The sequence below is a fragment of the Ictidomys tridecemlineatus genome, chromosome 13 (assembly GCF_052094955.1).
Source record: "Ictidomys tridecemlineatus isolate mIctTri1 chromosome 13, mIctTri1.hap1, whole genome shotgun sequence".
Lineage (NCBI taxonomy): Eukaryota > Metazoa > Chordata > Mammalia > Rodentia > Sciuridae > Ictidomys > Ictidomys tridecemlineatus.
The window spans coordinates 8,941,269-9,013,357 of record NC_135489.1 but is presented as its reverse complement, the minus strand read 5'-3'; the positions used below and the strand labels follow the sequence as shown (position 1 = coordinate 9,013,357).

The 72,089-nt window shown below is 36.2% G+C and overlaps 1 long non-coding RNA gene across 1 annotated transcript; it reads left to right on the top strand.

The window, feature by feature from the left end:
* Positions 1 to 20,773: 20,773 nt before the first annotated feature.
* Positions 20,774 to 53,646, top strand: LOC144370100 (uncharacterized). The gene is made up of 2 exons (XR_013430040.1): positions 20,774 to 21,033; positions 53,427 to 53,646. It is a non-coding gene; the product is annotated as an uncharacterized LOC144370100 (long non-coding RNA).
* Positions 53,647 to 72,089: the final 18,443 nt, after the last annotated feature.

Sequence of the window (72,089 nt, the reverse complement as noted above, 5' to 3'; positions counted from 1 at the left end):
AAAGCTTTAGAGGTATATTTTTACACCTTTATTTTCCTAATTTGAATTATATAAATTTATGTTTTGATCAGATTTATCATATATTAAAAGTATTTTTTAAAGTTCAGATGCATTGAGAAAATGTTTTATATGGAAAGAATATTTAATTATCTAAATGAAAAATTGAAAGGGCATCAAAATATTATATTTTCCTAGATATAAAGTAACTGATGTTAATTTGAAAAGTGGGAATATAAACACATATAATTAAAACCATCTTCATTCCATAATACTGGTACAGCAAATCCTGGAGAATATGGGGCTATGTAGAACTGTGCCTGGAAACAATAAATATTTGTGCAAACTAAAGAATGAGGGAATGACATTTGCATACACAGGTATGATCAAGCATGGTTTGCTGTTTAAAGAATAGACATGAAAAATGGCGGTCACCGAGGTGCTTGACCACCCTAAGGGCACACTAAGTCCATTTGTAAGTTTCAGAACATACTGTGAATAAAAGAAAAACACAGACGTTGTAGCACATACTAGATATAAAAATTGCACTTTGGGTCTTCTGGAGAAAGAAAGGGAACCCAAACCAGAAACAGAAAGGGAACCCAAGAATCACCAGGCCTCTTCCTGTGTTCTTTGTTTGACATGCACCTGCACTCTGGAGCAGGTGGCATTACCTTACTTTTACAAAATGGAATCTGAATGCTGGAAAATGATTTCTAGTTTCACAGAACAAATTTCAAAGAGGGTCCCATCTACAGTAAAGCCCTTTGCTGTCTCAAAAGCAGGTAATTGCCCCTCTCGGTAAAAGCAAACATGAAGGATACAGTTACAGAGGGGACATTTGATATTTTTCCTCAGATTCCTAAAAATCTGTTTCAATCAATTTGAGGGTAACCTTATGTAGTAGTTTGCTTTTTCTCATTTTTAGACTCATTGGAATTTTTAAATATGTTTGGAACAGGACTCTATTATACATCAACATTGGTATTCCCAATAATGGTCAATCAAAATATATATATATATATTTTTTTTTTCAATCCTTATAGTTCAGGTAAAGAGATTCCATAACTTCTATAGGCTACTTCAGAGCTTAAATTCTATGTACCACTCTCATAAAATCGTCCTACTTTTAGCTATTAAATTAATCTTTCTCTCTTCTAATACTATGTAAAAATAATTAATATGTATTATTATAATAATCTTCATGTGTTAAGTACATATTAAGTGCTTTGCATGTATTATCTTATTTACTCTTCATATAAATTTTTATTACATTATTATTCCCATTTCAGTAATTAGAGAATAAAAGTTTAGAGTTATCCTAGGAAGCATTTTACATCCTAGATTCCAGAAACATGTAACAATTATCTGAACTATTCCATGAAAGAAAATGATTATTTAAAAAAATTAAATTAAAAAAATTACTTTTTTCAAAAAAAATTATTTTAAAAAAATTAAGTAGGAAGTATAATGCATATTTACCTAAGTTTTCTCATTATTTATATATAGTATATCATAACACAAATTGCTTAAATAAGGAATACAGTTAAATATCCAATGCCTTAATATAAATTATTTTATTATAAGGCTCAGATGAATGATTCTATGCAAGCTGATTTTCCAAATATCAACTATTTCTAAAATGGTGTTACTAAATACCAATGATAGTCTTTAAAAAACAGTAAACTTTTCTAATATCTTCATAGATTGATCATTTTAATGAAAAGCTATACTTTAAAAAATCAATTCAACAAGCCTTTGAACTACGTGTTCATTTGTTTGTTTTGGCACAGATTGGCTTTATCTGGGAAATATTGTCATAGCCTGAAAGTCCCAGGAGAATTCACTTTCATATCTCTTTTGAATCTTCTTCAATACATAACAACTAATGATGCAAGCTTTTTCTTTATTGTCAGCAGTTAAGTTTCAGTTGGTGCCATCATTAGCATTTATATTTCCAGGATCCCTCTTTTAAAATGAGCTGGTTCTTTAATACCACTAGGTGAGAAGTGTCATACTGAGCTTGTAGACCAGCAAGTACAATAAATTAAATAGGGTTTTAATGAGGATCTGCATGTATAAGAATCTCCACCTGAAATAAAGTTATATGTAAACAAACTTGTCTCCTCACATGCTATTTCTTTTATTTTCCTTTTTCTGGTCTGTGTTTTGAAGCATTAGGAACATGAATCATACCCATGGTGTGTCATGATGTCATAGATAAGTAACAGAGGTCCAGAAAGGTTAAGTAACTAACCCAAGGCTACTCAATTACTGGTGGTCCGCAGAGAGGCACAATTCATTATGTAAGTACTGTTAAGTGTCCTAGGAGGTGTGGGGTCCTCATAAAACCATTGTTCTGCCCAGTGACTACGCCAGTGGCCCTCTGTATGCTTTCAACTAACCTAGAGGGGCCAGAGCTACCCAGAGCTTCCAGAGAGCTTCAAGTTAATTGGCATTTCCAAAGGAGAAACACTCACTGAATGGTCACACGATTCTCATTAATTAAGGTACACTTTTTTCACACTAATTATGTATAAGCCTCTTCAAGGAAGTCTGGGTCGATTTCTATTATGCTTTTATATTATGCTTTTATTTCAAACGCTATGAGGTCATTTCCTCTGATCTTCAACTGCAGTATTCATTACCTCTAGAATCTTTATGGCCAGGATTCTTTGTCCTTAACCTTCCCAATCCTTTCTCCTTTCTTTCCTAAAGTATGCACTATACTTTCTGCACTATACTTTCTGCAAACCTTTAAGAGATTGCTCTGAAGTTTCAGTCTTATCAACTCATCTTCAAGGTCTCATTCATTGAAAGCTAGCAGGGCCAATGAAGACACCACCACTCCCAGAATCTCCATTTCAACATCTTTTTGGAAGCTGAATCTAGCTTTCCTGACCTCAAACTTTTTTGCTTTTTCCATTTTACCCATATTGCTTCAAGAGTTTCCCGTATCTAAAGTCTACCTTCTCTTCTCCCTGCTTATTTACTTTGGTCTATATACTCTAGCAATTATTCCACATCAAGCTCTCAATTTATGGAAACAGGCTTGAGTTGCCTCACCCTTATTCTCTTTATGAAGTTGACTTCTTTACCACCTGTGCTGCATTTCAGGCTGCCTCCTAAAGATCATTCACTGGCAAGTGCTCCTTACTTGCTCCTCCCACCTCTTTCCCATTGCACTATGGAGCTATGTTCCAACACTTGTCCGGTCCAAATATTTGCATATTTACTCAGTGCTGGCACAGCTGAACATCATGAGAAAATTATCTAACAGAACATGGGAAATATGGAAAATTCTCTATCATAACTAAACCTAGTGATGGGTTTCTTCAGGGGAGAGAATTGGTATGGCTATATTTAGTGCTGAAGCAACAGGTGATGATTCGTGAAAGGAAAGCAACAATATGTCAGAGGAAGTAAAGCAATTAGCTGAGAAGTGTTGGTTGTCAATAGAAGAGTCTGTAAAACACAGGGAATCATTATGTTTAGTGAATACTGTGGAACTAAATTAAATGGAGGTTTCAAATGTTTTTCTCTCACTGTCCTGTATCTTAGTCAAGGTGGAGGTGCTCTGGCTACTAATGGTAATGGAATAATCAATAGCCTTCTGATAAGTCCTGTCTGACTGACTCAGTACCACTGGGGTCAATGCATCAGTTTCTAGAACCACTGTGATAATGTTTTGCACAACCTAACCTCATATTTTTCCTTAAACATCATTATGTTTCATTTAGTGTGAAAGGTAGGATGAGACTGAAATGTACTAATGAGTGATTTATACTGTTTAACATGGTGACTGAAGTCAAAGTTTCTCTGAGGTATGTACAGAGGGCCTTCTAGATTCTCAGGCTCTGGGTCAGTCTGAAGTAAAGATTAATGACCCATTAATGCCCATCCTCTTGCAATGCACTTTTCTTCCTATTGACAGTCAACAACTGAGACTCTAACTGTAATAAGCAAACCAGAGGAGCAGGTGTACTTCAAGTATGCTCCTAGCATCCAGCATATCCCAGAACACAAAAGACATGATGTTTCAAATCTGAGAGTTCAGGGGAAAGTGAGTCCCCCATAGTCACCATGTACTTGGTTTTGATTTTTATGGAGTACTTGGTTTGAACAGCAATATTTCCTGCTGCATAGAGGTTGGACTATTGACCTTTGACTTTTAGAAAATTTCCACTAAAATTTCTCTGTCTATATATAGAAAGGTCTTTCTGAGGCAGCTATTATTAGCTCATGCAAAATTGAAGTTTTAGAATAAAAAATAATTAACTTATTTGCCATCACAAGATAGTTGTAGGAGATATGTATATGTGTATATACATATCTAAAATACAGCCTTTTAAAAATCCTTTGTGATTGAGTCTTCATTACTATAGAATGATTCCTGGGTTTTAAATTGGTGTTCTAATATCAATTTAATGAGGCATCAATGCTCTGGGACATATTTTCAGTGTAAATGACTTCACCCTATGGATATGTTTCTTTGGTCCTCAGGTCTGCTCACACTGAATGGAATCAAGTAAGTACAACCACTGATTAAAAGTAAGGAATTCCAACAATCCATTTCCTCATTCAGAAGGCCAGACTGCTTGAAAGACCAGAAGGCAGCACTGCTATAGACCTGCACCTGCCTTTTCTCTAATGTTGAGTTCAACGATCTCTTTGTCATTAGGTAGATTAGAGCCCTTAAGATCCAACTCAGGATTATGATTTAAAGGATGACATGGTGCAATGACTTTGAATTTGAGCAAGAGCAAGAGACTAGTGAGGGATCCTGAATGATGAGCCACTTGCAGGACCAAGGAGGTCCACAATAGATTTGGGTCCACCTCACCTGTTAAAGGAAGGGGAAGAGTTAGCTGTAGCAAAGGTCGGTCACTCCAGTGTCCTCAGTCTTCCTCAGCTTGTTCCCTGTGGAAAAGGGGACTGTCATAAAATTAAACTGACATGCAGCAAAGCAATAAAACAACAATAAAAATTACTGGTATGCTGGCAAAAGATCTCCCAGTGATGGAGGGGTTCTCATTTGTAGTGCATGCCTGTTTCCTTCACATGAACATTACTCACACTGCAGATTGTGAATCACACTGTGACATCAGTAAGCTCTTCGGGTTGAGTTAGGAAAAGAGATGCAGGAAAGAAGTTAAAATCACTAATGATTATGATGGTTGTTTTTATTATTAGACTACAGGTATCTTCTTTTCTATTTGCCACTCTATTCCTCTTTATTTTTCAAATTACATTTCATGCTTATGTAGCATGTCTATAACAATCTACTCACTGTATTATACACATAGCAGAGATTTTCACAAGTGTATTTTATCAGAAAAGCCTTAGGAAAAATAGATGAAATAAAATAAATGTCACTAAATAATCAAAACACAAATCACAAAGAGACCTGAAGCTTACCACAATACACCCAAGTTGCTGGAGGAAATGAAGGTCTGAAGTTTCATTAATTCATTAAAAACAATGATCATATACCATGTAGGAGCTGTTGTTTTTGTTATTGAATACATATTTCTCTTCCCAAATAGTCCTTTTAAAAATGTGATCCTTGGGCTGCGGCTGTGACCCCTGGATCAGCAAAATCTGTGATACCTGGGAACTGACAGAAATTCAAATTCTAGGACTCCACTCTAGAGAAACTAAACTCAGACCTTTATGTAGGTCCCTGCAATATGTGTTTTTAAGGAACCCTCTAGGTGTTCTGATGCATGTTCACGTTTGAGAGCCACTAGGCCACTTTGAGTCATCAAAATAAGGAATTCTGAGGAATGAAGGGGCGTGTGCAGTTAGATGTCCTCAAGGTCACTGGAAGAATTAGTCAAGTGTGTTACGTCCTATGCTGAATACCACTGCAAATATTTCATGTTTCCTATTTTAAATTCTAGATACAAACTATTCTATAAAGTGACCTCCTACCACCCTCTGGGTACAGTCAACATGGATGCTAGCATACAGCCTTAATTTATTCCACTTTAAAATGTACTACTAATCACCATTTCCCCAATTTTATGATGACAAGTTAAAGGGAAAGTTTCCCCAAAGCACTCTCAAACTTAGTAATTTGATTGAATTATAGGATCACACACATATCAACAGACACTCATTTAGTATTACATTAAAAGTTGGAAAAAATTGGTATACCATAAGAGCTGATTTAAGAGTTTATAAGTCTCAAAGTTATAGATTGCTCACAGAAGACAACAGAAGTTTCAGTAATTGGTGTAATATGTACTAATTCACTTTTGTCAAATCTACCAACATTCAAAATAAAATGAATGATAAAGTAATTATTTACATTGTTTCTTAACTGTGTATTGCAGTTTGAGTATCTGAAATACTTGGGACCAAAGGTGTTTTAGACTTGGATATTTTCAGATTTGGGAATATTTGCATATAATGAGATATGCTGGGGATGGAGCCCAAGTTCAAAATTATATTCATTTATGCTCTATTTATGTTTAACACTCATTGTCTACAGATGGTTTTATACAACACCTTTAGCTTACCAGAGTTTGGACTAGGACCTGTCACATGATGTCAGTTCTCTATTTCCACTGTGGTGTTATGTCAACTCTCAAAGAGTTTCATAGTTTGGAGAATTTTGGATTTGGGATTTTTAGAATGAGGATGTTCAATTTACAATGTAAACGTTTTGGCAAAGGGGTGTATGTGAGCTTTATATTATAATTTTAAAAGAATTCAATTTTAATATGTCAACAAAGTAAAAGAAATTTTTTTTTCTTAGACATAATCACAAAATCAGTGAATTTTAAGTGAATATCCTCATCAGTCCAAGTTTATGAGATAACTGTTTTTAAAGTTTCAAATTGCATTTTAAGACAGAAAAACTGTGAAAAGGCTAACCTATTATTTGGAAGTAATGAGTCAGACTGGTTCACTGAAGCCTTTCGGTAATTTCTGTATGCACCAATCAAGTGAAAGGCCACAGGCGCCATTCACAGTGAGGATAAGCCTCTGTTTTAATAATAAAAAAAAAATCTCTGGACATTTATATGTCTAGTTGCCAAACGACAGAAATGTATAAACATAGCAAACTAATTCAAAAAAAGCCAAAGTGGCCAGTGTAAGTGGGAGACAGCAAACTCTTAGTTAATCAGTTCAAAGACGGCTTATGAGAGTTGATCAAAAGTTTCTTTATAAACTGTTTCACCTATATAGCTACCAAGTTAGTGAGAGAAGAAACAACTCATTTGGAATAGAATTATAATTGTGCTCAGCTGGTTACAGTTAGCATGCAGAGAGCTCAACTCAGACCAAGGTGGGCAACCCTACCTCCTGCCTCCCTCACTGGGTGACAGCCATAAGCTTCTGTCTCAGAGTGCTTTTCCCTGCTCATGCAAACACACCCAAGAGTCGCTGCTAGCAGTGGTGTGGAAAGCAGGACAGGTGTTTGAGAGGCAGTTTCAAAAGAGGAATTAAGGGTGAAGGTGGCCCAGTTGAGAATGGTCATGCTTGGTATGCCAGATGTAGGTGTGTGTTGCCGAACACCACATACACACACACACACACACACACACACACACACACACACACCTAGATGGTGGGGCAGGGAGAGAAACAATGATATGCTGAATACAAAAGAGGAACTAGGGAGAAGGAGGAGATGACATTCACTTGGGTTAGTGTCTGGATTGGTCAGGAGAACAGCGGTCTCATTGCTTGAAATACAGAGCAAAGATGAGAGAAATGAAGAGTTTGGGGATAAATATAATCAGATTTTTGAGTTCCATTTAGAACTCATTATCTTTGAGAGAGCTGTGAAAAAATTAAGGAATTCATAAGTAAACCTATGTATTTATAAATACACACACACACACATATGTATATGTGAATTCTGCTTCATGAATAGCCCATGATGGTAACCGTACTTAGTTAATTAAATTTGCTAATAGGTGGACAGATATGATTACTAAGCAGAAAAATACTATAAACAAAGAGATATGTAGGTATACATGAGAAAGCAGCTTTTATTTCGGTGCACAGGTGCCTATGAAAGCATACGACATTTGATGGCTCGCAGCACTGGGAGGAGAGACAAAGTTCAGGTGTGCTTCACATCGCTCATCCAATGTGCTCTTTGTAAGCTGTCGTCAGCTGGCCCAATTAGGAAAGCCACATTCCTAAGGGGCTCTGAGAGGTGCCCACGTCTGTGAACTCTCGTCCACCTCAGGGCTGCATCAGAAATGCCATCTCTGAGATATGAGAGGAGAGACAGCAGGGGCGCTGGGGCAGGGTGAGCCAGTGGCCCTGAATAATTAGGTGGGCTCTGGAAGCAGCTGGCAGCCACCGAAGGACTGCAGGGCGACAGTTTGTTCCAGGGCTCACTTCTGAGGCTTCATCCCTTTCAGGGTTGGAGACTTTTTTGTCTAACAAGATTCACAGATTCATGCTGAGAGAAAGTCAAAAGTTCAACTCTCACCTCAAGGACAGAGAATGCTGTATTCATTCTTTCCTGTTCAATATAAAAAAGAAATATCAGCGTCACGGCGAAACGGTGTGGTCTTCAAGAAGGCTGCAATTTTACTACCTATATTAAAAGGTGAGATGGAAGGAAAAGAAATGTCTTGGTGATCAGTGTGACACAACCCTGCCAAAGTGGCCTTTTACATTCTCAGCCTTTAAATTAGCGATCACAAGGCCATTGTTCCTCTAACTGTTTTGAACAATGACGTGAGGGCCTGACTCTGGCAAGGTGAACCATGAATTTCTGAGCTTAACTAATTTCATGTTCTGCTTGGACAAAGGAGAAGTAACCAAGAATGAATTTGACATACCTCAGTGTAAGAATGTGTGCTTTGTCCTCCTGCACCACCTGTTCCCACACCCTGCAGAAGGCCCTGGGCTACATTAATCCTAGGTCCACATTCAGGATGGGGAAACAAGAAGTCCATGAAGCTGCAAGGAAGTCCATCTGGATCTCATGCTGATAGGAAACATGGCGAATGTGGAAATAGGAGACAAGGAAATTCCCAAGGTATTAGTCTTCCAGTTTGAACCCTTGACTCCTCCCTAGAAGGTGCATGTCCCCAGCCACTTCAACAACCAGGTGGACGGATGCAAACCTAAGGTGCATTCTCCCCACTTCCTGTGTGAATACTGATGCGTAGGAAAGCAAACATGAAATAAAATGAAAAAGGAAAACAAGCCCTACACATAGAGAGGGCATCGAGGAAAAGGACCAAAGTGTAATTGGTCCTTTTATTTATGAACAATATTTAAAGCAAGATGCATCAATTTTAGTAACATTTTAACACCTTCTGAGAGCTAACACAAGCATTTCAGCTTGTCTTTAGGAAGTTGTATCATTACATTAATAAGTCTCCTCCAGAGAAATAAATGTGTGCCTTCCTACTTACATATCTACAAATCTAGTTATTTGTAGAGACATTTATGTTAAGGAATTGGCTGATGCCCATGTAGCTGTGGTGGTCAGTCAATCCAAAACTGTAGGACAAGCTGGGAGGCTGTATTGTCAGATAATAGTTTCTATTGAAGTCTTAAAGAATTCCTTGTTCCTCAGGAAATCTGTCTTAGCTCTTAAGCTCATCAACTAAGTGGGTAAACCCCACCCGAAAAAAGAAAAAAGTCTAATTTAAAGTCTGATTTAAAATGTTAATCACACATAAAAATAACTTCACAGCAACATCTAGACACTGGTGTTTGACCTACAAGTGGGTGTCATAGCCTGCCAAGTTGACATAAAATTCATGATCACAGTGCTGATTGCCAATTTTATGTAACTGATGTCTAAAATGATTGAGTTTTTACAGATAGAGTTACATCAGTAAACTAAAAAATGTCCATGAAATTAGTGGTTGTTAAAATAACCTACGATATTTATTTTTATATATTCTGAACGGTAACAAAAATCATCTTTTGACTTAAAAAAATGTTGTGGTAGTTGAATGTTTTTCTGCCTAGCACTTATAACAAAATGTCCTAGGGCTCTTCACTTAAGTATTATTTTTCAATATTGTGACAGAATTTAAAGTGAATGTAGGGCCTTTAATCCAAGTTCAACATATGAATATAGAAGTTGGGAGCTCTTTAAGAGACAATCTAGCATAGATTCAAAAATATCATAGGATACAACAGGGATTTCCAAATTTGAATCTGGCATTCTCCCATTTATCTACTATGTGAAGTTGGATATTATTTATCTTCTCTAAGCTCTCCTCTCCTCCATCGTAATGAAGGTATTGAAATTCCCCTGCTAGGATTTCTTTGAGTCAATATTGAGAAACCCTTAATTGCATCTTGCTGCAGGGTAAATCAATGTATATATTCTACAAAATGAAGGAATATTACAGTTTTTCCATCTCAAATATATCAAGTATACTACTTAGAGATATTTTACTATAGAAAATTCACTGTATTCTTAGTTTATGGTATATCAAAAAATGATCACAGTACCATCATTTTTCCTTAGACCCTGTCCTTTGGCTTATGTATCCATCCATTAAGAGAGAATCAGTGTCTCCTCTCCTTGATTCTAGGATGCCCTCAAATTTCCTTTGACCATAATAATGAAGTTGAAGTGACCGTGTGCCAGTTCAGGTCTCAAATTAAAGAGGTGCTACATACTTGTCTTCATGCTCTTATAAATCTTCTCAGGAGCTACACAAATAAGCAGAAGCTAGCCTTTCAGAGAGTGAGAGGTGATGTGGAACAAAGGAGGGCCATTACAATTGAGATGACCCTGCATGGGCTCTGCCAATCAGCCCTATGCAGATGAATATGTGAACAGGAGAAACTAATGTCAGCTCAGCCTGGCCCTTCAATCTGTTACAATACAATAACCAGAGACGATACGAAAAGCTGTTTTAAGACATTATGCTTTGGGGGCTGGGGTTGTATCCCAGTGGATCCCCAGCACTGCATAAAAACAAATAAAATAAAGATATTGTGTCCATCTACAACTAATATATATATATATATATATATATATATATATATATATATATATATTTTAAAGACATTATGCTTTGGAGTAGTTTGGTCATACTTCATGATAAGAGATAGGGAAGTATTAAAATACAAAGTGTACAAGGCAAGGCAAGAGAGCTAAAAGCATTAATTTCACAAAAAAGTCTATGAATTAATACAGCCTAAAGTGATGAGAAACCATGAAATGATATAAAATGAAGACAAACCATGTTTGAAACTATGTCTAATTTTACTTCCTTGCTTTCCTGTGCAGCATCATTTAAATCAGAAAGCACAGAGAAGGGCTTCTCAGTTAACATTGCTAGAAACTTTAGGGGTCACATTAGATCACAATATGGAATAAAGTAGGTGTGAACCAACTCCTTCAACCATGGGAACCATCTCTACCTTGAGACTGGTAGAGATAGGAGGGAAACTCTCCGCAGCACCTGGTTCTTCAGCTGGGAGGGGAGGGAGCAGTAAGAGCTGTTTTAGACTGGCAGGATGTAAAAAAAAAAAAAAAAGAAAGAAAGAAAGAAAGAAAAAAAAGACCAGCACATCTTTGATATTTTCTCTAAGTAAAGTATCATGGAGTAAATTGGTTATTTCTCCTTTTTTTCCTGTTACCCTAAAGTAGAACTAAAAAAGAGATACAGCCAGGCTTGATGGTATACACTTATAATCCCATCAGCTTGGGAGCCTGAGACAGGAGGATCAGGAGTTTAAAACCAGCTTCAGCAAAAGCAAGGCACTAAGCAACTCAGTGAGACCCTGTCTCTAAATAAAATACAAAATCAGGCTGGGGATGTGGCTCAGTGATCGAGTGCCCCTGAGTTCAATCCCCAGTACCCAAAGAAAAAAAGAAATGAGATTCATAAATTCTAGTCACAATTTTAATTTTAAAAAGTAGACATTAGAAATTCTGAATTAAAAGTAGACCCCATAATAAAATAATATAAATAAAGGAGAAAGTAAGGAGGTAAAATCCATGGAAGTATAGATCTCAGTCAAAGCAATACCTCATCCCCAGTGAGTGTACATTTTAAATGTAAAATACTAGTTATTCACTTTTCCCAAAGATATCAGGGTTTTGCGGCATCTGCTAGAGTAAACTGGTACCCTGGTTTTAAGGAGAAATCAAGGATTGTAGGCTGAATGAGGAAGCACAGATCACTGCTCATACCTAGGAGGCAAGATGCTTTATCCAACAGGATTTGACAGGTAAAGAAACTCAGAAAACTATCACCCACTATGGAGAGAAATCCTGTTGCCTGAGTCATGGACTTCCCCAGCAGAATTCCCTGCAATTGACTGAAAGAAACAATATATTCAAGCACAAGTGATTACTGGAAATAAAAGGATCAGCAAAAGATGGATACAAAGAAAACTTTTTTAAAAGAGAAAATGTGTAGGAAAAACAAATGGTAGCTGAAAAACTTGAATGGGAAAAATTATGTTGGATATAGTACCTAATGTTGGGAAATGAATAAATTGCCTTAACATAAAAATGTTAACAACAATAGCAAAGCAATTATTGGTACAGAAAAAAAGAGCATGAATCTAAGAAAATTAATAGACAAGATGGAGAAAATATAAAAAAAAATTGAAGGACATGGAACAGGGTCTGTCTAAGGGATCACTTGATTTTTGTTTAATAAAAAATGTGAACAGAGAGTTTCAAGATGGCAGAATAGAGCAGGTCACCTTCCTGGCTGCTCCATGGCCTGAAACCAAGAAAGCAGACCGGCAGCCTCTCAGTACTCAGCAAGGTGGGTGGACAACAACAACAACAAAAAAAAAAAAAAAAAAGGAGGAGGGAGACTTTACTGGAGTTTAATATTGGACACTCGAAGCAGATGGAGGAGTCAGGAGTTTGTATATAAGAAAACAAAGATGAAATCTCTAGCACCACAGCCACTGCCGCTCCAGCCAGAGCAGTGCCTTCTGCTCACACACAGTGGAGACAGAAGGGAATTAAAGGAACCCTCAATCTTAGGAAGATGGAGCCTTGTCTGGGTATGGAGAGTTTAGAGATCAGAAACACTGCCCAACTAAACTGCAAGGTGTGCTCCTCAATAGTTTTGTACAGGGAAAAAACCACATCTCTCCCAACAAGCATGTGGAAGGCACAGAGAAGAAGCACAGGGACCAGCAGCTGGGGGAGCTGACTCGTGGCAAACCTGCATCTGGCCTGAAACACAGACCTGGCAAAACCAGTCTGCATGACACAGAGTGTGCCTAAGTGACCAGGGGAAAATCACACGTGGAAAAAGGTTTACACAGGGGACAACTGGTCAGGGAAACCCACAGGGCTCTCCCTTTCCCCTCTAAACTGGCTGCTTGCAGGACCAGCTGGGAAAAAGGTGCGAGGCCAGGAATTTGAAAGGGTGGAAGTAGGAGCGATTGAGTTTGGAGACTGAACAGAGTTCAGGAAACTTGGGGTTTGCAGGTGATATCCTGGATGAAGAATTGGCTCCTCAACCTCACGAGAGAAACCCAGGGAAGATCCTTGGGGTGCAGTCCTCCAGCATGGGACCAGCAATTGCTGGGCCCTGGAGGTTCACTGATTTAGAATCTCCAGACCAACTGGCATCCAGCGAAGAGCCCTGCCTAGGACTAATGCCCCCACCAGGAGTTCTGCCGCAGGATTACCTCTCTTGATTCCAACAACCCCATCCTGAGGATGGAGCAAGCATTATGTTCCAGACAACCCCATCTAACTGCTGAGAATGAAAGCTGAGAATCTCTTGAACTACCATGGAAACAATTCTATAACTCTTCATTGAGATGTTTTTTTTTTTTTCTTTTCTTTGCTTAATTGTGACCTTAATGGTTCATGGACATATATACATCTTCATGTTTGATTTTTTTCCCCTCATTTCTAGCATTTTTGAAACCAGTTATTTTTCACGAATTAGATTTTTTGAGGATTAGGAAGATTGATTAGTATATTTCAGATTTGTTTTGTATTATTTAGTTTTTCATTTTTACTTATGTATCTTTCTCTCTCACTTATCTATTTCCCTTGAATCTCTCTCTCTTTTCTTCTGCTGTCAATCTCTATTGTTTTCTCTTTCACTCTCCCTTTAAAATTTACTTCTGTCCTCTCTCTTCTTCCCTCATAAACTTCACATCTTACATCATTTCTGTTCTCTCCCTGTCCATCATTCAAAATTGTAAACCCTTTTTACAAACTTACTGTTTTTATTATAGGCAATAACTGATGATATCATTCTGTTTATTGTGACAGTATTGTAGATGTTGGTATGTAGATACAAACTAAAGGAATACACAAGGTCTTCCATAAAATAATATCAGAAAATTTCCCAAGCCTAAAGAATGAAGTGGAAAAATCAAATATAAGTGGCTTACAGGACCCCAAATATGAAAGATTACAACACAGCCACACCAAGTCACCTTATTATGAAAATGCCAAACTTACAGAATAAGGATAGAATTTTGAAAGCTGCTAGGGAAAACCACATAGGAAATATTTAGAGAAAAACTAATCTGGATCTCAGCTGATTTCTCAATTCAGAACCTCAAAGCTAGGTGGGCTTGGAATCATATATACCAAAGTCTGAAAGAAAATGGATGCCAGCCAAGAATACTATATCTAGCAAAATTAAGTTTCAGAATCGACAGATAAATTTTAAAAAGTCCATGATAAACAAATTTTAAAGAATTCATGACTATAGAGGTGAGTTTGTGGCTCAGTAGCAGAGAGCTTGCTTCCCACATGTGGAAGGCACTGGGTTCCCACTGGGTTTAATTCTCAGCACAACATAAAAATAAATGAACAAAATAAAGATATCGTGTCCATGTATAACTAAAAGAAACATTAAAAAATGAATTCACAACTATAAAACCTGCTCTACAAAACATAGGCAAAAAAATATTTCATAAAGAAGAAATAAAAAATAAAAGTAAAGACCAGAAAAGGGAGGAACTACATAGAAGAATAGTCAAAGGAGAAACTAATTCAAATAAAAAAAACAGAAATAAATCAAAATTATAGGTAATAAAAATCATTTCTGAATAATAGCTCTGAATGTAAATGGATAAACTCATCAATCAATAGATAAAGACTGACAGATTGAATGAAAAAACAATAGCCAACAATATCCTGTCTCCAAGAGGCTGGCTTCATGGGCAAAGACATCCACAGACTGAAGGAAAAAGGATGTGAAAAAACATATCATTCACGTGGATCTTGGAAACAAGCAGGGGTTTCCATTCTCAGATCATATAAAGTGGACTTCAAGCCAACGTTAATCAGAAGGGACCTAGAAGGACATTTCCTACTGCTTAAGGGATTACATATCAACAAGATATAAGAATCCTAAATATTATTTATTCCCCCAACAATGGAGCATCTACATACATCCCACAAACACTTTTCAACCTCAAGAATCAAATAGACCACAGCAAAACAACACTGGGTGACTTTGACATACCTCTCTCACCACTGGATAGATTCTCCAAACTAAAAGTAAATAAAGAAGCTATATCTCGGAAGATGAACCCCAAACAGCAAAAAAAAAAAAAAAAAAAAAAAAAAAAAAGAAGCTATAGAACTAGAAAATATAAATAATAATTTAGACTTCACTGACATGTATAGAATATTTTATTCATCAATGACTGAAGACACTTTCTTCTCAGCAGAACTTGGATCTTTCTCCAAAATAGGCCCTATCTTAGGCCCTGAAGCAACAACAACAACAAAAAAAAAATAGAGATAATATCTGGCATTTTATCAGATCATAATGAAATAAAATTTAAAATCAATGATAAAATAAAAAAACAGAAGCTACTCTATATCTGGAGACTAAATAATATGCTATTGAATGATCAATGGATAGTAGAAGAAATTAGGGATGAAATTAAAAAAATATATTTAGAGGTAAATGAGAATACTGATACAACATATCAAAATATCTGGGACACTATGAATAAGTGCTAAGAGGAAAGTTTCTTACACTGAGCTCATCAATTAAAAGAATAGAAAATTGCCAAATAAATAACCTAAAATTACTAAGTGCTAGACAAAGAAGGAGGAATCAACTTCCAAAGCAGTAGAAGACAGGGAATAATTAACATTGGAGCTGAAATCAATGAAATTGAAACAAAATAAAAGTCCCCCCCCAAAATTGACAAAACAATAAGTTGGTTCTTTAAAAAAAATCAATAAAATTGATGAACCCTTACCAAAGCTAACAAAGAGAAAGGGAGATAAAAGTCAAATTAATAAATTTCAGGATGAAAAAAGGAGATATCACAATGCACACTACTGAAATACAAATGATAATCAGAAACTATTTTGGAAATTAATATTCTGATGAAATAGAAAAAAACTTTATGACATTGATGAATTTCTAGAGACATGTGATCTACCCCAATTGAATCAGAAGGACACAGAAAATTTAAACAGATCAATTTCAAACAATTAAATTGAAGACACCATCAAAACCTACCAAAAAAAGAAAAGTCCAGGACCAAATTCTCAGTCAAATTCCATAATACTTTCAAAGTAGAAATAATGCCAATCCTCCTCAAATTATTCCATGAAATAGAAAATGATGAATCCCTTCCAAACTCAACTCTTTGAAGCTAATATCACCCTGATATCCAAACCAGACAAAGACACATCAAGGAAAAAAAACTTCAGACCAATATCCCTTATGAATATATGCAAAAATCCTTAATCAAATACCAGCAAATTGCATATAGAAATATATTTAAAAAAAAAAAGTGTGGGCTAGGGATGTGGCTCAAGTGGTAGCATGCTCACCTGGCGTGCATGCGGCCCGGGATGTTGTATCCATCGAAAACTAAAAAAATAAAACAAAATAAAATTCTTTCTCTCTCTTTAAAAAAAAAAAGAAAGAAAGAAAGTGCACCATGATCAAGTGGGGTTTATCTCAGGGATGCAAGGTCAGCTCAACATGTGGAAATCGATAAACAAATTCATCACATCAATAGACTTAGAAACAAGAATCTCATGATTACCTTAACAGATGCAGAAAATGTTTTGACAAAATATAACACCCATTCATGTTCAAAACACTAGAAAAACTAAGGATAGTAGAAACCTACCTCAACATTGTAAAAGTTATATATGCTAAAATCAAGGCCAACATTATTCTAAATGGAGAATAATGGAAAGTATTTTCTCTAAAAGCTGGAACAAGACAAGGATGCCCTCTTTCACCACTTCTATTCAACGTAGTCCTGGAAAGTCTAGGCAGAGCAATTAAACAGGAGAAAGAAATTAAAGGGATACAAATAGGAAAAGAAGAACTCAACCTATCCCTATTTGCTATGACATGATTCTATATTTAGAAGACACAGAACCCAGAATTCCTAGAACTCATAAAGAAAATCACCAAAGTAGCAGGATATAAAATTAACACCCATAAATCAATTGCATTTCTATAAATCAGTAATGAATCAACTGAGACAGAAATTAGGAAAAGTATCCCATTCACAGTAGCCTCAAAAAAAAAATTTGGACTTAACAAAAGAGATGAAAGACCTCTACAATGAAAACTATAGAACTCTAAATAAAGAAATTGAAGAAGACTTTAGAAGCTGGAAAGATTTGCCACTTTTTGGATTTACAGAATTAATATCGTCAAAATGGCTATACTACTAAAAGCACTGTCTGGATTGAAGGCCATTCCTATTAAGGTTCTGATGACATTCTGCATAGAAAGAGAAAATCTAATCATGAAATTCATATGGAACAGTAAGAAGCCTGAATAGCCAAAACACACCTCACCAAGAGAAGTGGAAGAGAGGCATGATAATACCATATCTTCAATCATACTGTAGAGCTATAGTAACAAAAATGTCATGGTACTGGTACCAAAACAGACCTGAAGACCAATGGTACAGAATAGAAGATACAGAGACAAACCCCCATAAATACAGCTATGTGTGCATCATATATCAAAGTACATGCTACTGTCCTATATAACTAAAAAGAACAAATTTAAATTTTTTTTTAAAAAGTGAATGAAGTAGGATGAAGGTCTGTACCAAGATGGAGTAGAGTGAAATGTACCCTCTCTCCCTTGCCCTCAATACTCATATAGCTAAGGGTTGGATCCATCACCACCTCACCCTCTTTTCACATTAACAACCCAAGTGCATGGAGGCCTATTCATTAAAGTAGCAAAAAGAGAAAAAAAAATGATGTCAAGTTTCTTTTGACACTCTTTAATGTAGAAGCAATGAATTGTAATTTGAAGATAACAGAGACCCAGATTACTTGGGGAATAATAAGCCTCACTAGGCCTTTGGTGTAAAAGTCCCAGGATGAGAAATATTTAAGCTTCCTTCAGAATTTGGAGCTATGCCCTTGTTTGTAGTCCTCTTCAATTCCTCAGCAACTACATTGGAGGAGGGCAATAAAATGTATTTTGCATGTTGATAAAGAACAGATGATGAAAACTTTCATTTCTGCTTCTTTGTGGCTGCTTTAAGTAGAGTAATTACAATGTGGTTTTCTTTGTGAGATGTTAGAAGAATATAAAAGTTGAAAATGCATCAGGAAGATGTGGAAAACTGGCTTCGAGGATAAGTGAATAACTGTGGTCTGAGGAGTAGACACACAGAGCTGAAGACGGTCCTTGGGGCAGAGGCCATCTCTAAGTGCACTAACACGGATGCCACCTGGGAGCAAAGCCAGGAGAGTGCGAAGTGGGAAGAGTTCCTTTGGAAAAAGACAAAAGGTTATTTTATGCCGAATACTTACCTTTTGAATGAGCAATTTCAAATATTTATTTCCTTAAGTCATTTGAAAACTACTTTGGTAAACTGCCCAAACTGTTTAAACTAATTGGTTAATTTTTCCTAAATAAATATAGGAAACATTCATAACTAACATTAAGTGAGTTTTTTTTTTAGTAACTTAAAATTGTAAGTGTTAACAATTATTATTGTTACCATTGATGCCCTTTTCTTAATGCATTTTGGTGTGAAAAATTTCTAGTTTAATAAATTCTTTTTCTTTCCACTTATCTTAAGGACTATACTTTTCACATAGTTTTTTCTTTAAGTGTCCCATGTTTGCCTTGTACACAATTGAATATTTTTAGAAAGTTCAAAAATTGAACATTCTAAGTAGAGTTTTGTTAGTTTTGTGCTCCTCCCTCATTTTTTTTTTCTTTCCTCTCTTGGTTTTGTCTTGATAGTTTTTGCGTCCTTTAGATGAATGTGGCGCAGGTGTGTTGTGACCACAGCCTGCAGGAAAGGTAGTGGGGGGTGGCATCAGCGACAGGCCAATGACTCTGGAGGAGACTGACACCTGCATGAGCAGCCATTCACTCAGGACACAGGGGTAGTGACCCGGGGGGATTCAGTGTGAACCAAGGAGGTAACAGAACCTGAGGATGAGCAGCAGAGTGCAAGATGGGAAACATCACTTCTGGGGCCCAGTACTGTCTATTCAGTTTAGTTTCAGTGATGGAAACTGCAGGGAGTTTGATGGAAACTCCACATAGGTCAAAACCTTCAAAAATAACAAAAATTAATGAATGGAGAATGCTAACAAAGAAAAACAAAAAGTACAAAATTACATATTCAGTTTCTAAAATAGGGCCATATTATTAACTTCAATCAGCAAGATAAATCCCAGAGCATGTTCTTAATAGACTGAATTTATCAACATATGATCTGCCTGGGAGACAAAAAGATGGCATTTGTTCCACAAGAAGCATCTCCAGATTTTCACTTTCAATTACAATTGAACAGCAAGGAACCAATTTTTTCCCTCTGATTTAAATAGTGTTTAAATACTGGAAAATAGTTCTGTATATCAGCAGTTTTCCAATTGGACCACAAGCAGCAATCACCGTGATTACTGAAAGAAAGTAGCCCAAAGAAGGGAGACCCAGTCTTCCCTTCCCACTTTCTGGAAAGAGATATCAAGTCAGGGAGCAGAGATGGTTAACCTTGATACAGCTCAGAATCTTGCCAAGCTGTGGAGTCTGGAATACATTTGAGAGAAACTCTAGATGAGGGATTTTAGATTTTATTTAAAATATGAGGATTTTAGTACATGTAAGTGAGAAAACAGACAAGTCCAAGAAATGAGTTCCTGGAAAGGGGAGGAAGAGCAAGTTCAGAGCTCCCACCATGCAGAGTCCACAAGTGCCTCAGATCAGAGTTTCTAACAGCCCTAATGCACAGCAAATGAAGTCCTTTGGGAGGAGAAAGAAAAGTCTCTTAGGGTGGGAAAAATTACCCCTAAACTAAACATTGTTTCCTGATCCACTTCACAAAGCTAAGACATATCTCAAAATGATCAAACTAGCCATACCTGTAATCTCAGCGACTCTGGAGGCTGAGGCAGGAGAATCACAAGTTCAAGGCCAGCCTCAGCAAATGAGTGAGATCCTAAGCAATTTAGTGAGGCTTGTCTCAAAAAAAAAAAAAAAAAAAAGTGGGCGGGGTGGGAGTGCTGGGGATGTGACTTGTGGCTAAGTGCACCTGGGTTTAATCTCTAGTAAAAGATCTAGTTAAAAAAAAATCAAATTGTTTCCATGTAATTTAATTATTTTCAGGATTAAAGCTCAGCCTAGTTAGAGAAACTGGGTGGAGAAATCTAATGCCTCAGGAAGATCTGAGTTGCAGTGTCTGCAATCCCAAAGCAAGTACTGCTAGTTGTGCAGAAAACAGGAATATACCACCTATAGTAAGGCAAAAAGTCAATAGGAACAAAATCCTCTCAGTCATGCAGACTATGGAGCTATTAGGCAAAGACATTAAATCAGCTGTTTTAAATGGAAATCATTGGGCAAGCAAGTGTTTTGAAAGGAAGACGGCTTGTCATGGGATAGAAATGTATCAAGGGTAGGTCTTGGAGAGTAAGTAGGGAGCTATTTCAATAATATGGATCAGAAATGAGGCTGTTTGTCGCATAAACATTAGGAGAAGATGCAGTAGGAAGAAAGCAAGCAGAATGTGAATCAATTCTGAAGGTAAAATGACAAGATTTTCTTATTCATCATGGGATATGAGAGAAACAGAAAAGAACAATGTAGACACATTCTTGGCATGAGCAATGTAAGTATGAAATTTCCATTTGCTGAAATGAGGAAGTCTGGGGAAAACAGTTTGTTGGCTGTGGAGAAGCAGTAAAGGGTGTGGCAGGGGAGATTCTGATTTGCTAAAAAAAAAAAAAAACAGCAAGTATGAAATACCTATTAATAATCTACTTTGATAGTGATGGGCGGCTGGCTATATGAATATGGAGGCAAGAGGTCACCACCCCTGTAGATATGCATTTGTTTTTAATCAACATATAAACATAAATTTAATATGCTAAATTCCTCATATGCAATATCATCTGTTCATTTTCAGAGTGCATATCCCAGTCTATGATTCATTACTGTAAAATGTGCAATTCTGAGGCATTTCAAGAAAGTATTAAACATAATTACAGGACTGGAAATAAAACCAATGCAGCAAGTTAAGGGAAAGGGTTTCTCAGGCTGAAGAATGAATGGATGGATGAATGGGTGTTTTTCAAATTGACTAAAAAATGTACTAAAAGAGTTCTAAAGAAGTAGAATGGAATGTGATGATGAAAAGTACAAGAAAGAACATTTTGGAAATTTAAAAGCAAACCTCCCGTGAATGGCAAAGACTTTTTTAGATATATAAAGGACTAGTATCACATGAACTAGAGCTTGATAGATAGCCCGAGAAATACGGTTTGAAGTGCCTCTTTTCTAATCCTGAAACCCAACTCAGCTGAGCTAAAATTTCCACCGTTAAGGACTCTTTCCTTTGGGTAAAAGACATTTTCTGCAATGCTTTTTTAAATTGTAAATAATCTTAAGAGAATGAATTATTCAAGTAGCAACATTTTATCTTCATGAGATTGACAGAGATTAAAAAAGCAATTACTTTTTAGGCCATGAGGGAAATCTCCTCTGAAAAGGTAAGTTTTGTTTGAGTAGTGGAGAAAAGTGTGTTTGCAGTCATTACGTGGAGCAAAGAGGCAACGGATAGGGAAGTGGGGACGATAATGGCCTGAGAGAAGGAGAATGAGAGTTTAAAGATCAATGTGCTTGCTTTAAAAATTCACTCATCTAGACTGTAAATACAAAAGGCTCTGTGAGTCTAAGCCCTTATTAGTGTGTTTTTTCCTTATGTATTCTATATTTTTATTAAAAATGTGAAATGCCGCAGCAAAACATTTGTACAGATGAGAATATTTTTTTTAAATCATCAAAAACTTAGAATTATGAAATCATGGTTGCTTATTTCGGTAAAAAATGAACTATTCAGATACATAATATTTTAAATCAATGAAAAATTAGAAATCCCTTTCTTCCTCAGAAAGAAAATAAAAAAAATACTAAAAATCTGGCCATGGGAAAAGTCTTTGAGTATTTAAATAAAAACATTGCTGTGAGTATTTATGACTAATTACTAATATTTGTGTTTCTATTAGCGACAGGTGATTCAAAAGCCAATTAGTAAGGTTATCATTCTCTGTGGGAGTGGGGTCAACAAAAGATGCCAAAAGAGAAGGAAACTAGATAAGCTAATGTCACAGAGTTAAGGAGAGAGTGGCAACCTCATCCCAGTGGTTTTGGATTAGAGTTTCAGAAGAGGGATGTTGTAAAATAGTTTCCATGTTTGAGTGAAGAGCAGAGTGGAGGAGGCAAGAAGGCATGTGAACCTCAGTTCAGAAACGTGGAAGGAGGAAGGAGCACCTCCCTGCTGGTACCATAGGTATGGGGAGCCCTGGTGGTGCAGGGCAGAAACTGAGCATATTAAATTGCCTTTAACCCCAAGTCATGATCACAATCCCAAATCATAACCTGATCACAGAAGTCATGTTATTTAACAGAAATATTCCCGATGGTCACCCTAAGCAACTCTTCTTCCTGATTTCCTCTGATATGTACCTTATCTGGTCCTTCCTTAGAGAATTCTGATGCTTGCTGCACTCCTAGGCTAACATGAACAGCTTTGCTTACTCTACAGATTAAACTCATCAGTATTTCCATTTCCGCCTAGTTGGACTTCCTTATGTCAAGATCAAAATGGACACTAACTCCTGTCAGAGAACTTGAACAAAACTCCAGGACAGGGGGCTGTAGCAGGTCAAGAGTGTGGGACAGGGGCTGACTGTCTCTGACAACCTCTCAGTAATCACAAAAGGATATAATGTTTAGGTAAAAGCTATGTTGTGCTTTTACCTTGTGCTGGACAAGGACCCTTACTGCTTTGTAAAAGATCCCAGCTTAATAGCCTTACCTGGTGACAGTGGCAGCCCATACACACCTTCCCTCCCATGGTTTTCCTTTACCTAACAGCAACCTGACCCAGCCCTGACCAGCTGCCTGTGAGAATCAGTTTTACTACATTGAAATGCTATTTATGGTCAAAATGTTCTTCTCTGACTTTAATGCACAAGTACATATACTTTAGATATAGTATATCTATAAATATTAAACAGAAATGTTATTCAGCCATTCTATTATTTATTTTGGATTAATTTTCTACAACTGCATTAAAAAATTAACACTAACTCAGTAGCTTATAAAAACATTTATTTCAGACTCAGACTCCATGGAACAGAAAGGTGGATGCTGCTCAGCTGGTTCCTTGGCTGGGGCCTCAGGTGGCTGAAATCAAGGTGTCAGCCAGACTCTGCCACAGAGAGGCTTGACTGGGGAGCAATCTGCTCTTGTTTCCTCAGATTTTTGAACAGAAGCATTGCCTTGTGACCTTGGCATTCATGGCAAGTTGCTTTCTCAAGGTCAACAGCAGACAGGCTGTGTTATCCTCACTTCCAACCTCATTAGGAAGGGCCTGGTCCCACTGGCTCACCCAGGATCATAACCCTTTTCATTCAAATCAACTGATTTCAGTCCTTCACTGTATCTGACAAATCCAGTCAGTTTCCATATAAAGCAACCTAAGCCCAGGAGAGGCATCCAGCAGGCTCAGTTTCTCAGCACACCAAGGAGAAGGGATAGTATCAGTGGTGTATACCCAGGGACGGAGATTGGGGATCAACTTAGACCACCATTTTCAGGATTTTTAACTGCCATTGTGCCATATAATTAAGTTCTGCTACTGGAGATTTTCTTAAAATGCTAGTAAGTTTCCTTTCCTCTGTTTTATTTTGAATGTAACTAGTATTAGGAAAAATTAAACAGAGTCAAGAAAATGAGATAAAAAGAGTAGATGAATGCTGTTAGATATGTATATTTTCATTATATATTGAAATTTGATTTATTTAGGGATTGGCTTAGAGAAAACAAATGTTTAAGTTGCTAAGAAGCACAGAAGTGGCATGTAAGCCTGCAAGTATATGTCCCTGGGCCTTTGATGTTGATATTTGGATTACGAGATGTGTTTTGGATCATCTGCAAGAAAAAAAAAAAGGAAAAAGAAACTAATGAAAAGTATTTCAATATTTTTAAACACGTTCAGTTTTTTGGTTTTCTAATAATGAATTATCAGCTATTTTCAGAAAGTAAGTCTGACATACTGCTTTCAAAATATATCTGAAAGTGTAATATTTTAAATCATAAATATATGGATTATATCTTTAATTCCAATTATTTTAAAGCTAATTGAATTTTAATTAATAATATACTCATATTGTTAAATGAATAGTGCAAAATATTGTTTTTTAATTAAACTACTACCATAGAAAACAATTAATTCATAGTAAACTACCAGGGCATAAGGACATATTTTTACAAGTATATAAACAAATAAAATTCTATGTTGTGTGTCTAAGATGTTCTATAATAAAATTTTCTTTTCATTTCTTTATTAGAGTTTGCACAAATCAATTTTTCCAGTAAAAAATATTGTTAATCTGAAGATATGGATAATATCATGGTTATGTGTGATAAAGAAGTCCCTTTAATGCCTAAACTATATTAATTTAAATTTCTATTGCATGCAACCAAGAACCCTATTTAATAAAGATACATAATTATGAGTGAATGTTACAATGTTGTGTAGGATTTATTTATAAGTATTCATTTTGATCAAAATCCATTTAGTCACTTCTGAAAGGCTATGCAAATTCTATATTTTCATTAAACATAATATATTCAAAAAATAATTAATTGCCGAATTATATTTATATATATCATTGACACTTGTTAATACTTCTATAGGGGTCATTTGTTCCCTTCCCATTTATTTATTTTAATTCATTCATTGATTCATTTATCAACAACAGCACGTTAGCTTTTTACCACTTACTGTCTAGAACTACGGATCCCTCCAGGCTCATCTTCTACACCTCTTGGCCTAATCCTAGTGTTTGTGATTTCTCCAAAGCATCTTGACTCCTTTTATTTGAGAATGGTATTAAAAAACAAGGTTCTGGCTGCTACTGAGTTATCATTACTGCTAGACTCTCTTAACTGACAGCAAGAAAATATGTGTATATACTAAACATATAAAGGCATGTCTAAATATTTCTAAATGTTACCATCTGTATTTTTATTAAGCTAAACAGACATTTTTACTTATGTCTCCAATACCAAATGGATCATTCTAGTCATTGCTTGTCTGTTACCTCTCACTCCCATCTTGATTCCAACCCCCCACCTTTCTTTTACTTAATTATTCTATTCCAATAAATGTGTAATGAGATTTCCAGTCACTACCCAAGCACCCTGGGTGTAAACAACTTCCTCCACTAGAGCACAGTGCTGGTGGACAGCTATTTTGTCCAGTATTACAGGATGCACTCATTTCCAAAATTACTTACATCAGCACTGATCCCCTTCACCCCTCTTGCAGGCTTGGGTCATCCATCCAACATACCTACATACTTATCTCTTACAATTTTCATTCAATTTGGGGATTACAAGAACCTGCGGAGGATTTTTTAAATTTGTGCACTTTAAAATATAACCTTTGTATCATGGAGTTGTAGCATTAGACAAATGCAGAGTCTTGCAATCTTCTGTCATACAGAAGGTTCACCGTTCCCCAGTCTCCTGTGCTTTTACAACCTACCTGCATTCTGAGCATTTCCTTCTCCTTTGACTTTCATGCTTTTGATTAAAGTTGCTTACTATAAAAAATAAAGTCAGATTTTTTCCATTATATTTAAAATATGCTCATGTGGTAGATGTCCATTGACATTGTCTAATCAGTAGTTCCTTCCCTTTCAAAATAAGCCTTCATCATTTTGAAAGTTAGTATGAGTGCAGCGGCTCATGCCTATAATTCTAGGGATTCTGAAGGCTAAGGTAGGGGGATTTCAAGTTCAAAGCCAGCCTCAACAACTTAGACCCTGCCTCAAAAAAAAAAAAAAAAAAAAAAAAAAAGACTGAGGATGTGGCTTGGTGGTTAAATGCCTCTGGATCAATTCTAAAAAGAAATAGTAAAAATAAAAACAAGCCATCACACCAAAACAAAAATACTTCCCTTATTTTTATTTCCTATTTTATAAAGACTATGAGCCAGGGAAAAGCCGGTCAAAGGAGGGCAGAGGTTTTTTCCTATCCGTCACATGTATAAATTTGCCATGTTTCCATTTGGAGTAGTACCTGGCCCTAGATTATAATCTCTCCACCCAAGTTAATTTGCATTGCATTAAGTATCAGTGTCTCTCCGATTCTGGTGAAGATTTGGCTTTTTAATTCATTTTTTTCTGTTTGTAAGAGTTGGTATCTATAAGGTAGAAGAGCTTATTTCCAAGGTGCAGGATGAAATTTTACATCAGAATATTTCCATAATTGTTTACTTGTCTCTCATTCATTTTGAATGGTTGTTACTTTAGATGGGAACTGTGCTTTCTTCTTCTTACCTTGGCCTCCTGCTTGACTTCATGTATATAATAGATGAAAGATGCATTTGATAAATGAATGAATAGCTGTGGAATTTGTTCTGAATCTGTATTTGATTAGATTATCATGTTGATTCTCCTGAGAATACTCATTTCCCTTTTTGCTAAGGATTTTTAGTTAACAAGTAAATAAACTTGCATAAAAGAGATTTTTCTGTTGGCAATTCCAGAAACCATGCAAAGCCAATAGTAGCTATCTGGAACAAGCCATTTCTATTAAAGAGAAGCTGTAAACTATAGTCTTCATTGGCATACTCCATAATCTAGCTTATAAATTACTTTTTTTCCAAATTCTATACTACCTTTATAGAGGATATCAGGAAAAATGAACTTATCAAAATATTCTATAATATGCAAATGGTTTCTTTACATAAAAATTGTAGAATCTATTCAATCTCTGAAGTTTTTTTTCTCATTTGATAGAAAACTAAATAAGATCAGAATAAAATGGAAAGTTTTTTTAAAATGTTTTTAAAGTTGCTAGAATTTTTCAAGTAACTTAACAAAATCTGACCCCGTGTTTAGAAAGATTATTATTTTTTTTTCTCAATCCAGTATAGAAACTGAACTCTCAGTAAGGTAATTCTATGCTAAATTGACAAAAAAAGAGGGTGGGGCTTTACTTGCAGTGGCACATAGACTGATTAAACTGCAATGTTTTAGAACATAGTTACAGTTAAAAAAAATACCACTTTCAGGACTGGTGCTGTGGTTTAGTGGTAGAGTATTTGTCTAGCATGTGCAAAGCACTGGGTTCGATCCTCAGTACCAAATAAAAATAAATCAATGTCCAACTACAACTAAATATATATATATAAATACCACTTCCACAAAGCATGTTAAATTTGTATGTTATTTACCAGATGTATTATCTATAGAAAGCAATTCTCTTGCTTCCAATTACTCGCAAATATCTTTACAGTCAAGGACAATTATTGCTGTTTGTCTTTAAACTTTATTACATATCTTGATGAAGATTTAAGTTGGTATGTTTCCCTGATAGTTTTTAAGACATTGTATCACAATTTGCTTTTGATCCATTTTTATAAGTGGATATAAGTAACCTTATTAAATTGTCCATATATTCTGTCAGTAAACATTTTTTTTATTTTAGACATCATTACTAAAGCATATAACTTAAATAAAATCATTTACATTATTTAGAACTATTTTTCTTCTTAAAATAAGAGACAATTCACTTTAAATTATACTACTTTTTATATGTATTTTCTGAGTAGCCACTGTTTTCTCCGTCTTTAATTTACCGATTTTATCTGTATTTTTAAATGTTAAGCAGGATTTTTTTCATTGAATCAAAATGGTAATACCTGTTGCCTCACAGATGAAAGAGTAGGTAAGAGTTTCTAACATTAGCAGATAGTGTGTTACCTGGTAGTGCCCAGGGGCTTGCACATGCAGAAAATTAATGCACATGCACATACTCCCTTGCACTTGGTAGGTATTCTATATGAGATGACTCGATTTTCATGACATTGCTTAAAGCTAAATAGCTGGAAAATTGTTTTTTAGAGACTTTTCATTGCATAATTTTACCCTGTGATGCTTAAATGGTCTATGTAAATTTAGCATTTATATCTTCATTTCCTTTGACTTTACAAAATGTTTCATCTATATTTATGGTGAAGTAAATACATTCACAGAGGTGCTCCCAGAACAATTGGTAAATCATTCCTTGGCTTTTTTTAATAGTTCCTGCCAAATATGTTCAATTGTTTTCGTTGGTCTACATATTCATTTTTCAAATGTAGGTGCATTTTGGCAAATGTTGAGACTCCATAGACCAGGAAGCTGAAAAGGTCAGTTTAGTCCTTTGGAATTTTGAAATTAAACTGTGTTCTCCCAGGGCTGGAGGAGTCTGCTCTTTCAATCAAAAACCTGGAAGCACTGTTCCTGCTATTAAAACTCAGCAGAAAGGTTAAGTTTTATTGAAACTGGAACCTGGATGCAATCAAGCCCAATCTGAACTAGGCTCACAGAACTACCCTTTCAGCACATCTGTATAATAAAGAAAGGACTCATTCTCTGTGTTGAGAAAATTCTGGAGTCTTTTTCATTCTTCATATATAATGTCAGCACCTATTGAGAATCACTACATATGTAAAGACAGAAGAATATAGGAGAATAACTGAAGAGAAGAAATAGACAGTAAAAGCAGACAGATGATTGCAGTTTTAGCAGTAACACCTAGCAAAAATACACTCCCCAATGATGATGTAATAAATAGTTTTGCAGAAACAGAACAAAACTTATTTGGTGTATTAATGTCATGTCTGTTGTTAAAGACACTCAAATAGGAATTCTTCAAGTAAATGGAAAATAAAATTATGTACAACAATAAAATTGTAGGAGGTAACAAAAATGTAAATAAGTGAGTAAACATAATAAATAGAAACTTTAGGAAACAATAGTCACATTGTTGTAAAATTGCACATTTACGTACACAACTATTTCCCAGATACATCCAACTGTATACAAAGTCAGTGTGCATAGTGGTTTAAAGATACCAACACAAAATGTTGTGGAAATTGTAAAGAAATAATTTAGACTATAGTAAGGTAAGGATGTATAATGTAATACCTAGATTCAAAATAAATAATTTTTTAAAAAAGCATTAGCACCAATTCATTAAAGGGAAATATTTAAGTGTCCAAAAATATGTCTAAAAAGTAGTGAAAAGGAGGAAATGAAATGAGCAAAATGAAATGAATCAATAAGAAAATAAGCTGTAAGAGGAAGATGGCAGCATAGATATACTAGTAATGACATGCCATTTAATCGTAATGAATAGTTCAATAAAACCTAATATGTCTAGGTTGCATAAGAAACATACTGTAAGCACAATGCATAAAAAAAAATTAAAAGCAAAAGGATGACGAAAACCAGCATTCTGTGACAACAGTGTGAAACTATATAGTTATAACGTTGGTCTATGGAGAGAAGATGTATATTTGTATGGTAATGTCGATACCACTGGTTACTCGTGACAAGTTCTGCTCCCTCACATGTTGAATCATAGCATTAGAGAAGCATTGCATGACAAGCATGTACAGCAGGGTTTATTTAAAAAGGGTAACATAAACTTTTTCTGGGAGGAAGAAGGAGGCATAGCTGGTATCCTGGTGTCCCAAGAAGTGAGGGCTTTTGGGCTTTTTATGTATCATGGGCTTCCTTTGTCCTCCTGCTCTCTTCCCCTTATCTCTCTCCTTCCTGGGTATGTGTCTAGGCCATTAGCTTAGCAATAGCTTGGAGCAGGGGTAGGTCATCTTGATACGGGTGGAGGAAGGGATGTGAAGGAATTAACATTTTCCTTCCTCCATTCTCTGCATCCAACCCTTGCCTATCTGCCTTGTCTAATTCTGGCTTCAATGTGACTCAGAAGAAAACATCAGAATACCAAATCTCTATCAGATAAATAACATAACTATAAAGAAAACAATAAATATGAAGAGAACAAAGGTGTTACTTGGTAACACCTCTCTCAGAGGCAGAGAGAAAAAGCAGCCCATCAAGCAGAGGATCAGATCAGAACCCGTGTATTAAACCCCATGTCATGAACACCTGGGCCACTATGCTCAAAAATGACACAAATTACTTTATTTCATTTAATGTTACAAAATTTAACCCAATGGACAATATGCTAGACAGCACAAAAGGTATTACGAATTTCAAAAGCTTGCGATCATGCAGAATGTGTGGTGCAGTCAGAATGGAATTTGGAGCAAGCAGGTAATGAAATAAACTTAAAATTTCCAGTCACCGAGCAATTAGTAACACATCTACTTAACCATGGATTAAAAATGCATCTCAATAGTTATTAGATACACTTAAAAGTAAATGATAATCAAGCAACATAGCCAGGACTGGTGGTGCAAACCTACGATCTCAGGTACTTGTGAGGCTGAGGTAGGAGGGTTACAAGTTGGAGGCCCAGTTGCCTGGCAACATAGCAAGACCCCCACCAACTTAGTGAGACAGTGTCTCAAAAAAAATATATAAGTCCAGGAATGTAGCTCAGTCTAAAACTCTCCCTATGCCAAAAAAGAAAGAAACATAAATGTGTGGGATAAAATTAAAGCAGAGCAAAGAAAATCTCACAGAGAGGAAGCTTACCACTATGGGCCTTTCAGATTACAATTAAAATGACAAAAATTTTTAAATCAAGAGAAAAACAAGTTTAATGTACATTGTACAAATGAATCCTCTTTAAAGATCTTAATAGACATTTTGGATATTTGCAAAATCTATCCGGTCCCTCGAGTCAGTTAAATTATTTTGCTAATGCAGGTAATATTAACAATTATTAATATTAGAATTAGAATTCAATAACTTAGAATGCAATTTCAAAAAGAGTGAAATGTGCAGGGCTTAATGGCGCACACCTGTAATTCCAGTGGCTATGGAGCCTGAGATAGGAAGATCTTGAGTTCAAAGCCAGCCTCAGCAACAGGGAGGCACTAAGCAACTTAGTGAGACCCTGTCTCTAAATAAAATACAAAATAGAGCTGGGGAATGTGGCTTAGTGGTTGAATACCCCTGCATTCAACACCCTGGTTCCAAACAGAAAAAAAAATAGTGTCATGTTTCATAAATTCTATTAACTTCAACATACTGTAGTTTATTGATAATTTAGGATAATAAATATCAAGTGTATACATACCTCATTGAACTACAAATTTTATTTTTTAAATTGAAATTTCAATCTTCTAGTCCTCTGACAGAAGTTAGTCTTGTATTTAGTTATATAATTATGGTGAATAATCCTCCAAAAGTTATTTGTTTTCTTTTAAATTCTCACAGAGATAATACGAACTTGCCTGTATTTAAAAAAAAAAACACGAATTTAATGCATTTTCCAAGAAAATTTCATACTTTTAATTCATTCACAAATTACAAAATTGAACTCCATTTTAAGTGATGTATATAAGTTATACAGTCAAGAAAAGAGTAGTAATAGAAATAGAATAAGACCAAATGCCACTTTAGAGTATTATCTTTAATTCAATCTCATTGTATTCTTCTACAGTTACTAATATGGATATAGTTATTTATTCAAGAATTAAAAAGAAAGCTCCTTCGCCCCTGAAAAATAAAATTACTTTGGTTTCAATCTCATGCCGCCGGTGACCTGAGTATCTTACATTATACAGCAGTATAGAGTCACCATGGGCTTGCAGTGACATTCCTTCTGTCTTTATAAACTTCTTGTTAGTGTTCCTGCACGATTCAGGGTCATTCATGTGTGGATCTTTACAAACTTCCTCCTTTAACAGCACAGTGGAGGGGGAAACAGTGCCCTGGAATTGGGAGTTACCCACCTCTGGTTCATTTCTTCATAACCCTCAGGGTCGTGAGTATTTTACTAATAATTATGAATCCATGAATCTTTGTGAAATTAATCAATTAAGTATAGTTAACGCTGTTTTACTTGATGTAATTAAATGATGAAAAATACAGAAAATTTGCTTTGAAAATAATAAAGGAAGTAAACAAAAATAAAGTTGAAATAAAAGATCCTAATTATGGAATAGGGAGATTCCAGACAAGTTCAGGAAAAATGGACTTAAAATCTTTCACTGAGTTGAAGTGAAGCCTTCAGGAGAAATTTAAATTATGCAGGATTTTTTGTTTGTTTGTTGTTTTGTCAGCTATACCAAACACTCATTTCATGGACTCGGATACTGTAAAATTTTGAACAGACAGAATTTCAAGTGCAAGATTTCAAAAGGCATTCTAATACTTGGCCTCGCCTGTGTAACTTTTAAGTCCTCATGCCACAGCCAGCTCCTCCCTGTCACTAAGTCCCTCTTGAAATCTGAATAATATTTTACCGGCTTGGCCCAAAGCAACTGATTTTAATAGGAGAACTATATAAAGGTAAAACAAACCAAGAACATGCTTATAAGTTCTTGGGACTAGAATTTCTAAAGTTTATGAAAGAACCAAAGGGGAAAAAAAAAAACTGTTTTGAAAAGTCAATATGCTACATTAAATGATATGTACTGTACATCAAGGGTGATGTTTAAAATACCCAGCTGTGATAATTTTGTCAATATGTAAGGTAATTAACCACAACTGTAATTTAAAGCATCTAATTTAGTAGTGTTAATGATATTTATAATTCTTTTCCAAAGTGTCATGCAAGGATTGCCAAGTACTTCATAAAATTAATACTCTCTTTCTCATTTCCTGCTGATTAACAAGAAAATTATACTCATCCATAGAGATAGTTGAAGGAAACTGTTGGGATTGAATTTTTTTGCTAGAGTTTAAAATAGACACATTGATCTCCTCACTTAGGGAAAGGATTAAAGCCATCTGAGATCAGAGATTTTCCAAGTTATAACATTTAGCTTAAAATAATTTATAAAGATCATTAGGAATCACTTAGACATTATAGGCCAAAACCTTGCATTTGGATCATAAATCTACAAACACTAGATTCAAAAGGGGTTCAAACCAAGCCCCTCCCTATATGTATTCGCTGGAATTCTAGTATAGATGATGCATCTGGTCATTGGACCAGACCCTCCCTAGGTAGTGGGGACACAGGAAGCTTATATCCAGTATCCATCTAGCAGAGAAAATTCACTCGGTGCCAGCTAAATGTATCTTCATCTAGCATCTAAACATCACATGAACAAAACAAGAGCTTTTCCAAAGTTCTTGAAAAGTCATCAGCTTCTAGAATAAATCTTTTTCTAGACTCAGGATCCTTTGTAACTTGCATCTTGCTATTCTCTTCAGATAATTCCCAGGCATGGCACAAAAACCTGCTCCTTAAACTCATGTTTGTAAACAAATCCATATAAACTGGGGATATATTGTGCTATGGTCCAGTGTTCTGTCCTGTGCTGCCTCTACCCTCCTCTGCTCTGTTTTGCCCTGTGACATCACCAAATTCTGGAATCAGTCTCTATCTGTCCATCTCATGAATTCAAGACAGATGGGAAATTTTTCCATGACCTATCTAAAATCTCCTATCTCGCTTTAATTCATCCTACTTTTCTTACAATTATTTGGTGTCCAGAGAGATTCAGTGAGGCTCTATGCCTTGTATTTGCTCCTTGATTTCATTGGCCTATTGTTAAGTACTTGCGGGGCCAAAATTTTTACAGAAATCTCTGCACTGTTGGTTCTGCCCAGAAAAATGTAAGTAGGCATGTTTTGTGCATATTAATTTCATTTCACTTTATGATCATAGAGATGACATCTAAGGCCTCATGCATGCTAGACAACCATTCTGTCACTGAACTACAAGCCCTTCCTTAAGATTTTATGCTTCAAAAATAATCTTGAGTTTCCCACATAGGCTTTTAGAAAGACATAACTATTCACTCATTAGGATATATATGTTTTAATACATTAGCTTCAGCTGTACACAATACTGGTTACCTACGGCACACAGTAATGCTATATACTGTTTATAATACTAGTTCAAAAGAGGGAAGGGGAAAGACAAATAAACCAACTGCCCCTGAACAAAGCTCTCCATTTCAGGCATCTGAAGTCTGAATGTGCACATTTATTGTATTCTTGTGAGTCACTGTGGAAAACGCAGCTTTCACAAATGAAAAAGTCTACTTGAAATCCTCCAAAGTTAAACTGCTAAGGGCAAGTTATTAACAAAATAAAACTCTGCCCATGTGAAGCATAAATAAGGAAGGCTGCTTTGAGAAACCCCAAAGGTGGGAAGTGTGTGTTTTTTCTGTCTTGTGATGTTTGTTAGCTGGCTCAGGCTTGCTTGGGAGTTGTTTTCATTATTTTACTGCGATCCCAAATGAGAGCACAGAAAGAATATTTTTCCAGTCCTCTAAAACTTGTTTTATAAAAACTTTAAAATGAGTTAATTTTGCTTTTGGCTCATATATTAGTTCAATCAATCGATCAAAGTGTTTAGTTAGCACATCACGGGTACCAGAATTTCTGTTAGAATTTGGATATAGAGTCATGAATACAATGGACCCAAACGACTGACTTTACATAGAACTCCATTCCATTCTGATAGGGGAGGTGCAGGAAAGTAAATAGATAAAACATATTATATGTCAGCTGGGCAGAGGAAGTGTGATTTTAAGAGAAGGGGCTTCTGAGTGGGCTCTTCTTTCAAGGTGATATTCGTGGAAAGGATAACAAAGGCAACTATGTAGATGTATTTGGTGGGAGCATTTCTGTCAATAAAAGACCAACTCAGAAGCCTTTTGGTGGTCATGAGAAATAGTGAGAGGGCTAGGGTGATGGAGAGAGTCCAGGTGGAGAATAGGACTGCAGAGGTCATGCAGAAGGAATCTCTCAGAGGGCTTGCAGGCCACAGTATGTGCTGGGATTTTACCCTGAGAGAGATCTTGAAGTCATCATCACTGTGTTAGTGTCATGGGCTAAAACCTCTAGAGAGTCAAGGGTTGAAACAGGGAAAATACATTTGCATTGAAATTGCTTGTGTTAGAAATAATAATGCCGGAGATGCTCGACACAGGAGAGTGGTGAGGGGGTGCCAAATTCTGAATCTATTCTGAGAAGAATGACCACATTTAGGATGGATCCCATGAATGCGTGAAGACAGGAAGGACTCCCAGGTGCCCCTGTCACAATAACTGCAAACAGCCGAGTTCCTTGTTCCTTATCTATCTTCTTACTATGCCAGTTGCCTAAAAAATGATTATTAATTGTTAAAACTCCCAGACTTAATTGGTATTTTCCATCTTAAAGGTATGGCAAGATTTACCCATAAGTGAAGATCAAATAGAGCAATCTTCCCAGGGCTTTAGTCTATACTCCAGAAATCACGTCAAATGACTCTTCCACTAATAAAAGCTTGTTACAAAGTGCACCTAGCCTTTGGTATGAGTTAATCCATTTATATTTTCTTAAACCAGTTGAAACTCTCCTTATATTCAGACGTGCATGTCAAAGTACAACTTGATATGTGTTTTATGAACAGATTTAAACCAGTACAGGGAGCTTAATAATAATCCTACAGCTATATGATATGTAGTTCCCAGTATTTTGATTGAACACAGGAATTTTTCAGAACAGAGCTCTCCATAGACTAATAGTGGTACTCATCAATAGTGAGATTCAGAAATCAACTGTGGAATGAAGTTTATTATATATTCTGTAGTCAACAATGTCCTCAGTTCTGGAGGGGGATGGGCTGGTCTGGGAGGGAGGAGTCCTTTAACTTTGCTAAAAGAAGACAATTCATATAAATATTAGATAAATCTAGAAAACAATGGATATGGCAGGGCTCAGTGGGTGACTGGTGGCACAAATAAATTTTTGAGTGCAAATTTTCCCTTTACTTGTGTGCCTTCGGCTAAAACTTCATATTTCTTATGAGTTGGTGTTTCACATGTATCACTTACGGCGTGACTGTGAATTAATAAAATGTACAATGCATAATAACTATTTTAAGTCATTTGTTGAATTTATTTATTCAATAAATCCCTTTTATGTCTTCAATTTATTTTCTCTCTGCAATGCAACCCCCTTGGCGACCCCTCAGTTTTCCTAGCCCAAGAACATCCAACTTCAGCTTAAGAAGTAACCTATAATGTGCTTTTTAAACATTGCACAGCTAACCATATAAGAAGAGGTTCAACTGATCTCTGCTCATGGAGCTAATGTTGTATAAACAGAACCAGGAACTAGGGTGTGTCAGAAGAAAAAGCAAAAACAACAGCATTTATCTGTACTGTACTCTCTACACTGGATTGGTTGAACAATTTTTGAAATACAAAATGGTAAAAGCCTGTGGTGAATAAGGACCCAACATGTATAGAAGGTGGCAGACAGTTCAAGACAGGCAGATGAGCCTTGCATGACTACAACCTCCCAGGTTCTCAAGGCTGTGCATTTGTAAAAATCCTTTGGATAGGTGGGCACAGCTGCAGGTTTCAAATACCTTACTCAGATCTCCATGGACCAGATGACTTTCATTTAAAGGAAAGTAAATATCTTAAAGACTTGCTTCTTTCACTGTTTATTATCAGATGGGATCTAGTTTCATAAACTTCCATTTTGAAATTGCTTTATTTTAATCCAAAATATGTTTTTTCTCCCTATGGATGGAAAAAAATCACACATGCACACACATGCTCACATGCACACACACACACACACACACACTCTCACACACACACACACACACACACACTGCTTCTCAGCAGGTTTGATGCTGTCTCTAATGAGATAGAATGAAAAACTCTGTCAGAATTAATAATTCTCTAGTGGAAGGACTTCAAATGAGAATGACACAGGGCTCTGCATGACAGTACAGCTCAGAAAGGAAAGCATTGTTCTACCTGTTTTTTGCCAAATTTTTTTGTTACATAAAATCTCTGCACCCTGCCCTTTAATGGAGCAGCAGCTGTTTTTGGTGAGATTCAACAAGGAAAGCTTTTCAAGCATGCTCACGGTGGCTTTCTATTTAGTGTTAATATGAAAAGTAATTCTAAAATGCAGAGCAGAAAAGAGCATGAGGCGTTGGTTGTTTGCTTTTATTTTTCATGTTCTTTCTAAAATAGGGAGAAAAGGTGCTCTGGCGTTCTATTACAAAAATGAGACCAGCTACCTACAGTGGAGGCTTAACCAAGATTTTATGACTTAAACAAAACTGAAATTACACAGGAAACCCTCCTGATTTCTGGCAAAGAGCTGCCCAGTTATGAGAAAACATCAAGTTAAAGTAAATAATAATTAAAACCAGTGTCATTCATGATCTCACAGAGTCAGAACAGGGTGAGGGTTATTGAATTAAGGTGATTTGTCCCCCCAAATTTCAAACCGTGCAAAGCTCACCTAGGAAGGAAGAATGAATGGGAGGGACCCTGCTTCAGAGCGCTTCCCCAGAGCACTGCCTGTTTCTTTCCCAGTTTGCAGAGAGCAGTCAGGTAATGAGCCCTGTGGCTACTCATTTGTTTCATATTTTTTGTCATTTTGTCAAGAAGGAACCTGGAAATGGGCCACTGTGGTGTACATGATCCTGTCTTCTTGAGAATCTCCTTGGTGACTAAGCAAGTCCTTCTACCTGCTGTCTTCCTTCTTCCCTTTGCTTAGGATTTAGGGGTTTGCCCCAAGGGGAAGAGCAGATTTGGAGGAGACAAACCAGGAAACCATCATCCCTAATAGGAAGACTTCCTTCCCACAAGGTGCTAAAGTCAGTTAGACCTTGTGGACAGCTGAGAACTAAAGTCTCTCCCCTGTTTTCAAAAGGACAAGAGTGTCGTCCAAATGGGGTATGTCGTCCAAATGGGGTATGTCGTCCAAATGGGGTATGTCGTCCAAATGGGATACACATGGATGAGAGGTAACTGGTGGACGATGAAGGCTGGGTGAACAGACCTCGCCAGGTCTGTTTCATGGATGCTGCTCTTTCTTAAAAATGCTAAGCAAATCTATTATAAATTGGCAATTAGTCATTTATCATCTGATTACTTTATTTTCATTTTAACAGTTTTATTGAGGAATAATTAATATGCAATAAACCATGTATACTCAAAGTGATCTGATCACAGAATATATACATGTATGAAAATTTCACATCGGGCCCCATTAATATGTACAATGTTTGTGTTTTTATGTATCAATTAAAAATAAAATTAATTAAAAATTTAAGATGTATGAATAGCAAGTAAGCATACAGAATGATGTCAATAACATTAATTATTATAGAGATACAGATAAAACCAGGACGAGGTATCACTAACCACCTACTGAAACAGTTAAAATGTCAAGAATGCAAAGGTACAGGTCAAGGGAACTGTCACATAGGTAGTAGAAATGTTAATCAGCGCACCACTTTGGGAAACATTTTCAGCATCTCACAACAAGAAGGATCATCTGTCATGAACTCATCGCTACAATCAAGATAATGAATTTATTCATCGATGCCAGAAGTTTCCTCAGGCCTCTTTGTAATCACAGTCTGGGACACACAAGCCACCGACAAATAACCACGGATGTACTTTCTGTGGCTTTAGTTTACATTTTTTAGAATTTGTATAAATAGAAACCTAGACTGTATGCTCTTTTTGCCTGTCTTTTTTCACTGAGCAAATTTACTTTGAGATGACTGCACATTGTTGGCGGTAGGAACAGGAAATTGCACAGACGTGGTATATTCTTTCTTTAGGTAGACAGAATTTCAAGTTGAGTCTTCTTTTTCCAATAACAAATAAAGCAGCTGTGAACATATGGTTGTACCACTTGCGTGGACATATATTTTCATTTTCTCATGTATGTTTCTAGGAGAGACATTGTTGGATCACATGACAGATGACCCTTCTTGTTGTGAGACACTGAAAATGTTTCCCAAAGTGGTGTACTCATTAGCATTTCTACTACCTATGTGACAGTTCTCTTGCTCCTGTACGTTTGCACTCTTGATGTGCAAAAGTGTTTTCATTTTAACTTTTCTGGTGGGTGGTTAGTGATACCTCATCATGGTGTTATTGGTATATCTATAATAAATAATGTTATTAACATTTTTTCTGTACACTTATTTGCTCCTTGTACATCTTACTAAATTTTTAAGTTAAGTTTATTTTAAGTGATGTGTAAGAACACAAAAAATGTACATATTAATGGAGTCCAGTGTGATAGTTTATATTCTGTTATCAGAATGACCATATCTATCTCCTCACACATTTATTACTTGTTTATGGTGAAAACATTCAAAATCCTTCTAGATTCTTCAGAAAGACATCAGAGAGTCACTATGTTAACCCTGGTGCCAAGTTGTGAGTACCCCGCCTTGCACTGTCCAATGGCCTTCACTTCCTAAGAGGCCAGCCTCCTCATTTGAGAGACCTCAAGACCTCTGGCCCCCCTCCCTGTGTTCTATCTCTGAAACACTTTACAGATGTTCAAGTTGGGGCTATTGCAGGCTTCACTTCATTTGCTTCCTCTCTATAAATATCTATGTTCTATAATATCTGATGAGTTATCTCTAAAATTATCATTTTGTATATTTTGTCATTTTTTAATGGCTTTTAGGTCAAATTCTAATTTTTACATTCAATTTTATCAGCAAGCCAATGGCATTTATTGAAATCTTTCTTAAATGTTTCATTTGAAGAAACATTGCTGGCTGGTTGTTGGCTTTTGATAGAAAATAAAGAGATTTTTTGATAAGTAGATGAGAAAAAAAGAAAATTGTTGTCACTTCAAAATAAATCACACTAATAATCTTGTTTGCAGTTTTGGTTTTAACTCTCAAGGTTTTTGATATTTTTAGATTAAGAATTTATTGAGCACAGATAATTAAATAATGTAGGAATCTTCAATGTTATTTTCTAATCAGTTAATCAGCCCAATTATCATTCAAAGTCTGACATAAATTTAAGAGGATGTCCATAGGAGAGTTATGCAGCTTTGGATGCAGTTTGTTTTCTTGCTTTATAACGTGGGCAAGTGGAGCCAAGAGGAGGAGGGGCCCAGCTAAGCTGCAGCAGCAGCCATGGGATTAGAGGGATTTGTTTGCATTTCATGACATTTTCTTTGAAGTGGGACTTATAATTTAGTTATAGTTTGAACAGTTTATACCAATGCACTTAATTCTTACCTAAAGAATATGCATAATTGAAAATGTATAGACCTTAAAAATTTTAATTATATTTAACAAGAGGAATAATGCATTTAAAAATAGGTATGTTCACATCTCAGCAAGAATGTTTCAAACATTTTTTTTCACCTAATCTAAAAAAAATTTAACGAACTGCTCAGTGAGTCTAAATAAGCATTTACAATTTAATAGTTTACTCTTCACTTCTGAGGATAGCTATTTCTTAGATAAAGAAGAGCATAGATCAACAGCAAGCAAATGTATTTATAATACAATGATTAATAACTTTAGAGAATTGATTAAATTTGAGAAATACTAGGATGTTCCCATAGAAAGACATTTAACTCCAGACATAACTTCCATTTCTCATTCATGATAAACTATGGAAAACACCTGAGTCACACATGAACTTGAACTTGCTCTGACACATAATTGGTGTGGTATCATCTCACTGCATTATTATTATTATTATTTTGGAGGGGTACCAGGGATTGGAGATTGAACCCAGGGCATTCAACCAGTGAGCCACATCCCCAGCCCTATTTTGCGTTTTATTTTATTTAGAGACAGGCTCTCACTGAGTTGCTTAGCACCTCACTTTTGCTGAGGCTAGCTTTGAACTGGAGATCCTCCTGCCTCAACCTCTTGAGCCACTCTTGCATGCTTTTGCATGCAACTGAGCCTTGCAACTGAGCTTTGCATATGCAAGAAATATTCTACAATCCATTGTGTGTGTGTGTGTGTGTGTGTGTGTGCACGTGCGCACACACGCACATGGGTGGTACTGGAGATTGAACCAAGAGCCTTGTGCATGCTAGGCAAGCACACTACTCTTGAGTTGCCTCTGTAGCCCTGTTTTTAAAAATTATATGTGGTGTGTGTGTGTGTGTGTGTGTGTGTGTGTGTATTTTCTTAAGAGGTATCATTTTACTTTTCATATTGAGATGGTAATCATTTCATTATAAATTCTGTAAAATTCAGTGAAAAATGCACATATGATTTAACACACATGAGATAAACAAAGATTGTAAGTATGTATAATCATTACACTAATCTGCTTCTCTTTTTCCAGCTCTTTCAGAAATCATCTACATTTCTTGGCTCATGGCTCCCTTCCTTCATTTTCAAAGCCAGCAATAGTGGTCAAGTAAATCTTGTATCACCATACACTGACCACCTCTTTTTTGCCTTCCTATTTTGCCTTTGAAGCCCTTTGTGATCTAATGGGTCCCCTTGGATAATCCAGGCTAATATCTCTATCTCAAAGTTCTTAACTTATAAAATTATATTTTAAGACAATTTCTTGCTAAGTTATATATATATATAAAACTTTTAAATCTTCTCAAATATAATTGGCATTATGTAGGGCATTACATAAATTTGATAGGACATATAAAATGCTTTTCTAATAATAAAAATGCATGCTTTCCATAAAATCCAAAATCTCACTGCACTTTCAGGTAAATGATTCTGCATGAGATATCAGTCTATTTGGATTGTGTAAAATAATTCAGATTAACTGAACATTCCCTACATCGTTATCAAAACATTTCTATTAAAATAAGTTAATATCTGATTCTATAGGATATATTTTTCAAGCACAACTAGAACTATTTTTTAGATTATACTATTTAGACTTTCAATGTAAAAGAAGATCAGTATGTATTAAAATGATCACATGGAATAATCAGAGTTTAATATTTTAAATCATATCATAACAATTTTTTCCAATTTAAATAAGAGGAAGATTATTAGGTTTTAAACTCTTCCTTAGAGAGAATGGTTCTCTTTTTCCTGAGTCTGGTTGTGTTTTGATTTAATTTTTCAACTCTTTCAACTCTTCATTCCCTATATTTCATTAGTTGTCATCTAAGCCATTTATCAGTGCAGTCATTCACTTGCTGAGAAACATTGCAGAATCCCTTCCAGAGGAAAGGTATTGCTCTCTGCAATGTGGATAAAAATTAGGATAACCAAATATTGATCCTGCCTGAAGTTTCATTTCATTATGAAAGAGAATCAGTTGTGTGCATACCATGTTACGAGTTAGAAACTTGGGTCCTATTCTGACTCCAACTCATTCACATCTCATGGACCCGTGATGTTTTCTCTTAATGAAATTACAAAAACAGGCAATGCTTAAGGAAATTGGAAGAGCATGTGAAAATACTTTAAGCAGAAATGTTCACAAAGTTTAGACAAACTAGAAGGCATGTTAGATGGCTTTTGTGGGTAAGTGGGATTTTATAATCAGAACTAAGTAACAGATATTAGGTATTAGCAAAGGTATATTTCTGTTTAATTCCACAATCCCAAGAGTCATAATGGTTGAGTTTCTGAAAAAAGGCTTCCTGTTTGGAGGATAAAATTGTGTTTGCTTAAGCAAACCTAAGGGTCAAGCAGTTGTGCAGACCTGTTTCTGACTGTAGTTGTAACTTTACCCCAGACCTGTTCTAAAGCACCTGTCATCTTGAAATTATTTTAACTCAAGCTAATGAGAAAAGAGGGGGAAATTAAAACAGAAGGGGAGCAAGTTTCAGTTATTCAAGATGCAAAAGCTCTGACATCTGCCATACTGCAGAGCAAATACAGATAGCAAAACCGTGCTGAACGCTAAACTATTGTCAATCTGGCATACTATGTATTTTTTTTCCAAATAAAAAATGCTATATGACTCATATTTCCCTTGTGTATACTCTTAACCTACAGCTTTAAAATTAATGGTTAAAAACCTTCAAAGCAGTATTTTCTGATTGGTCATTTCACCTTTCATCCTTGGGACTCTAGGTGGCAGGTGCCTCCTTACTTGCTTACCTGCCACTCCTTCTAGACCATTCCTTTCTCTACTCAAGGCATGGAGTTTTGAAATTTAGGTCACTGGTTTCTAATACATCAATGAATTCTATAAACTAGAGCCCTCCCCATGTGTCCCTGAGTACTTTAAACCTGGACTCACTGTCCCTTTTCCAAAACTGTGATGGCCTCATCCAAGCCAATTATCCCTCACTTTACTATATATCACCTACTGATTCTCATGGCTTAAAATCGTATCTTCCCCAACACACAACTCTTAATGGGCCTTCTCCCTCCAAATTCTGTTTCCCTTGAAGAAATTGAAGATTTTCCCATTTCAATAAATGCACCTTCACTTAAAGAGTGGTGCAGAAAACAAAAACAAAAACAAAACAGTGTCTGGTGTCTACCTCTAACATACATTCATCATCAAACCATTTATCAAGCATTGATATCTCTTACCTGCATGATTAGATGATTGGATGGTTACATGAACACTGTTAGCTGCCTTCCAGCATTATCGCACCTGCCACTATGATCTCTCCTTAATATTGTAGCCAAAACCATCCTGTTACTCCTGTGCTCAAGATTCTCCGATGTCTTCTTATCCAATGACTTTCCATTCACATCGAGGCAGCCTTAGGGAAAGCCATGGTTTTCAGTAGCTGACAAGGATGTCCACATGTTGGCATTTTGGTAAACTCGGCCCCCAATGCCTACTTCTCTCCTTCCCTCATTAGGTTCCTCCAGGCTTGTCTTCATTCTGTATCCCATGCATGGCAGCTTCCTCCCCCTGGGCCGGGGCCTTGTCACTTTTCTCTCTGGGTGGAGTGTTTTCTCCCAAGGCCCACATGCTTACCCCTTCAATAGAGCTCTTACCAATGGCCTGTCTCTCTCTCCAGGGATGTCTCCTTACCATGACAGAACACCTTGGTCCCCTCTTGGCTCCTTCACTGATTTGTTTTTCTCCCTCATCCCCATTCAAGTCACCTGGCAGCCTGATGCTTATTTTCTCTAATTTAAATTTTCTTTTATCCCCACTAATATATATATATATGTTTTTTAAAAATGCCTATGTTTATCTTTATGACCTGTCACAGGGATAATTCATGATGAGAATCTCAAAGTTAGATGTCAAGCACAGGAATTAATGAAGGAAGGAAGGAAGGAAGGAAGGAAGGAAGGAAGGAAGGAAGGAAGGAAGGAAGGAAGGAAGGAAGGAGTGGCTATCAGGTCTCCTGGCTTTTCCCATGAGGCTTTAGAGCTCATGTCCCTCTCAGTCGCCCACCGTGATTTTCACTAACATGAAAAGCCCAGAGGACAGGGGTGTGTATGTGCCACATACTGAATGTTTTTAATAAATATTTTTGAAAGGAAAAAAATGGATTATTTAATATAAAAATGCTTTAAATAATTTACTTGGATTATCTAATGTAAAATGCTTTAAATAATTCAATGTATAAGAGTTTTATATATAGCTATAGTTTTAAACTTCTCATTCCTTTCTGAAATATTTTAAGAGGGCCTCCTGAGAAAAACAAAGGAAAAGCCATTTTACACAAGAATTCTGATTTGGGCAGTGCTTCTCAGTGTGTGAGTCCAGGCTTCCCTTCCTTGACAACTGACCTTGAGGACACCTTGTTTAACATGATGCCCTGATGTGATCTGGACAGCTTAACAGATGGCTTAGTAATGTTATCTGCCCAAGATGTTGCATTATTCAAATCTCTCACAATGCCTACAAAAGTTCAGTAAAGTTATTAAGTAGAAAAAGAACTTAAGAATCAGTGGTGTGTATTATATAACCACATGACTATCTATGAAATCATGGAGATTAAACAAGGCCAAAATAGAAGACTTCCACATAATATTTTATTGCAAGTAGGTTTCCTGATTCATCTTGATTCATTTTCTTCTGTTATGTGCCAATCTCTTGCAGATTTATAATGATTAGTTCCTAAAAAGAGCTTACACAAATGATATTCTGATGTCTTCATTTTATAGTATATGTATTTGCATAGAATAAATTATTTACATGTTATTGGTACTCAATTGATATTGGTGAATCAATATAGCAATTTACAAAGAATTTGTGGCAATTTCAATTATCTTATCATTTGTCAACTATTTGAGGCTTTCCTATTTTTTTTTAAATCAGGTTTTATTCTCTAATCTGAATGAAGCACATGTAAGGAACACATCTTCCCTACTCACTATTCAAGGATAAAAACACTAAATGTTAAATAATGTATAGTTTTTTAAAAATATATATAAGTGAAGCTGATATATGTGACTTCTTTTTTTAGAAGTCTGTTCTATGGATGGTTTTGGGGTTCCATCATCCTGTTGTGCCATCCTGGCAAACTTGAATTCTTTTCTGAAAAGAAACTGACCTCTTATTGACAGAATTAACAGCAAAAATTTGCTCGGGTTCTAAAACCTATATTCCTGGTTTAAATGCCTGGCATATGAACAGCTTTCCCATCTCCTGTTGTTGGCACCAGTGTTTAAACATCTATCTTTTTGTGCATGTAGCTATGTTAGTCTTCTTTGCTTGTATTCAGTAATTACTTGTGGATTTCAAATCTTTTTCTCTAAGCAATTAGATCCATTAATACACAAGTATTAATGTGTATAATAAAAAGAGAAGTGGCCACTTATAAAGGTCAGTGCCTAGTAAGAGAGAGTAATGAACATTTTAATAAAGTCACATTGGTTATGTAATATGATTTGTGCCATGAAGACAGATCAGGAGAAATTCTTAAATAAGGTATCCAAGGGTGCCTTGGAAACAAATTAAGTCAAGGAGTTAAAGTGGAGGAGTCAGTCACAGGAAATCGGAGGGGCCAGCACCCAGGAAGCTCTCAAGGTGGGTGCTGAGCACTCAAAAGCCAACCACGGTGGTATGTCTCATAGGAGGAGGAAGGTAGTCTGCAATAAAAGAAGGCAGAAGAAGCAGGCAGGGTTCAGAACCTGGAAAACTGTGTCGGCCTTAATGAGGAGCTTGCATTTTATTTCAAATGAGAATTGTTTGCACAGAAGATAAGCACAGGTGTACCATGATTAGAACTAGGGTTAAATGATTTTGCTGGCTTGTGTGAGGAGGAAACTTTTGAGGGGCCAGAGGTGGGAGAAGCATGGAAGACATTAGGACAGGGTTTCCAGTGACTGAGGGTGGTCTGGAGTAGAAGCCAGGAAGGGAAATTGTGGTCAGAATTAGGAGCAGAAACAGAGGAAGTGACCAGGAATGGACACTGAGGTGGGAACCAGGAGGGGACACTAAAGTGGAGACCAGGAAGGAAACTGAGGTAGGTATAGGGGCTGGGAAGAAACTGGGACAGTAACCCGGAGTGAGAAATAAAACTGACTGAAAGATGCCAGGTTTTGTTTGAGCCAAGAATGAAAGATGTGAAGTATTAGCGGCAGGGAGAGTAAGAGGAGAAATAATAAATTTTAACGCTTCAGTGTGTGATTTAAGTAACTAGATTGGTTCTCTAAGCAGTTCATGAACTCAAATCCCACTTGTCTGTATTTTTGTCACATCCTCAGCCCACTCATTGCTTGTCAAAGAGAAGTTACAAAGAGCATTCCCTGCTTTGGCATGGTTCCAGAGAGGTTCCCAGTGAGGGTGGGACCCAGAACCCTCACTGTCTTCTTCCTAGGTAATGGCGCCTCCTCCACCCCTGGTAATCCACTTCCAATCCACTGGCACACATTGGACTTATCTCACTTGGTGACCAAAACATTTTATTTATTTTTTTTTATTTTTTATTTTTTTTTATTGGTTGTTCACAACATTACAAAGCTCTTGACATATCATATTTCATACATTAGATTGAAGTGGGTTATGAACTCCCAATTTTACCCCAAATGCAGATTGCAGAATCACATCAGTTACACATCCACAATTTTACATAATGCCCAATTAGTAATCGTTGTATTCTGCTACCTTTCCTAAACATTTTAAGTCCAAGGTGAATGGGAGGAGGTAAGCTTCTGCCTGAGCCTGCAGGCGCAGTGATGTGTCAGAGTCAGCTTTGTGACCCTCTGCAGGTGTCATAAGTAGCTGTTTTCCATGATTCAGAATATAGTAGGAAGAGATAGATACATTGTAACAAACACTTTAAGTGTTACAATTTAACTCCCTTATCTATGCTTTTAAAGAGTTACCTCATACACTGATCCTCTGCCTTTCCAACTGTGTGACTTTGGTTAATGAGAAGATAGTAAATGTGAGACTAGCAGAAACTCACTGTGTTCTAGACTGTCTGAGCTGGTGAACAACAGACTTGCACCCAATAAATATTTCTTGAGCCAATGCATTTATTGTTGGATGGAATAAACACTTAGTTTTGTTTTACTTCTAAATTAAGTATGATTAAAATTTCTGTTACAAAAATGGAAATACAAGTTAAAGACAGGCTTATAATAAGTATGCCATATGTATTTTTTCAAACTAAATTTGTCAGGGATTTGATTGGATCAATTCATGTTAACTTTATCTTTCTATCCAGATATCTTTACTCTATCTGCCACACCCCAAATACATCCTTTTGCTCAAATAATTGATAATAAAGTTAACTTAATTTAAAATGTGTGTTCCAAAGGAAGCTTCCTTATATAATAAATAAGTACTATAAACATGTTTCCTATGTTGTCTGAAAGACCATTCCAAATATATGAGATGCTCAGCACAAAATTTTATCTGTAACATGTATTGACTAAATATATTCCCTCAACTTTTCATGATTGAATAACAACTGCTTACCTGTTCTATTGACTATTTCCATTGAGATTAAAGGCATTAAATACTACTATTTGAAATTGAACAGGCATTGATTAGCAACTCAAAATTATGCCACTTTCTAAAAAGTATAATCAGGACTTTCAAAATAATTAATAATCTACTATCAAAATTCAATATTGAAAAGATGCAAGAGCTGATAAAAAACTTAAGGACTAATTTTTATTCACACCCATAAATTTAGAGTACAGAAACATTGATCACATAATTTAGTGTACTTACTGCAAGAAACTTCCTATAAACTAAACTTCACTTTGCAATTGAAGATCTGAATCATGAAAGTTGAATTAACACCCCATGATTTTACTTTAAGGGCAATGCTTGGCTTAGAAATCAGCTATCTCAGCTTCTATCTCTTCCTACTATATTCTTATTTTATTGAATATAGATTAATTTCATAAAAATGTTAGGAAACTAAAATTAAACATGCATATTTCAGTAAGCTAAGATGAAAAACATCTGACCAGACCAAAAAACCTTTTGGACCTGTTATGATTTTAAAATTTGTCTTTTGGATCATTGGGTAGCCCTTATCTCTCTCCCTCTCTCCCTACAATATGTATCAAAATTGTTTCATGGGTTTAGAAAGTATCTATGGTGAGTAGGTATTTAATTTTACAACATTGTTAAGTGTTATTTTGTAGCATTTGAAAACTATACTCAAAAGTGATGTTATAATAATTCTACTATAAGATTTAACCAGATATTTGTATTATATACTCTATACACTCTGTGACTCAACCAATTTTTGGAAAATTTGTTCTTATTCACAAGTCTTCTCCTACTGGAGCATCTCAGGATTTCAAAGCTCAGGTAGGTCTCTTCAAGAAATTTATCCCAGTGTTTCAATAAGGTGACTTTCTAAACAATCCCCATGATACTGGACATAAAATTTCATGTAGCCACCCTTACCATTACCAAAACAGAGACAGAGAGCCTCTAATTCTTGGAAAATTTCTCTTTCTAGTAAAGGAAAATGTACTTATGGACATTTCTACCTAATTTCCATAACTTTGAGCCTCCAACTAACTCTAACAATTTAATGGCTCTTCCATACTTATCTAATATGTGCCTCCCGGAAAATGGAGTAAGCTTTCCCTGCACAATCAGATCTTCAGCATAAACAACATTGCTTCTTTTTGTTGTTTACTTGGTGATATTTCAGGATCATTGTTCTTCTTCTAGCTTCCATTAAGTTTGTCAATGTCTTTCTTTAAGCATGGCAAAGACAACCAAATACTCTGTTTTTCACTAATCATTTTTTTAATATTCAACTCATATTTAGTTGGCAACTAGTAGGTGGCCTGTCAGTGTAAAGGGAAAGGGAGGGAGAAAGGGAATTGCATGGATGGTGGAAGGAGACCCTCATTGTTATACAAAATACATGTATGAAGATGTGAGAAAAAAAGAAAAGAATAGCGTTACCTTAGATTAGGTAGAGAGAAGTGATGGGAGGGAGGGGAGGGGTTGGCGTGATTGGAAGAATAGTAGAATGAAACAGACATTATTATTACTGTGTGTATATATGTGAATGCATGACCAATGTGATTCTTCAACCTGTATACTCAGAAAAATGAGATATTATATCCCATCTGATTCAAATGTATCATATGTCAAGGTCATTGCACTGTCATGTGTAACTAATTGAAACAAACTTTTAAAAATGTACATTTTTAGCCTCTTGAAACATGTTCTGTTCTGAGCAGGTGGGCTGACAAAATTATTAATGTTTCTCTCTCACAAGTTGTTACCACGATGAGTGTCATAGAAAAAATAATCCAGAAAAGATGAAGACTTTTGCAGTACTGGGAAGGAAATGTTTAAAAGGCTGTTCCAGCAATGTCATTGAAGTTGCTTAGAAACACTTTCTGGAAAGAGGTGATGGAATGAATCATGTGGAAACTGAGAAAACTTTAAACTGTATTTCCATTTACATTAATACATTTTGTACTCCGAAGAAGTAATTGTTTTATAAACCACAGTAGGATGAGACAATGGTTTTGTATCTAGAACTGATTTAATTGGTTTTTCTGACTTAAACTCCACCATTGAAAGTATCCATTGTCTTTATAAACTGTGCTGTGTCCACCAATCTAATGGAAATCACTTTATTCCAATGAAATGAACACTCTTGGTATTCTGAAGGATCCCACAAAACAAAGTGCTATGTGATAATGTTTAGTCAACTTAGTGTCTGCTTAAATAAATCAATTGACACGTTTCTTTTGTCTAACTAATCCCTTGAACCAGTTATATGCTCATTCAACAGAAATATTTTTAAGTTCTTATAAGAATATTATGAGTGAGTTATGCAAAGGCTGTGAGTAATTGAAGTCTGAGCAATTACTTAAATTTTATACTGTTTTAAGTGGTTGGAGTTTTACATGAGCATGTAACAATAAGAAATATATCTTAATAAATTTTCCTGCACATTGGTTTCTGGTTCTGATACATAAGTTGAGATCACTGTTATTCCCCCTTTCAAGACAACTGATTTATATTCTCTTTCTGCTTTCTAATGGCACTCCCATTCTTCATGACTGATTAAAAAATTTTGTTTGTGTTCTTGCTAGCGTACTTCCCTTTACTATTAATGAATTATTTCATGTCTTTAATTACCTCATACATTTAATAATACTATATCACATACACACATTTTCAGTGTCTTTGGATGTCATTTTCTTTTTCTTTTCTTTTATTTTTTTTAAATCTTTATTTTGTTGATTTATTTTTATGTGGTGCTGAAGGTCGAACCCAGTGCCTCACATGTGCAAGGCAAGTGCTTTGCCACTGAGCCACAACCCCAGCCCCAATTTTTTTTTTATTTTAATACAGGGTACCCTTAGGTTGGCCTCAATGTTTTGATCCTCCTACATCAGCCTCCTGAATACCTGGTATTATAGGCATGCACAACCATTCCTGGCCTGTAATATGGTTTGACTTTGTCAAAGTTCAGTTCCTAGAAAACAACCAGCTACTTCTATTGCTTTGAAACTATGCTGGTTATATGCATTCAGTTTTCTTTTTTTTTTTTTAACATTAACAAGAGATCAAACAACGGAAATGGAGTGTTTGCTATCCTTAAGCTTGACGCCACTCATCTCCAAAAGCAGAGTAGTTGTATTCTTTTGCCTTTTCTAGTCCAGTTGATTATCCTGCTTAGAGTTTAAGTACATGAGTAGATAAATATTAAGCCCCAAGAAGGTAAGAATAAGCTTAAAGAATTGTCTTTCTATCCAGGCTTGGAATTTTCTTGTGTTTTTTCCCTTCCTAATCAACTCGGCCTAACAAATTCAGAAGGATGCTCAATGAATTATGCATAGATGTCCACACAGACTTGCAATATTTATGTGTTTTTCTCTGTACTTCCTCTGTGTTAAGATGGCTGCAACGATGCTCATACCAGGAGTTGTGCCTGTTATGATTACGTAACATGGAAAATGGGATTTGCAGATACAATTAAGGGTAATCAGTTAATACTGAATTCATCCAAAGAGAGATTATCCAGGTGGGTTAATCTCATTGCACTTTAAGGGATTTAAATTAGGAAGACTTAAAAACAAATGGGAAGAAGACATTCTTCATAAGTCAGAGAGAAGATAGAAAAATGTACATCATTAAGTTTTCCTTAATGATGGTGATATTTTTGCTTCTACTTCTTTGCTACATTTTCTTAGCAAAACAATCTCTAAAATATCTAATATGTGCCATTGAACAGAAATTAGCGTCATAGTTAGGTACAACTTGATGGTCTACACTGCCAAAGAACTCTATAGTATTCATTTGTCTTGTTAATCACACAACAGAGCAAAAGTTAAAGCACATGATACTAGAAATTTAAGAAGAAAAGTCCATGTTCAAAGAAGCAAACAAGGGAGTAACATGCACAGTGGAAAAAACAATAAGTATATAACACTTAACTAACCAATTTTACTCACACTCAGAGAAATTGCATATCATATTGATTATAGAGCAGCAATTTCAATAACATACTCTTGTTTATCTCTTACCAATAAGGGTTCAACTAGTGCTTCCTCTTTAACGAATTTCTATTTGTTAGCGCATAATACATAATGATCAGAAAGGAAAAATCACATAGAATATTTACACTGTATAGATTTACAAGTAAGAATTTACTGCTATAATTGTTATTATTTTAAGAGTGGCTGGTGACATAGCTAGTAAAACTAACAATGATACCTAAAAGGAAAGACAAACTCTCGTGATCCTCAGCCAGGACAGGGATCAGGGAGTGAAAATTTCTCTTGTCCACTGTTCTAGCACTAGAACTTTGCCTGCTTAAAGCTCAACATTTCATACTGTGTTACTGTTGAGATGGCTGCAGGCTCAACCTCTGCAACCTCTTAGTCTCCATGACCACTGTATAATTCTAAAAATGCTTCTAGGACCCATTTAATGTTAAATATCAAGTCATTCTCAAAAGTACTCCAGAGCCCTAACTACCAGTGAGAGATGTAAAACCCACAGACTTCATATTTTATTTAATACTGATATAGATAACTGGCTAATGCGATGCTTACCTTTATTACAAAGGTAAACCTATGTGTGCACACATATACAGGGATAAGAAAATTGGTAAAAATTATTACAAATTTAGTAAATATTTGCTATCAATGCTGAATAACTTGTGGACAGTTTGTGATAGTTTTCAATTATTTTGATTGTTTTCTGCAGAATGCATGACAAATAATTTAATTAGAAATACATTTGATTATTTAAAAATTCTAAATATCAGTAAATGTCTAAGCTATTATTTTGGGATATATTTTTCTAATTGATCTTATTTACAATTTAAATATAACTCATCCATAATCCTGTTTTAAACATCTATTGAGAATTCAGCAATAGTGCTCTTGTCATATTTAACTTGTACTCATTTCCCAGCAATAGAAAATGAAAACAGGCAATGAAATGAGCCCCCGGATGCTGAGCACTGAGCAGCGTACCATTTTCAAGCTATGATCATAGGTAGTAGGTACAGATTCAAAAGGCCTTGGTCAGGGCATAGTCTGATTCATTTTGATATGTTATTCTTAGTTTCTGGGTTTATAAATGCAGTGGTCAGTCACAATAGATGGATTCATGCACTAAGATGTCCATAGGGCATCTGAGAGTTTAAGGTATGAAATCTTAGGGAAGAGGAACAGGGGCCCTAATGGGAATTGATTAGTGTTAACAGAAGCAGGGGCATCGTTAGGATAAAGAGAAGAAAAACGTGAGTGTGGGGTGGAGATGAAGACACATGTTAAATGAGGATGTGGGAGTGGTATGGAAACCCACAGAGATGGCTGTCATGTCTGCGTTCAGCTGCGTGAGGTCATCCCCAATCTGCATCTCCTTAAGGTCTAATAAAAGTCTTCCAATGTCTCTTCATGGTCACAGATGTTTTGTTTTTCTTTCCTTTCTTTTAGGATGTACTGCAGTCCACCTTCCAACTTTGTGGGATTGACCCTTTCATGACGGTACACACTGAAGTGTTGGCTAGTGTCTACAAGGAATTGTCTTAATGTCGGTGCTCATGGGGATCAAGGAGCACTTCATCTTCTAGAAAACACCTCCTCCGTGTCCTCACAAACGTGAAGAGTGTTAAAGATAAATTATTAAAATCATGGCTCTTACTGCCTTGGGGTACTTTCTTCACAGCTTTAAGATTTATTGTTACTTGGGGCCTTTAAATTATAATCTGCAATGTTAAAATTTCAGATCTTTGACCTTTTGCACAATATTTCTACTGTTGTTTGCCTATCTAAGATAAATAAGTAGGAAAGTTACAGTTCAAGATATTGGAGTGCCACTCATACATTGCTGGTGGGACTACAAATTGGTGCAACCAATCTGAAAAGCAGTATGGAGATTCCTTAGAAAACTTGGAATGGAACCACCCTTTGATCCAGCTATCCCACTCCTCCATCTATACACAAAACACTTAGAAAGAGCATGCTGCATTAACACAGCCACATCAATGTTCTAGCAGCATAATTCACAGTAGCTAAACTGTGGAAGCAACCTAGATGCCCTTCAGTAGATGAATGGATAAAGAAACTGTAGTATATATACACATATAGTATATGTACTCAGCATTAAAAGAGAATAAAATTATGGCAATTTGAAGGTAAATGGATGGAGCTGGAGAATATCATGCTAGGTGAAGTAAGCCAATTCCAAAAAACCAAAGGCCTAATGTTCTCTCTGATAAGTGTATGCTGATCCATAATGGGGGTAGGGTGGGTGGGTACTTTGGGAGAGTGGAGGAATTTCGATTGGACTAAAGGGAGCAGGGGAAGGGGAATGGTTATTGGAGTAGGAAAGACAGGATGAGACAAACACTGTTACCCTAAATACATGTACGACTGCACATGTAGTGTGAATCTACATCAGGTAGAACCAGAGAAATGAAAAATTGTGCTCCATTTGTGTACAGTGAATCAAAATGCATTCTACTGTCATGTATAATTAATCAGAACAGGTAAAAATTAAAAAAAAAAAGATATTGGTGTGCCATAGTAAATGATTTGGTCATATTAATATTAATACTATTATTAATGGTTAGTAAGTTATAAAGCACCCAAAAATTTATGCAAATAGCAGTTAAAGATGTCATGACATCTAGTATTTGCTCTGTAGAGTGAAGCATTACATTTGCTTTAATAAAATTATTTTAGTTATTTTAGGTAAGAATAGCAGAACATTTATTTAAAAGGATAAATTCAATTATAGAAATTAGACACCATTGCTCCCCAACTAATAGGCTCAAAAAACTCTCATACTGGTAAGATGCATTTGGTTACTACAAGAAAAACAAAACTTAAATAAAATATAACCTCCAAAAAGAAAGTGTGTACATAAAAGCATGAATATATTGACAACTAAATGGTAGTGGTAAGTAGCATATTCATAAGACATATTTAGAAACAGCATACTGTGAGGTTAACAACATTTTGCATACCAGAGTACATTTTATCAAATTTACCTTCCACATATGCGTTTTAACTTTCACTTCAATCTATATGTTTAAAGTCATAGCATATCAATTTAACTCCTTATTCCTGCTGTGTAGGGTACCTAGCCAAGTTTAGGTCATCTGATTTTTTTAAATTAATAGCCTTTTTTTTATACTGGGGATTGAACTCAGAGACACACAACTACTGAGCCACATCACCACCCCTATTGTGTATTTTATTTAGAAAAAAGGTATCACTGAATTGCTTAGTGCCTCACTTTTGCTGAGGCTGTCTTTGAACTCATAATCCTCCTGCCTCAGCTTCCTGAGCTGTTAGGATTACAGGTATGTGACACCTGGTTTGCTTAGGGTTCATTCTTTATGGCCTAAAATTTTGTGTTTTGATGAATCCTTCTGCTTACCCCATTACCATATCTGAAAATACATTTTTATTTTTCTGTGATTTCTGATTCACTTGTTCTCCTATCACCACTCCCCCTAAACCCTTAAAACCACTGACTTTTATAAGCACTACAATTTTGCCATTTTCAGAATGTCATATAGTTGGAATCCTACAGTTCATTATCTTTCAGTATAAGCAACTTAGCAAATGTGTTCAATTTATTCTTATATCTTTTGGGGGCTTAACAGCTATTTTTGAAATTGCTATATAATGGGGCATTGTGTGTCAGTATCAGTCTGTTTATCCATTCACTTATTGAAGAACATGCTTGCTTTTAGTTATTGGAGATTATGAAAAAAGCTGCTGAAAACATGTATACGTAGGTGTTTTCATGTGGGTGAAAATTCTAAGAGTGTGATTACTGGATCACTCTGTAGAGTATGCTTAGCTTTGTAAGAAATGATTTGATTTTCAGTGTGATGATTCCTCCAGGTTACATATTACACAGTTGGAATTTGAATAGCATTTTTTTGGCATGACAAACAAGCTATTCTTGGAACACCATAAAATGTAATATTTGGAATTTTTGTTTAAGACAACTTACAAAATAAGTGAAAAAGAAAGAAAATGGTAAGTTATTATTGAAGGCATATTATTTCTCAGGCAACATGTAGAAGTGTGCATGTGCATGCACACATGCAGATTCGCGCTGTCAGGAAAAGGCATCTTAAGTGCACACCATTTCCACCTCATGCCCTACCATATAAGAATGGGCCTCAGGCCCGCACAGGCTGTCAGGTTGATCCTCTTCCTCAGATTCAGTGCGTACTTCTTTGCTCTGCTTAAACTCAGGTGCCAGTGGTCCCCAGGGTCCACCCAACCTCCAGCTCCCATGCCTTCCGTACAGCACAGGAGGGTGCATGCCAGCCACTTGTTCTGCATGAGTGGCCTGGATAGATGGGGGCCCACCAGCCATGGAGGACCAATGCACTCTTGTGGAGCTGATCTTGCTCTGTCTCTTCACTATGTGAGAGTCTTTGTCCATTTAGGTTTTTCACAAACTACAAAGATTATAAACATAAATCTCTTTCTCATAGCACTAGGATCTGGAATGTCTGAAGATCAAGGTGCTGAGAATGCAGCATCTGGAGAGGGCTTGCTTTCTGTCCCAAGGTGCATCTTCTCTCTGTGTCCTCACATGGTGGGAGCAGAGGAGGGCTGCTTTCTTAGACCACATTTATCAAGGGACTGAATCCAGTGGTGAGGACTCTGCCCTCGTGATCTTACCATCTGCCAAAGGCTCCACTTCCCAATGCCATCACCCAGTGATTAGGTTCCAACCTTGACAATGAGTCAGTCTTCCTTCTGGGCTTGACTATGCAGGGTTTCCTTTACCACTTTTGATACCCAGATGCCATGGGCAGAAGTGTTCTGGAGTTTGTCACAATGATGATCTTTGCTAGCTTTCTTGTACTTGGAGTCTTCCCCTGGCTCTGGTACCCAGTTTACAGTGTTCTGATTGACATATATATATATATTATAAAGACCTTGTACCTCTTACATAGGTGATGTGTTGTGTGTCAGAGACTAATTTGACTATATCTTACCCCTTTAAGTTATATTTGTGGGTCATTATCCCAAACAAAAAGGAACTCTTGCATTCATCAAATGGAGCATGGACAATGAAATAATTTTATATTCTTATAATGGAAAACCACACAATTAAAAAGAATTACCAATATAAGCAACAGCATGAATTCATCTTGAAATGTGAGATTTCATGAAAGATGCTACAAACAAAATAAGATGACCCAAACAATTATGTTTTATAAATTTATGACTTCTATTGGAATCTGAGTAAGCTTTACTCTTATAGGAGTAAAACAGTATGTAAGTATAAAAGGGAGATAGAAAACCTTTAGTACTGCTACATTGGGCTTGATCTAGGCAGTAGGAACATTGGTATATACACATAAAGATCTTCAAGACAAAGATATTGCCATTTGCTTATTTCATTTATGCATATTGTGACTCACTAAGTAAATAAACACAAAAACGTGTAAAAGTGTTATTATAAATCTTCCAATAAGAGTGGCAGATAGTCACTTTTGAAAGGAAAAATGGTAAATCAGGAAGATTTCTGAAATTGTTGGTAAATAGTCTCTGGTAAAGATGGGCTGGGCACTGTGGACTTCTAGGACTTATTTAACAAAAATCTAGCTGTTAATTACTTTTTGATTGTCATCCCCTTCTATTCTCTTTAATTTTGGTGATATCCGGTAAAACACAGCTGGTGTTGCAGGGAATAAAGAGACAATTTCTTTTGTTACATTGATGAATAAACTGACTTGTGGCTGCCATGACTGTGTCGATACAAAATACAGCATTGGATTTAGTGCTCAGCAGATGATACTGAAACCCAGAGCTAAAGAATTAGGGCTATGAGGTTCTTCTGCCCCCACCCACCCCCCATTGTCTTTCCTCTTTTTAGGGGATCTGGGCATAATTTTATGAAGAAAACTAAGGGATGGTGGGCTGCCTACAAAGAAGTATTCTAATGTGTTACATCTTATAAAGAGAGAGCTTTTCTTGTCTGGACTGAAGGAATCGACTCCTTCTTGCTGTTCTTTCCCATTAACCACAACTATCAATCCTGGAAATAAAGCAAGAGACAACAGAGAGTGTCAGAAAGGTGGGAACGTTACAGACAGAAGCCACGCCACAGAGCTGAGGCATTCACGGCCATCCTTTCTCACCACGATCCTTATGGGCACACCAGAAAGACTTCAAAGATGTCATCAGAGTAGCCAGTGTGAGTTTAATAGAGGGGAACAAAGGACAAAGTCAAGGGAGAGTGGGTCCTCTTGGAGAGAAGGATGGCATGACCCTCCTGCCATCCAGGTTTATCGGGGACCCAAGGGAAGTTTCCAGAAACTCCTGCACAGGTCCACCTCTTGATTTATGACCGATAGCAGCCTGATATCAGACTTTCAACTGCCCTGTGCACATGGCAATTATAGGCTACTTTGGCTTGTGCTGACTGGTTCTAATTGGAATCTGGACTTTGAGATTATATAGTTAGGGGAATTATCCTTTTCTCTTCGAATTCTATGTAAACTTCACAAAAATGTTCCCCACTCCTTCAGGGTAACTTGTGTTCTTTTATCATCATTTTGGTCTGAATTTCTCCTGCAGCTAACAATTTACTGAGAAATGTAATATACCCTGTTGACTAAAGTCAGACAGGACTGCAGATAAATTGCTTATCATGTAGTGGTCAACACACTGGGCCCAAATTATAGAATTATCACCTTAAACTCATGTTCCTACCACACTCCTGTGCTATTTCCTATCCTGACCATCAGGGTGACCTGGTTCCTGAACTCAGGACATCACAAGGCTCTCTGAAGTCTCCATTCTGTACAGACCCAGTTCCAGGATTCCCCACATTCCAGTCTAACAAAAGAAGGCTCCATGTCAACTTTCTCGTCCAGGTCCATGGGACTCTTGCTAGCATGACCAGGCTGACTCCATGGGAAGGGCAGCCCTCCATTGTAGGAGCTCAAGTTCTGCCCTGGGAAGTAGACCCCCCTGCACACCCTCATCCAGGGCACTCCAAGGCAAGCAGAGAGCCTGGCTGACAGGGTTTCACCACAAAGGTCACCTGGCCCGGGGGTCCTTCTCCACCATCACAGGGTCTGAGGCTTCTCTCCCCAACCCCTCGCAGAGATACTGCGTAGCTGAACTCACCAGAAAGGAAAGGGGATCCTGCCACTCCAGGTCTTTAGGGCTACAATACTTCTCTTCTTGTGAGGTTGAGATCCACCTCCCCCAGCACAGAGACAGGCAGCAGCTGGTGGCCATGGTGAAAAGCAGCCCACCAACAAGAGCCTGGTGGAAGCAGGCTACATCTTCACAGCAGAGTGGAGACTCACACAGCTACAGCCACCAGGTACTCTGGCCTGGGAAGCCTCGCCTGCCGCCTCCAGCATCACTTGGAGGGAGCAGCAGGAGGCCAGGTGGCAGGAGATCAATCCAGCAGACCAGAGGTAAATGTATAAAAGTTAGATTGTCATTGGAACCACAGCCCCAAAGAATAGTAGCACCCCTGAACCAAACTTAAACCATGTTACTGTCACTAATGTAAAAGACAGAGTCTCCTAACATAGCCCAGAGGTACCTGAGAGATACCTGAGAGAAGGCACGGAACAGAATAAAGTAATGAGAATGAGAAATTGCCAGAAACTGACATTGACACTGAGATGAATCAGATGTTTAAATTATCTGAAAAAGATTTTAAAAAAATTATCATAGGATAACCCTGCTAAAAATGAAAATATCAACAGTTCAAAACAGATATCAACATTTTCAAAACAAATTCTGTGTAAAATAACACAGAGTGAACCCTTGGAACACGATTTTGACTTGCCGTTAACACTTCTAATGAAAAACACAAAGCAGACAGTTAGCTCTCAAAATAAAGCAGGCGGTAATGAGAACACCTATCACCTGTCATTCTAAGGAGGTCTCTCTAGCTGGTGAAGTAGCTGCCCCCACACCAGCAGCCCAGGGATATGTTAGGGGCTGGCTTGTGGCTTCAGAACCCCCAAGTACCTCCTCATCTTTATGTGGAGGGTTAATGACGATTCTCCATATTCCAGGCTTGCTCATTTCCTCTGTATTTTAGTTTTGGCATCCAGATGGAAAATAGAACGGGTCAGCCATATTGTTTACTTCATGAGAAAAGTGTTCTTACCTGTTAGGAAAACCAAAATAACAGCAATTGATTAGCTGATAGACCGCAATTTCATATTCGTTTATGGTGGTTATTAAATGGATGCCAAAAACTGTAAATAAATAGTAGACAGAAATGATTGAGATGATACGTGAAACAGAAAAGAAATCTTTATAATAAAATTAAAATTAAAATTAATTTAGGACTTTTCAGCAGTAAGCACTTAACAGTTTTTAACTTTTAATTCATTTAACTATGATGAAGGAACATATTTTCCATATTCTAAAGTTTTATGTCTATGTTACATAAAACACAATAAATCAAAAGAGTCTGTTTATGTTCCAATGTTAAATAAGTCAGAATATGTGGTGTACATATTCATTATGAAACTATATAAATATTTACAAGGAGAAAATGTATGCCTAGGCATTTGTTTCTGATTGACCTTATTTAAAACAAATGCCTACTTCAAAAATGTACTTAATTTTATTTCCAGATACTCAAAAAAGACGTAGTTTGAATATTGTTGATAAATTCAGGGAAAACTTCCCATGGCAATTTACAGATGCATGAACAGATGAACATATCTCTAATTTGATAGATGAAATATCAAATGTGTTGGAAGTTTCTTCAGCCTTCCGGAATGTAATAGGAACACCTGTGGCCGGGGTCGACTTTGCTCTGGGCTGGGGGTGACCCTCTTGGGTCTTTTATCTTCTGCTTATCTACTTCTGAATTCACCTACATCAAATGAAAAAATTATTCCCCGGACCTTGCAGACCTAGACCTAGTCCTATGATCACCATTAGAATTTCTCCAGTGGAAACCTCACACCACCAGCCAACAAAAAGCAAAACTCCAGGATTGTCCTTTTCCCTTTCCTCTGATCTGTTTCAATTACACCACTGCTTCTTGCAGCATTTCATATTTATAGAATTAGAGTTAAATCTGGTGCTTCTCTGTTGGACTCATTCAACACACAGAACAGGTTTACTTCTTTTATTAATGTTTTTAATTTGTTCTCTTTAGTTATACATGACAGTGCATGTATTTTGGTATATTATACATGCATAGAGTATAACTTATTCTATTTTGGATCCCACTCTTGTGGTTATACATGATGCAGAGTTACCCTGGTTGTGTATTCAAATGCAAGGGTAGGAAATTTATGTCTGGTTAATTCTACTGTCTTTCCTATTCCCTTCTCCTCCTTTCCCTTTATTTTTCTTTGTCTTAGCCAATAGATTTCTATTATTCCTCTGCCCAACCTCTCTTGTTTGGGATTAGCATCCACAAATCAGAGAGAAGATTTGGCCTTTGCTATTTGGGGAAGGGCTTATTTCAGCTAGCACGATATTGTCCAATTCCATCCCTTTACCAGCAAATGCCATTATTTCATTCTTCTATGGCTGAGTAATATTCCATTGTGTATATATATACCACAGTTTCTTTATCCATTTATTCTGTGAAAGACACTACCATAGGTAGGCTGTTGTGTGTCGAGCTGCTGTAAACATTGATGTGGCCGCATCACTGTAATATACTGTTTTAAGTCCTTTGGATATAGACTGAGAAGTGGGATAACTGGATCAAATGGTGGTTCCATTTCCAATTTTTCAAGAAATCTCCATACTGTTTCCAGAGTCCCACCAATTTGCAGTCTCACCATCAATGTTTGAATGTACCTTTCTCCTTACGTCCTTGCCAACATTTATTTATTTTGATTTTTCATTGTTTTGTAATTCTTCCTTCCCAAACCTCCAGGCCAGAGCTCTTTATTTCCAAATATGTACTGTCTGTGTTTCTTTGCAATGTTGATCCTTATGATTTTTTTCTCACCTCTTTCCCCTGTTTCGGTGTATCCTAAACTGTCACCAGATAGTTCAAACTTAAAAAAAAAAAAAAAAAGACACTTCAGCAGTTAGATTCCTTCGGAAATCCTGTGGACTTCTGATTGATCTTTTTGGGAAATAAAGCAAAGAGGACCCCATGAGATGGCAAGTGAACAAGACCTTAAGAACAAAGGTGGAGAGTGAAGCTCCTAAACCCCATTCCCAGCTGCTCATCTTACCAGAGCTGTCAACACCAGACAGTGGGAATTTGTCTATTTCTTTATGTGATCCTATTTTTTCAAATAATTGTAATAGTCTCTTATGAACCTTTGAATTCTGGGAAAACAGTTTTAAGGGCTACTTTATTTCTAATTTTTTATTAGAGACTTTTTTTTCTCTTTGTCTCACTAGAGGTCTGACAATGTCACTTATTTTTATTTTTAGAAAACCTTTAGATCTGTCATCCTTTTCATTGTTTTTTACTCTCTATTTCACTTAGTATTGCTATTCATTTTCCAGAAACATGTTGTTAAATTTCCACATATTTTTAAATTACACACTAACAAGACCAGATTAGAAAGAAATAGTATCTGAGCAAGAAGACGATGTGGTTGGCTCAGTAATGTTATATATTATATATATTTATGCCCTAATGGCTTCACAACTGAGTTCTATCATACTTCAAAACACAGCAGAATATAAAATTAAGATAGAATTATCAGTTGCATTGTTATCTGCTAGGAGCCACTGCAAAAGTATTACATTCATATGGAAATTGGGCTCCTACTGTTCACCTAGGCCCATTTGGGGACTCAAGTTACAAGACTCCCGGAGAGTTCCCATTGGTTGGGGAAGGATGGTAGGAGGGTGTTCCGGGGGAAGTGGAGCCCCCCCCCCGTGTCCGGTAGGGACACACGTGTGTGTGGACCGGCTTGTTAGGGGGACGCACACGGCCTCTCACAAAATAAAACTTTGTTTCAGTTCCATCTGGCTTGTGTTTTGTGCTCAGCCAGGTTGCAGGATCGCAAGCCGGCGTGCACTGACAGCGACCCGCGAAAGCGCCCAGCAGGAAGGCGGCAGGTGAAAACAGCAGCGGGCAGGAGCAGAGCCAAGGCTCATGCGGCCCCCGCCGTCCAGCCTGCAGCAGTTATCCACTCAAAGCAAACTACTCAAACAATAGCAAGAAAAGTCTGTTTAAAATATTCAAAAAAGAATAAAATACTTAGTAATGAATTTAAACAAAGAGGTGAAAGTTCTACTCACTGAAAACTGCAAAGACATTGAAGAAATAAACTCAGGCAGACACAAATAAATGGAAAGAAATTGAGGTTTATATATTGTAAGAATTAATATTGCTCAACTGTCCAACTGCAGATTCCACCTGCAGGCCACAAGGAAGAGTGCTCTCTGTAGGAATCTGTAAACAATGATAAAACCGACTATAACTGAACTTTCTTTATATTGTTTCCACATGCTGGCCATTCTCAACAATGTCACTAATTTTTTAAAAAAATCCTCCATGACTAGAAAACTGTGTTTCTCCTATAGACTAATGTTACAAGACATATATTTATTTACTATAAATAAAATATGCATTCATGATCACATTTTGGTGAAGATATTTTAACAAAAAATATATTTAGATTCAAAGAAATTTGAAAGCTACAAAATCAATCCCTTAGAAAGACATAAAGAGTATTTTAATTTCTGGAATTTTTATTTTTAAAAACTTAGGTGCCAATCATCTTGTTATGTTTAGGGTTTTTTTTCTTAATTATTTTTACTTTGTTCTGCTTCATGTGAAAGAAACTTCAAGATTAAATAAAAAGTGTTTTTTATTTAACAATGATCAATGGGCAGTTTGACCCATCTGACCACACTGTCTTTTCCACATATAGAAATGTGAAGCTTAATTGTGAGGAACTCGTGGACAAATTTGCACAGAAAATTTATAAAAAGAAACCATAGTGTATTTAATATTGCAGAAAATTAACATTAACTTGTGAATTTTCATTTAAGAATGCAATGATTAAATATTTGTAATTATTCTTTTCTATATATTATAATTCTTCCTTTCTTTGTCTCTTTTTATTGTAATGATTATTTTACAAAGTTCAGTAAAATATTTATTGCCACCTGCATTTTATTTTCTGGATATTATTTACTTTTATTTCATGTTTATTGTTTTCCATTTTTTAATAATGGAAAGAGATGCTATTAAATGGTACACTGTTGTCTCAAATACATTAGTTTCTTGTTCTCCCAATTTTTGGATAACAAGGCAATTGGAATCTGGCAATATGCTTTTGTCTGGTTCACATTTAATTAATTTTGAAAGCTTCTTTTTCTCTTGTACTTTCCACATTCTCACTTTCCTAAGCCTGCAATTAGAAAGCATATCTTTTTGAAATTATGCATGGCTATGAGAGTGAAATACAATCTTAAACCTTTAATTATTTGTCACTTTGGTTTTGACATGACTCCTAATATTTAAGGTATATTTTATTAGGCACAGATTAAAATTTTGATTATCAAAGACACATGATACCAAGACATATGGCTGGATTAACTCAGTTAGAAGGGCCTACAATGTGCATCCAGATCATGTTTGTCTAAAATATCATTAATGAGAACTTGTGGCCCAGAGTGGACCAATGATGGTAACCCTCCCACCATAAGGATCTGTCCCACAGAGTTTAGAATGGAGTTGACTGCTCGTGAATAGTGGTACGTAACATTTAAAATCATTGGCTTTGGAGTCATATTGCCTTTGTTTGCTCCCCTTCCCCAATCATTTGCTTATTTGATATTCAGTGAAACGTGTACAGATTTCTGAGTGTTGGGTGCCCTCCTATGTAAAATGGAGATGACAAGGGCACTACTTTATGGGTTGTTGTGTTTAGATAGTAACTTCATGTAGACCAACTCCCACAGGTGTTCATCTGTGGCTATCAGTGCAAGAGAGTGCAGCCTAGTGTAAGACACTTTGGCTTCTAGATGGCATTGGAATTGCAACTCTTGCATGCTTTATTGGGGATACATTCGCATTGACATTTCAGAATACTGCTCTTCTGTAAAATAAAGCAACAGTTCGTATGTTGGTTGAGTTATTCTTTCTAAGGTAGTCAAGGATATAATAATATATACTTAATATTCAATAACATTATATGATAACAAAGAATAGATTTTTCAGACTATAGTAATATTGTGAATCGTTTTTATTCAGAACTGAACTTACACATTTTAGGAAAACCTTTGAATGTCATTTCTATTATAAAATTCTAATATCAACAAAATTGTGTTGGTATGTATATGACATTAAGTAGCAGTATTGAGATCATTTATAGAACTGGATCAATGTTCAATTCACTGAATTAATGAACAATTTGAGTGACCAAGATTATTTCTAAGTAAAGCAACAAAGGAAACATTTGAAAACAGCTTTGGGCCAAGTATAGGATTTTATTATTTATATATTCTTATCTATAAATCAAAGATTTATACTTACTAAAACTCCAATTAAGATAGTATGTTAAATGTATGAAATGCTTTATAATATGCTAGTAAGCTTAATTATGTTTAAATGCTGACATTTAAAATTCTAAATGATATACTTCCCTAGCTATAAACTTACAAGTATGTTTTTAGATTCACACAAAGGGCATATTAAATTTATTATACCAGAGAAACTTAGAATCAGAGACAGAGAATAATACTTCAGATAAGAAGGGAATTAATAGTTTAGATAAATTTCCTTAGATGACACTGTCTGTACTTAAAATATGTCTTTTGTGTATTCTATCTGTACAGTAGGGGTTCCTTCCCAGGGGAGCCTATTAACACACTGCGGTATTTTTCTGACACATGAATCAATAGAAAAGAAACCTAGAAAAATAAGGGAATACTCACTTTGGGGCAACACACTTTAATATTTATTATTAAATTTTCTGTTAGAGTTATTTCAGAACCTTCTCATTTTGATTAAATATAGTCAAGAATGTAGTTACTTCTTGTTTTTCAAAGCCAAGGTGCTTATTTAAATTTATTTTATCAAAGTTTAAAGTCTCGGGAATTCATCACCCAAATGCAGATGAATAAATCATTGAAAATACTCTCTGGACCCTCATTATCCTTGGCAACCCTTGATCCCTGTATAGTGCAAAATTCCCGCTCTCAGCTGAGAATTCAGAATATGAAACTTGGGAGTGATGGGTGCCAGAAATGGTCAGCAAGCTCAGTAATCTCAACACTTATCCATGGAAGAATATCTCTGCTTATCAAGTCCAAGAGTTAATAGTACTGGCTTGAACTCAAGAATTGTAAATTGCAAATTGTTCTCTAACACAAAATCACCTTTAAATTTGTCTTTTGATTCTGCAATCTGCATTTGGGGTAAAAATTGGGAGTTCATAACCCACTTCAATCTAATGTATGAAATATGATATGTCAAGAGCTTTGTAATGTTGTGAACAACCAATAAAAAAAAGATACTTAAAAAAAATTTGTCTTTTGCAATACCAACTTATAGGGACATGGGACGACACTTCTGGATTTTGTAAATTTGTGAGGAAATTTGATGCTTTAGCTTGTAGGAATAATGGGGAAAATGGTCCCGAGGATAGCAGAAGCCCAAATCACCAAGAGTACTCTATTAAATAAGGAGAACAAAGTGGGAAGATCAGCTAAAACATGCAAGGCTTCCTTTATATCATTTTATTTTATATTTTTCCATACTCCAATTCATAAATAAATACAAAGGACTGGCACAATCTGAACCCTAAAATTTCCCTAAATAACAACCAGAATTTTCCCTCCACAAAAAAGATAATCTCTGTGGGAAAACTCTGGAATAGAATCAGAAAGTAAAATTAATGGAATAAGAAGCCAAGACAAAAGTAAAGAAGGTTGAATATGAGGTGAATAGTTTTCTTTTTTAAAATCACTTTATAAAGTTAGAGAAAGATCTAAAGTTTTGATCCTGGAAAAATTATTGTGAACACTCATTATTAGACTCAGTATTCTTCATAAAAATAAAGTAAATACAAAGAAAAGTAATAATTATAAGTACAACACAGATTGGAATTAGAGAAATGAAAAAATGTCATGTCAAAAATATTAAACCCCCAAAAATTTAGAAATGAAAACTAATCTACACAGAAAAAAAGGAAATTAGTATTATGTATATTTCCTTTAAAGGAATACAAGGTCAAAGAGAGATGATTTAAAATTAAGGTTAAAAAGTTACAAGAAATTTAAAATATTTAAAAGAATAAAACTGAGAATATGGGATGAAGCTATATGTAAGATAAAATTTCTTATGGAAGAAAGCAAAATAATGAATAGTAAATCATATGAATATAAATTTAATAAATGTCCAAAAATTTAAAAAAGTTAATGTGTTTAAAAGCTGTAAATTTAAATGATAAGCTTTGATAATGTGATACTTATGTGAAAAATAAGCTAACTAAACAGTATGTTGCTGATTAAAAGTAACCAAGAGGAAAGCAGCTAATAAGGAAGCATCCTCATAGACACCAGTGTAAGGAAGACCATGAATCAGTAGTTTTCCAACTACAACAGAAAAAAAGGAGAGGCAAAATTAAATAGGAGCTCACTCTGGAAGTGATTCTAGGTTCCCCGACATCGTATGTGCCGAATTTTGTATTTCCAGAACATGTCACAACCCTACTAACACTTAGTACCTCAGAACGTGACTGTATTTGGAGACAAGGCTTTGAAGAGGTAATTAAGTTAAAATAATACCTTCAGTGTGTGCCTTAATCCAGTCTGACTTTTGAGAAGAGGATATGTGAATGCACAAAGAATCAGAAGGGTCACACATGCACCAGGAAATGACCATGGAAGGCAGAGGAGGAAGCAAGCCACCTGCAAGTCACGGAGAAAGTTCTCAGAGGAGGCCCACCCTGCTGGTGTTTGATCTTGGCCTTCCATAACTCTAAGAAATAAGTTTCTGTTAAGCTACCCAGTCTGGAGTTGTTATAGCAGCCCTAGCCAACTTGGACATATGCTTTAAACTCTCCTCCTGAACTTAGATCTAATTAGTGCAGTTATGCCTTCAGCTACTGCATTTCTCCATGATGAATTGCTGCACTGTATGGTTTTCCTAAAACACAAGTTTTTATCATGGTTTTAGCATTTAGTAAATCAACCCAGGCTTCCCAGGCTCTATTATCTGTTTATAAAAGGACACTACAAAACAAAATATTCCATTAGTGAAGTAATTATTAAGGACAAAACAGCACTATTCAAGCTTATTTTTTTAGAGGAGTATTTTAAGATGGTGCTGTAAGTCCATTTTTTTTTTCCAATTAGAGAAACTGGGAAAATGAACAGTAAGAAAACAGTAATAACTAACCAATTTTAAATAAAAGTGTTAAAAGCAAATCTATAATTTTAATACCACATTCAATCACTTATGCATGTGACTGGCATGACATTATTTGTATAATGTAGAAAATAAAGGAGTGTGGTGGAAATCTCCTCCAAATAACTAAGACTTTATCCCCTCCCCTACAGGACTCAAAAAACAAAACAAAACAAAAAGACTCTGGTAGTTTAAACTGTTAGCTATGTAAAACAAAGGGTAAAAGATGGTGCCAGATATATAAAAAAAAAATTGCTCTAGGCAACTGGAACTGAGAGAATCATCACTGATCAATGATTGGAAAGGGATGAATGATGGCAGCCCTGAAGGACAAGTGTGAGGAAGCAGCAAAAGGCAAAGTAAAAGGAATGGAGATGGCCCACACCCCACTGCTCCACTGCCCCCTCTGATTAGAATTTGGTTTTGATGCACATTTTCAAGCAGGATGAAACTATAAATGCCTGTGATAAAATGCATGCCTCGCTGTGAGTGAGGCTGATGGAAGTTTCCTCACACCTCCTCTTTCCTTCTCCTGCCTGTAGGAGCACCTAAGCCCCACTCCAGTGGCCACTCAGTGCCCACTGTCTTACAGCTTGCGACTTGGACTGCCCTTCTGAATGTGAGTACCATGAAATGTACTCAATATTTTCTACTAATATAAATGCACGGACTACATATAGGAACCCCTATGCAAAAAAAAAAAAAAAAAAAGTAAGGATATTCATTCACTCTAAGGCACATAAATTATATTTCAAAATGATTAGTGCCTGAGTTCCTTAAAATAAATTAGGATGACATATCCTAATTAACTTCAAATTTAATAAGGGCTTTTGTCAATGCAAATAACCTTCTGGTATTAAACCCATCACAAAATCATTCCTAGAGAATTGCAGTTACAATTAAAAATACATCATAAATCATATTTCCATCATTGCTTCATCACCTGATATAATTAAAATATATAGATATTTTTATTCCTACTAAAAGTTATTAAATATTTGATTAATGATTTAGTATGATTAATATTAAAATATCCACATATTTTAATTGTTCTTGATGTAATCAATGTTTACTTTAAAATGTAAAAACAATTGTTAAACATGTAACAGGAAAAAGTGATATTTTTGTGAATGATTATCAAATGTTTGATATTTACTTTAACATGAAATAATTAGTAAGATTTTTTATTCTATAGGGCAAACTAGAATCCTAAACATTAGTTGTTATACTTTCTTAACCTGCTTCTTATTTCACACTTTAGCTAGAATTATCATCAATTTACATTTTAACTTATTCAGCAAATATTGATTTATTGCTATGTACCAATCACCATTGTAGCTGCTTGGAAAACATTTATAAACTGAAGAAGCTGAAAGTACCTGTCCTATTGAAGCTTACATTCCAGCAGTGGAGAGGAAGAGAATAAATGTCATAATTAAGTTAGATTTACACAGGGGGTTACAAGAAGATGAGCAGGGAGGGCTAAGGACTTGCGGGCAGGTAAGTGGGCTTTACTGTGATGTTTTCCTCCACAGACAGCAAATGCAAACCCTGAGGAAACTTGAAGCATCGGAGGCGTTAATGAGAGAAGTAGTAACTCAGTCTGGTGTGTTCTAGTGCAGATGGAGATCAGTGGTCAGATACCAGGTGTCTTTCAAAGGAAGACAAAGCACGGCATTTGGAGGTACAGTGTCAGAGAAGAAGAATCAGTGACAGCTCAACAATGTGGGCCTGGGTGATGGAAAATTGAAGCTATTGCCCCAGCACAGACATTGAATGGAATATGTTTTGGGAAAAATAATGAAAATTTGAATTTTAAACATTTTGTATTTAAATAGCAGGAGGTGATTTAATAAGCAGTAGTGATGTTTGGGGCTGTTCTAAAGATATTTTAAGAGCCCTTGAAAATGATGCCAGAAAGAACAAACAAGGGAGAGTTGCTAGAAAAGTGAAAAGGACTAACGATCTCCTGGCCAGTTCCACGTTTAGAGATGGGGGAGAATCGGAGCCATCCACTGAGACCAAGAGACGGGGGTGGCCCAGGAAAAAAGAACAATTGATGCTGCAGAGTGGTGAATAAGTGAGCTGGGGGGAAATGTATTGCTAGGAAATTGTAATTTTTGTTTTAAAATGTGGGCAAAATTTCTTTATAAAGATTTAATTGTAAGATATTGCAGATGTTGTAAAGATACACATATGGCCTTAGAAACACAAAGCCATTACCTTTTTCTGTTAGCTGTAATTTTTCACTGAGACTGGAGATCATCTGAGGTTGTAGCAGGGACAGAGTGCTCACAGTCTAAGGGTAAAATGAAGATGTGAGGTATATGTTGACCGGGATGTTCTTTAAGTGCCCTTCAGCTTGACTAAACTTTGGACTTGCTTCCTCCTATTGACTGTTGGTTTTGATCTTATTCTTACAGTACTGACTTCTGGGGGGAAAAAGCTGCAATTCTAATTTCTTGCTCTTTCCCCTTGAGATGTAAAGATGTAAATCCCCCCTCCCTGCCTCTTTCCTGTTTATAAACCAGGAGTGTTGTTCAGAAAGACCTAGAAGCCAGTCCTTCCAAATGTAATCATCAGAGAGATAGAGCCCTTATCTCATTCTCTGGGAGAGAGCAGGAATTAGACTCAACCCTTCTAATCACACTGAAAACCCCCCTCTCTAATGGCCTCCAGTCTTCCCTCTACCTCCACCCAGTGCTTAGGCACTCTCTGCTTTAGGGGAAAATTGTGATTTTCCTTTTGTGGAAGGGATTCTCTCTCATATTGCACCAGTCTGTTCTGCCTGTATAACTTGTCCCTTTAATTTTTTATTTAAGGACATCTAGAAAACTCAGATAAAAGGAATGAGGTAACTACATAATGGTTTGCTGGCAGCACTGAAGAATTCATGAGATTACAGGAAAAAGAGAAAGGAGACATTAGGGAGAAGCGAGGGGATCAGGGGCAGGAAGGGTGGGAGAGGGACTAGGAAGTTAAATTGATCACTTTCCATTTCTCTATGTGTATGTATGAATATGCCACAGTGAATTCCCCCCGCCATTATGTATAATTAATATGCACCAATAAAAAATTTAAAAAATAACTCACGAGGATCTGATTTTCTTTTCTTTCTTTTTTTTTTTTTTACACTCATGAACTTAGGTAGAATCAAATAATGGCATGGTATGGCACACTTTCTTCCTATCATGTCCTACTAAGACAGTTTTCCAGGTGCGAAGTTGGTGAACATTTTAATTTATCTGGACATTGATTAAAAGAAAAAAAGTGGCTTTTTTTCTTCCCAAGAAAAAATGTAGAAAAATGAAAGGTAAAAAAGTTTGGGAACAAGGGAAAGGAAACTGGCAAATAGACAAGGGGCTGTGGAAACATGGCTGGCTCTACCCCAACCGGGTCTGAAGGACACTGGAATCAGAACTTTAGAGAAGAGCAGGAGACCCTACGGAGCAGATGTGCAGTGGTTCCCTCCAGACCAAGGCACCTGTAGAGACTTGACTATCTGCTGCAGAACAGAGGCCAAGGACAAGGGTATTGGAGGAGATACATGATCAAAGACCCCAGGTCTTACATGAAGAAGCATCTGTGCAGATATTTAAATTGAGAATTCAGAAGTGAGTAGATATTCAGAACAGCAAAGGGTAACAGTGAGTAAAGACCCACATATGAGAGGTGTGGTGTCTGGGTTGCAGTTGCAGTGAGAGGTAGCAGCAGATACCACCTAACCATAGGAGATTTAAAACCCAGCATTAGAGAGGAGATCTGGCCAGCAATGCCAG